Raw genomic sequence first — 60,948 nt, 5'->3', positions numbered from 1 at the left:
CCCGAAAATTGGAATTCGATCAAACTTTTTTTTCTCCGAAAAAAACTCAAATGTCAGGAAGGCTGCAAATATCTCCATAATGATCCCTGGACCACTCCCATTGGCTTAAACAGCAATTCGGCAGGTCTTAGGTGGCGAATCGGCGAATTCGAATTCTTAAAGGGCCTGAGTATGATAAATCTAAAAAAATTGCATTTTTTTTTAAAAAAAAAAAAAACTCAAATCGAGTTTGGATAATTTCCTAGTCGAATTTGACAGTTTTGACCATAAAAAAAAAAAAAAATCAAAAATTAGAATTTTCAATTAGACTCTTAATAAATCTACCCCTTAGTGTGTATAGGTGGATTCAAAATTGTAATTTTTAGGTGGCGAATAGTCAAATTTGAATTTTTAAAGAGCCTGAGTATGATAAATCTGGAAAATTGCATTTTTATTGTTTAAAAAAACTTGAATCGAGTTTGGATAATTCCTTAGTCGAATTTGACAGTTTTGACCATAAAAAAAAAAAAAGAATCGAAAATTCGAATTTTTAATTAGACCCTTTCGTAAATCTGCCCCTTTGTGTATAGGTGGATTCAAAATTGTATTTTTTTTGGTGGAGAATAGTCAAATTCGAATTTTCAAAGGGCCCGAGTATGATAAATCTCGAAAATCTATTTTTTTTTTTAAACTCAAATCGAGTTTGGATAATTCCCTAGTCAAATTTGACAGTTTTGACCATAAATAAAAAAAATAAAAAAATAATCGAAAATTAGAATTTTTAATTAGACTCTTTCGTAAATCTGCCCCTTAGTGTGTATAGGTGGATTCAAAATTGTATTTTTCTTTTTAAAGATGCCAGAACACAAGTGCTGGGGATATTGGACATTCAACTTATCTATACAGCCAAAGCGAGGCTATGCCGAAAGGCAAAAACACTGAAAGAATAAACATTGTCATAGTGATATAAATGGACACTTATAGGCTTGCTGGTTCTTATCAGAGACCCGTGTCCAGGACCTTCCACCTGGAACTTATTCCAAAATAGTCTATATCATGAGAAAAGAACAGAAATGTGTTCATTAAGAAACTTTGTGCCACTAGTAAGCTTCTGTCTTAAGCTGATATTTCCAATGTAGTTTACATTCCATGTTACCTGAGTTTAGACTTCATCTGAAGTACCTGAAAGCTAGGCCTTAGCACAGGATCTGTGTAACTCATGTGGCCAATGCGTTAATATTGTTGCATTCTTTTCAGTGAGAGAGGGGCCAGGAATGCAATGCATAGCCGACGTTCTCTCCATTCAAACAGATTCAATGTCAAAGCACTGGACCAACTGTAAACAGAAGCCTGAAGCATGTTATTCCTTTTAGGACAAAACACAGCAAGATTATACACTGCAGAGACAGGCACGGGACTTGGTTCAGGTCAAGCTAAGGAATATTTATGAATACAGAAGAATGCAGATTATACCTGTTCAGATGTACGGTGCAATGCATAGTCCATAAAGAGATAATATCATTAGAACAGTGGGAATCCTGCACTAATTGTTGCTAGTCAAGAGAAAACAGAAGTTCAGCCCCAGTCCGAGTTAACAATGGCAAACGCTAAGCAGTACATTTTTTTATTTAATTGATCAGAAAGGTTTACCAATCAACATGCAGAAGTTGGTGATTCAAGTCATCTTGTAGCAACAGAGTCCTGCTCTGCTGGTGGTCACATGAAAACATGGTTGTGAGTAGGAGAGGGTGCCGACAACTGATCGTCATTCAGTAGTTCCAGCCCAAGCTGTTGATCTTGGGGAGATGCATGGTCATTGTCTTCATCATTGCCGGCTGCACTGGGGGCACCATCAGACAGAGACGAATAGGAGACCTGAGATGAAAGGTGTTCAACAGTCATGGGATTCACTGCAGAACTTGGAGGAGGATTTGGGGAGTTCTTGAGAGTTAGATCTGAAGCAGGTAGTAAAGGCCCCAGTAATTTTACTGGGCAGAAGGCTGATCCAGTGGGGATGAAATTAACCTTGTTTTTGTCAGGGCATGAAAAGAGAGCGGTAGAGACAGGTGGGCGGGTCCTATGGAGATTAAGGAGAAGAAACAAAATGTTAATCTACCAGTAAACACAATATAGTCAATGGACAGAGAAATGAGCTTTAATGAAATGTTGATTGTTTATAAGATGAGGCAATGTCAGTGAGCTGATGGCCAAACATCTTCCATATGTGATCAAAGTACTCCAAATCATAATGAACCTCTCAATTATTCTTCTATTCTATCTGTTTAATGGTTGTCTGTCTCAATCCAACATTATCTATTGCAAAAAAATAATAGTAAGAGGTTTCACATTATATACCTGTGTATGTGTATGTATGTGTATATATATATATATATATATATATATATATATATATATATATATATATATATATATATATATCTTACCAATAAATAAGTTAGCACTTTTACAACACCTGGTGTGAGTGTGAACCATTGCTTTTTACTATTTAGGCAGGCCAAGGCATCTATATAAAGACTTTTCAGCATTCAGGAGATGTTTGCTTTCTGTTTTTAAGTTTAGTAGATGCAGTAAAATAAATTGTTAAAGCTTGCCATAAAATTGGTAAGCCACCAGGATCGCAGGTCTAATTTCCATGTTGCTGTAGCCAAACCCCGCCCCCCCCTTATGGTGGCTCTATACCATTTAAAAAATGTGGTGTCCTAGCCACCCTAATGAACACACAAATACTGGTATATGGCTCTATCCAAAGGCAAAGTCAATAAATTGATGGTCTAAAGATAAGGAAACTAAACAAATAAATGAAAAAAATATAATAAGGCTGATGAAATGGTTTCTCACCAAGGTAACTACCAGTCCAAAGGTTGCCAATCAAATTTTCAATGTACAAAAAACCTAATGGATTGTGGCCCATTTCCAAGTACAGCAGTAGCCTATGAGTAAGTGCCCACACAGGCACGAAACGCGTTAGGGCTTATGCATGTCCTAATAAAGCCTTTTTAACTGATCAAGACTTGAGCTACAGCTTTACTTGAAAATGGGCCTCACTCCATTTGGATTTTTGTCCTAGCCATCCCTACCTTAAAAAAGTGAGAGCAGGGGAGGATCAGCCTTTAGGAAAAATGCAACCAGGAAAGTTGGTGGTAGCCTATGAACATGACCAGTTGTAATTTGGACCAGCAAATGGATTTGTCCATAAGGCATAGGTATGGCAGCTTAGCAATGCTGAATTATGCTCACAGTCGTATTTCATAGATACAGTATACAGAAAAGCTTCTGTTGCTTTGGGTTACAAAATGGTGTTAAAGCTCAATGTTAAGCAAACAGGATGTGTGGCAGTTACTGATGCGTAAGAGCTGCTTTTCCTCTCTTCCACTGATCAGCTGGTTGTCTCAATGCTCAATGTTTAATTGCAAGGCTGAACACAGATCACACACACACACATATACATATGCTTTTTTTCCCCCTTGAAAATGGTCCTTGTGTGGGACTGAAACGTTGGATCAATAAACTTTTTCTTTTTTATCTTCATTTGTTTGCTTAGAAAATCCTGTGAGTGCCATACATAACTTTATACCATTTATGAACTTTTAATGCATGTGCACCCAGATTTCGTCCATTTTTCAGGGTGTGCGGCCCTTACATGCTAATATATATATATATATATATATATATATATATATATATACACACACACACGCGTTACTGCAAAAGGCATTACTTACGACAGTTCCTCAAAGACCTTCACTCGCTCACATCCCTCTGGAGGCTCTCGTTTGAACATGTAGCTGTTGTTTGGTTTGGGGGATGAGGCATACTTGGGTAGCGGTGAGCTACTCCCACTGTCTGCAAAAAGGAGCCATATTACTAGCGATCAGGAGCCATGAATTTGGTTTCCAAATATGCACACGCATGTAGAAATTAAACTGAACTGAAGAAAGAGGAATGTTAAGTGCTAGATGCTCATAGCAAAAGTGAAAACAAGCAACGGGCACACTGAAAGTACGGAATCAAGGACAGAGAAGCACCATGCACATCATTAAGCAGAAGGAAAACAGAAGGAAAGTAAATTAGGAAAAGTGAAGGAAAGTAGGAAAACGTATGAAAGAGCGACAACAGAAGGAAATTAGGAAAACAGAAGGAAAGTAAGAGAACAGAGGGAAAGTAGGAAAACAGAGGGAAAGTAGGAGAACAGAAGGAAAGTAGGAGAACAGAGGAAAAGTAGGAAAACAGAAGGAAAGTAAGAAACAGGAACTGTGTGAGAGTCCATACTAGTTACAATTCCACCAATCACACAATCTGTTTTCATAGAAACCCTCATTGTCTAATACAAAACAGAACAAACACTAAACTAAACTATTTAGCAGAATTTGTTACATGAAGTCTAAGACAATGAGTGTTACGTCTATCTATTTTACGCGTCACGTCTATTTATTTTAATATATATAAAAAAAATATAATCATAAAATATTAACGTGTCCTATGAAAGCAGATGCATGCATGGTGTGCAGGGATGTTAAGTCAGCAGTACCATTTTCATAGAGCTTTAATCCCCTTGATAAGAGCATTACACCTATCCTCTATCATACCTATGATTGCATCTTCCCTGCCCTGTGCTTTGCTCTGCTATAATGTCATAGCAAAATGCAGAAATAAAAACTCTCACTCTGACAGTATCACTGTCAAATCTGTGTCTCTCAAGCTTGTACTGCACAGCTCAGCTAGCTATCAAATCTCATTTGCGATGATCATGATCTGATGGTGGCCCTGTATCATCTACAGCCTTCATGTCCAAAATGACTTTTCTACATCAGCTTCCTGCAACTCAATTTCAAAAAGACGTTTTCACTACCATGATCACCGACAACATGTGTTCTTAATCCATACAACCTTTACTCTAGGTTAGTTTATTCTCTGTAAGTAAAAACTGTAAGCTGCCATAAGGCAGTAGGATGAAAGAACAATTGGAGCAGGGCTTGTGAGGTGCATCTTGAAGGAGAAGGAAGGCTACCGAAGCTGTTTATTGCTAATTGATTAGCCACAATAGTGCAAGCTATAACACTATATTTATTCTGCAGAATGATTTACCATACCTGAGTAAACAGCTCTAGAACCTCGGTTTGTTTGGGATAGCAGCTGCCATATTAGCTTGTTGTGACATCACTTCCTGCCTGAGTCTCTCCCTGCTCGCTCATAGCTCTGGGCTCAGATTACAGCAACGAAGGGAGGAAGGGGGAGAGAGGAGCAAACTGAGCATGCTCAAGCCCTAGTCATGGAGGTTTAAAGGAATTGTTCAGTGTAAAAATAAAAACTGGGTAAATAGATAGGCTGTGCAAAATAAAATATGATTTGATGTATAACATGCCAGTTAGAACACTACTTCCTGCTTTTCAGCTCTCTTGGTTTACACTGACTGGTTACCCTGGCTACCAGGCAGTAACCAACAGAGACTTGAGGGGGGCCACATGGGTCATATCTGTTGCTTTTGAATCTGAGCTGAATGCTGAGGATCAATTGCAAACTCACTGAACAGAAATGTACCATGTGGCCCCCTTCATTTTTTATTTTGCACAGCCTATTTATCCAGTTTTTATATTTACACTGAACAATTCCTTTAAGCTGAAAGAAGGAAGTCTGATACAGAAGCCCATGTGTACACAATAGAAGGAAAGAAATGATGTGTTTCTTTTGACAGAAGCAGCATTACTTTGAGCGTTTACTGGTGTATTTATTTAGACCTTTCTGATAAAGCTTTCTTAGTTTTAACCTTTCCTTCTCCTTTAAGGAGCAAGACATAGTTGTTGCTGGCCTCATGCAAGCACTGGTACTATACACACACGGAGCTCAATGGCTTGCTGGTAAAGGCATTTTAATGTCATGGCCCCATAATCTACCCCTGAAGAGGCAATTTGACTGGTGGTACATCAACAAGGAGATGCCATTACAGTAGCCAATGCTTGATCCTTGCAATGTAGCTAGAGAATCATAGGTGCTGGAGAGAGACCATGCATGTGATGATGTGAACTAAAAATAAATGCCATCAATGGGGGGGAACTGCTTCTAGCCAAAAATTACCGGGGAATCATTGTTTCCTAAGAAGATGGCAACATCTACACCTACATATAATAGGCAAGCTGTAATTCTAATTAGGTGTTTTGTTCCCGACATGGACAAGAGGTTAGAGAGTTCCCAAATAAAAGACCAATTGCATTGTTACTTCTTGTTGAAGAAAATGGAAAATATCTTATTTTAAAGTGAGGAATATAAATGAAAAAAAAAAAAACAGTCAAAACCAAATCACCAGTCTGCGGCATCTTAAGGTTTATTATGACTTGTAGATGTCATATTTCTTGTACCTGGACCAGTTTGTGTCACATTCACCACATGTAGTGGTGCAAGGAGGACAGAAAAGGGAGATTAGTGGTTGTGAATAAAATAGATACATGGGGTGGGGCAATCAAGATAGCGAGTGGAGTGAATAAGTGTGTGAAAACAAAAAATAAAATGTCAATAATTACAGAAATCCATAAAAGAACAGCAGAGGACAATAAAAATAAAAAAGAAGAGAAGCCTGAATTACGAGCAATTACACTTGGGTTCCCTAGAGTACCCCATAAATATACTGTATAAGGCTGGGGTTGCTGTTCCTACCAATATATACAGTCATATGAAAAAGTTTGGGAACCCCTCTCAGCCTGCATAATAATTTACTCAACTTTCAACAAAAAAGATAAAAGCTCATTAAGCCTTGAACTTCATAGGCAGGTTTGTCCAATCATGAGAAAAGGTATTTAAGGTGGCCAATTACAAGTTGTGCTTCTGTTTGACTCTCTTTTGAAGAGTGACAGCATGGGATCCTCAAAGTAACTCTCAAAAGATCTGAAAACAAAGATTGTTCAGTATCATGGTTTAGGGGAAGGCTACAAAAAGCTATCTCAGAGATTTAAACTGTAAGGAATGTAATCAGGAAATGGAAGGCCACAGGCACAGTTGCTGTAAAACCCAGGTCTGGCAGGCCACGAAAAATACAGGAGCGGCATATGCAGAGATATGTGAGAATGGTTACAGACAAAGATCACCTCCAAAGACCTGCAAGAACATCTTGTATATCATTCTACAATTCAACACAATTTGCACAAAGAACATCTGTATGGCAGGGTTATGAGAGAGAGAAGCTCTTTCTGCAATCACGCCACAAACAGAGTCGCTTGTTGTATGCAAAAGCTCATTTAGAAAAGCCACAGTCATTTTGGAGTTATTTGGTCATAACAAAAAGCGATTTGCATGGCGGAAGAAGCCACATTCCAAGAAAAACACCTGCTGCCTACTGTCAAATTTGGTGGAGGTTCGATCATGTTGTGGGGCTGTGTGGCTAGTTCAGGGACTGGGGCCCTTGTTAAAGTCAAGGGTCGGATGAATTCAACCCAATATCAACAAATTCTTCAGGATAATGTTTAAGCATCAGTCACAAAGTTGAAGTTACGCAGGGGTTGGATATTCCAACAAGACAATGACCCTAAACACACTTGGAAATCTACAAAGACATTTATGCAGAGGGAGAAGTACAATATTCTGTATTGGCCGTCACAGTCCCCCGACTTGAATATCATGGGAAATCTATGGGATGATTTGAAGCAGACTGTCCATGCTCGGCAGCCATCAAATTTAACTGAACTGGAGAGATTTTGTATGAACGAATGGTCAAAAATACCACCATCCAGAATCCAGACACTCATCAAAGGCTATAGGAGGCGTCTAGAGGCTGTTACATTTGCAAAAAGAGGCTCAACTAAGCATTGATGCAATATCTACGTTGGTTGCCCAAATTTATGTCACTGCTGAAATACTACTGTTCCCATAAGGCAATTAAATATTAAAAGGAAGTTGCTCAGCCAATAATAAACAAAACTCCAAAGAATTAAGAGGGGTTCCCAAACTTTTTCATATGACTGTATGCAGATTTAGTAAGGACCATTCATAGTTATTGAATAAAATACTGGAGTCATTCATGTGGGTGAGATTTAAAAGCAGGTATGGCCTGGTCTTGTGGCATAAACTTGATCGGTGGACCCCTGACAAAACATGTTGTTCCCTCTCTAAGATATTGGACAGAACTTCTTGGGAGCATGTTGAATTTTAACACGCAGCTAAGTAACAACTAATGTGGCATATAATATCATATTTCAGTTCTTTTTTCTGTTGGACATTTAACATCCCTTTGATCAACACAATTGTTAAACAAATAATCTTATATGGAAACAAAACAAGCAGAATTTACCTGTAAACTACATATCAACATACAAACAACAAAGTATCTACAAAATAGACCAGAATAGTTTACATAGTTAACATTGACCCACATTTACTGAGTGTCCCCCAGCGATTCTTTTACAAACTGTTAAAACACAGGTTTTGTGTAAGTATAAATTATCTGTGTATCTAAATATAAAATCTTGCATTACATGTAGCTATTTTTTTCTGGTATATAAAAAATGCTTTCCCTAGCAGTTTATGGAAGATGTTTGTAAGACAAAGGAATGGCGAAAGTAATGGAGGAATGGAATTTCCAAAATAGAGCATTTATTCTGCTGATATTGGTAGTCACCATCTATTCTAAGAGTAAAATTCAGCCAGGACTATTCTTAAACTGCTAAAAAGCTTGCATTTGTCATTCAAAGAGCCGTTTTGAGCAAAAGTTGAAAGCAATGAGGGCAGTCTAGACACAGGTAATTCTTGTTGCTTTTTATGTGCTGCTTGTGACGTTCAGTTCTATCATTATAGCCATGACCAATAACTAGACAAAAAAACCTATTATGTAACAATTTCCTATAAACCCTTACCTTTGTCTCGGTCAAAGAGCAGATCATCTGCGGAGCATGGACTTCCTTCCTGTGACTCGTGAGGGCAAGATGGAGAAGCACATGGTGAATGATTGCTGCTGCAACTGCTGCTTCGTTCATGAACTGAGGGAGTCTGTGTGTCGATGCTGCGGGTGCTGCTACTCCGACAGGTGGAAGGTACTGGTGCCCTTCTCCCATCTGGAATTTCTACAGGCTAACACAAAACACATAAGAAAATTGTAGTGCTCCTGCTAGTAAGCCATTGATATTAGGTTCTCTGGTGGGCACTCTGGTGCACCGAATCCAGGATTCAGCTGAATCCTTGTGTCTGGCCGAACTGAATCTAGACCCTAATTTGCATATGCAAATTAGGGATGGGAAGGGATATCGCATGACTTTTCGTCACAAAACAAGAAAAAAAGTTTTTCCACTTTTTCCTTTCCCGCCCCTAATTTGCATATGTAAATTAGCATTCGGACAAATCTTTCACAAAGTATTCGGTCGAATCCCAAATAGTGGATTCGGTGCACCCTTAGTAAGCACCCTAAAATCACATGACTTTTCGTCACAAAACAAGGAAGTAAAAAAAATCAAAAAAAAAAATCCCACCTTTTCCTTTCCCGCCCTAATTTGCATAATTTTCATATGCAAATTAGGATTTGGTTCCGTATTCGGCCGAATCCTAAATAGTGGATTCGGTGCATCCCTAGTAAGCGCCCTAAAATGCAGTGAAACACCTTTGCAGGACAAACAGTGGCATTTGCCAGTTATATCTAGGGATCCACCGAAGCCAGGATTCGGTTTGGGATTTTTCATCAGGATTCGGATTCGTCTGGATCTTTCTGCCCGTCCAAACCAAATCGGAATCCTAATTTGCTTATGCAAATTAGGGGTGGTGAGGTAAATCGTGTGACTTTTTGTCACAAAACAAGGAAGTAAAATATGTTTTCCCCTTCCCACCCCTAATTTGCATATGCAAATTAGGATTCGGATTCTGTATTCGGCCAAATCTTTCACGAAGGATTTGGGGGTTCGGTCGAATCCAAAATAGTTAGATCCCTAATTATATCAGTGGGCAGCAATCTATATGCACCCTGTGAAATCAGTATTCTTCAAAGGAGCCAAGCAGGATCTGCATATGTCTTGGATCACTTAATGTCATATATAATGGCAGGGTGGGAAAAATTATATATATATTGTAACTACTAATTTTTACAGGACAGTACCCAGGAAACCCAAATCCCCTCCAACAGAGGTTGTATCAAACTCTACAAAGTTAATGGTTCAATACAATGGTTCAAAACTTTTATTTTGCCTCATGAGAAACATAATCCATGAGTGCTGAATGCAATACACATGCAATGATTACATTTCTATCCAAAATATTTAACTGCACAGTCCAGTGATGCACTCCATGTGATACATTACACATGCCACTGAATCTCTGCCATAGTAAAGGATTTGTGGCACAAAGTAACTTGGTTTTGTACATAGGATGCTGTCAGTAAAACATAACTTTATTTATCGTTGCTGCAACTTTACATTACGGGTATGGGACCCGTTATCCAAAATGCTCGGGACCTGGGATCTTCATACCTTAAATCTACTAGAAAATCATGTAAACATTAAATAACCCCAATAGGCTGGTTCTGCTTCCAATAAGGATTAATTATATCTTAGTTTGGATCATGTACAAGGTTCTGTTTTGTTATTATAGTGAAAAAGGAAATCATTTTTAAAAATCAGAATTATCTGGATAAAACGGAGTCCATGGGAGATAGGCTTTCCATAATTCTGAGCATTCTGGATAACAGGTTTCAGGTCCCATATCTGCAGTGATCAACATAATCACAATACACAATGGGGGTTATGTTAAATAAAAGGCAGTACGTTTACCCAGGAGCGGTAACCCATAACAACAAATAGGATGTTTGCTGTTAAACAGGTGACCAGTAAATGCTACCTTCTGATTGGTTGCTATGGGTTACTGCTCCTGGGCAAACTTAGTGCCTTTTTTAACATAACCCCCAATATGTTTAGTGTGGTACTATAAATAAAAATGAATTGACTATAAACTCCAAGTCTGCCAATAAATTTGGGTGAAAGAGAAACACCCAATACTTATCAATGGCATGAATGCAGCATGGAAGCATACAGAGCACAGCAGCTTATCTGTGGACAGCACAAGGAAAAGTTTGTCCGCCAGCATGTTGTGGAGAAACAGTGCTTAGCAGATCATTGGTAGATCATTCTGAATATACTAACAGAGCAACACTATCCACACTAGCAAAAGCAACTAGGCAAACATGCCCTATTTGGCAAAATTCACCATGGACTGCTTGTTTATATGGGTAAAAATTATGGCTTTACACAAGTGATTAGTCTGCCCTAGTGCTAAACTCTCATAAATTGCATAAAGTACAAAACTATTTTTCTGGGGGCACTTATCTACAGCCTACATATTAGTAGATCTTTCAAGGAAAGAAACTACCCCTATACATGTAATTTAATGGTGTGTGTGTGTTTTATAATGTCAGTCCCAATCTTACCTTCACACTTTCCTCTTTATCGCTTGTTTCTTTGATAAAGACTTTTTCAAGTTCTGGACTTATCCCTTCAACATTGCACGCAGCTCTGGACCCCACGGATTTTGGCACAGAGATATTTGTTGTGGGTACAGGAATAGATTTGGATGCTGAACCCTGAAACAAATACAAATTAAGTAACTGCTACGGATATCACGGAGAATCAATGACAAGTCTGTGATATTTGTTAAGAGAACTGTATTGGGCAATAGACAGGCATTTAATTCTGTTCATTAAATAAAGTTTTTTTGACGTATATTTAACTCATCGTTCAAATCTGCATTACTCCAGACTCAAATCTATAACTGTATTCTGCTGCTGGTGTTACGGATTCTAGAAACCAGATTTAAAAAAATATTAAAAGTGAGCCTCAGGATCAAATACTTCCCTGCTTTAGATTCTTTTCTACTCGTTTTTTTTCCCCCTTTGCTTCCCCTAATTTGCTTCATTTTCTTATACAAATTAGGATTTGGTTTGGTATTTTGCCGAATCCTAAATAGTGGATTCGGTGCATCCCTAGTATGCACCCTAAAATTCCGTGAACCACCTGTGCAGGACAAACAGTGGCCAGTTATTTCTAGGGATGCACCTAATCCAGGATTTGATTCAGGATTCGGCCTTTTTCAGCAGGATTCAGATTCGCACCGAATCCTTCTGCTAGAGTCCTGCAGCAGGTCAGGTACCCGTGGGTTACCCGCAAAAACCTGCTGTATCATGCGGGTAGACGTTCCGGGTGCGGGTACAGACGTGGGTCAGTGGTTCTGCAGGTCGTGGGTCTTCTCAATAGCGATTTTTACTCCTTTTTTTCTGATCACGCCTACATCCGATTATGTCACATCCGGTTTACAATGACATCTCTTCCTGATTCTTGACGGTCAGCGGGTCTCGGGTCCAGGTTGCGGATTAGGTACTTGCGGGTCGGGTAGCGGGTCCAAGCAGGTAAGAATGCGGGTTGGGGGTCTGGGTAGCGGATTGCAGGTTGCAGGTACAGGTCGGATACGGGTTCCAAAAAATGGACCCGCGCAGGACTCTACCTTCTGCCCGGTCAAACCCCGAATTTGCATATGCAAATTAAGGGTGAGGGGGGAAATCGTGTGACTTTTTGTTACAAATCTATAAAAAAAATTCCCTTCCCACCCCTAATTTGCATATGCAAATTAGGATTTGTTTATCTGATATATGATATGATAGTTTATATCATATTAAGTGGCATATTAAAAAATCTTACCAAACTGGAATATATATTTAAGTTCATATTGCCTTTTTACATCTCTTGCCTTGAACCACCATTTTGTGATGGTCTGTGTGCTGCCTCAGAGATCACCTGACCAGAAATACTACAGCTCTAACTGTAACAGGAAGAAGTGTTGAAGCAAAAGACAGAACTCTGTCCGTTAATTGGCTCATGCGACCTAACTTGTATGGTTTGTTGGTATGTTTGTGTGCACAGTGAATCGTACGATCCCGGGGGGCGGCCCTTATTTTTTAAAATGGCAATTTTCTGTTTATGCTTACCCAATGGCACATACTACTAGAAAAGATCCCCAAAGAAAGGGACTATTTGGTTGGATATTCCTTTGAAGAAAGGCTGTTTCAAGTGTACAGGATGCTTAACATGTAGTGAGATGTTACAAAGTCCTTACCTACACATCAGAGGAAGGGGAAAAGGTTCCAGATTAGGCACAGAGTTACGTGCACCTCTGACCACATAGTCTACATGGCGTGCTGCCCCTGTGGACTCTACTATGTGGGTAAAGCGGCCACTACATACAGAGAAAGAATGAACAATCATAGGAGTACCATAAGGAGCGCCCTCTCTACTGGTAAAGCTGAGCAAACGGTGGCTAGACACTGGCTGTAGTTGAAACACAATCTACCGCAATTTCGCCACATGATCATTGACAACTGATCTTCACGCTCACTCCGCTGGAGGTAAGTAAACATGGAGTTTCTCCCTGCTTTTGGGAGAATGGGCTTTGTACAAAATAAGCATTTTTTAAGGAGACGATCACAAATAAGCACTCTGACACCAATGATGCACATCTTTATTAATATGTTTGGCGCACTATATTTTATAACATATATTATGCACGTATATGATAAGTAATCCTGTGGTTTGGATATTAACAGCACTATGCTGTATGACGAACACTGATGACATCATCTATTGTATTTTGTCGCCAAATTATGTACATTTAAACTTGCTTTGCTGTTGTGTGGAATTCACTCTCCTGAAGACAGCCCCAGTTACAGAACCGAAACGTTGAGAAATAAAACTTCACTTTGATTTTGCAACATGAAGTCCTTGGAGTGTGGGTTGTTTGCTTACTATATGCTACTAGAAAAGTATATTATGAAAATGGTTTGTTTACATGAAGCAGGGTTTTACATATGAGCTGCTTTATGCAATATGTTTTTATAGAGACCTACATTGTTTGGGGGGGTATAGTTTTCCTTTAAACTTGCCTGTTTTGGGTTAATCAAAGTCCCTGCCCTAGTCAAACTTACATTCTAAGGTCCCCATTACATTCACACACAGTAGGGTGATTTTTTATCAGGAACCAATTAACTTGTCTGTATGTTCTGGAGCGTCGGAGGAAACCGGAATACTCATAGGTAATCCACACAGACACAGGGAAAGTGCTACTCGCAGAGCCTCCAATCATGCTTTGTAAGCTTGCAGTCCAATGTAATGGAGCTATTGGATTTAAATCTACTGGTTACAATAAATATAATGAAGACAGCAACTCTAAAGGTGGCCATAGACTCAAAGATCCGCTCGTTTGGCGACATCGACAAACGAGCGGATCTTTCCCCGATATGCCACTAACTGCATGGCTATATCGGGAGTAATTCGAACGTTCGGCCGTATGGCCGAACGATTGAATTACGATGCGCCAAGGGGCTCCGACGGGTCGGTCGGGTAAAAATCCAACCTTCCTGATCGATATCGTGGCCAGATATCGATCGGGAAGACCCGTCGGAAGCCCCCATACACGGGCAGATAAGCTGTCAAATCGGTCCAAACGACCGATATCGGCAGCTTTATCTGCCCGTGTATGGCCACCTTTAAGGGAGTGCCTTAAAGGAGAAGAAAACCCTAAAAATTAATGTGGCTAAAAATACCATATTTTATATATTGAACTTATTGCACCAGCCTAAAGTTTCAGCTTCTCAATAGCAGCAATGATCCAGGACTTCAAACTTATTACAAGGAGGTCGCCATCTTGGAAAGTGTCGACACTCACATGCTCAGTGGGCTCTGAGCAGCTGTTGAGAAGCTAAGCTTAAATGTTGTCATAAATTATCAAGCAGAAAATATAAGCTGATGCTACAGGGTTGATTATTAAATTCTGATGCTAATTGCACTGGTTTCTGTGCTGCCATGAAGTAATTATCTGTATTAATTACTCAGTCGTATATGTGACATTCTATATGTACTGTGTATTTTGAGTGGGTCCCTAAACTTAGTACGTGACAGCAGCAAATAACATGTGCAGTGAATCAGCAGAAAAGAAGATGGGGAGCTACTGGGACATCTTTGGAGACACAGATCTTTACTGCTAAAGGGCTGTGGTTGTCTTGGGCTGGTACAGAAGCCCAAAACATAAAGTACAACATTTCTAGCCCACGTCTTTAGTTAAGCTTTATTTCTCCTTTAAAGGTTTTTGAAACTATACAAATCAACATGAACGGAAAACAAGTGTTCAGATAGCAAAGGGCTTAACTCCCCAACACAGAAGTGATACAGATAATTACTCCCTGCACCTGTCATTAGAACAACACTAGCACAGATGGTACAATATAAATTAGGGAAATGACCTTGAATGAAAGAAAACAAAGATACATGACCAAGGCACTGTAATGAGAAAATAGCAGTGCTGGTACATTAGCAACATGTCATTTATTTATTTAATTTTTTTTTTTTACAATGCTATAATTTTTCCAAACAAACGCCTGTAGTAACACATTTTGTTTTGGAGAAATGAAGCAGCGATAAGTGTAGAAAAGAAACATGTCAACAAGGTTCATTCTATCGAATGGTCTGGTGTTTCTCCATTAATTCAATTCTACAGTCTTATAACCACTTGCCTGCTGTACATAGCAAAACGTAGGCACTGGCTGTCAAGGCCCTTCACCAGCAGAAGACATCAAAGGAATTGTTCAGTATAAAAATAAAAACTGGGTAAATAGATAGGCTGTGCAAAATAAAAAATATTTCTAATATAGTTAGTTAGCCAAAAATGTTATGTATAAAAGCTGGAGTGACTGAATGTCTAACATAATAGCCAGAACACTACTTCCTGCTTTGCAGCTCTCTTGGTTTCCACTGATTGGTTACCAGGCAGTAACCAATCAGTGACTTGAGGGGGGGGCACATGGGTCATAACCGTTGCTTTTGAATTTAAGCTGAATGCTGAGGATCAATTGCAAAGTCACTGAACAGTTATGTCCCATGTGGCATAAAGAAGAATTCAAACCAAAATTTAAAAAAAAAACCCTCCCCCCCTACCCTGGGTAGACCCCGCTCCCTCCAGCCTACCTGCCCCCCACCCCCCGGGCAAATGCCCCTAATTTTTACTCACCCCTCCGTGCAGATTCTGGCCTCTGCGTTCACGGCAGCCATCTTTTTTCTTCGGAAATTTTGGCGCATGTGCAGTTGGAGTAAATTTCTGGTCCGGAACCACTGTGCATGTGCCGAAAGTCCCAATAATTCACAAAAAAAATTCGGAAATTTTCATGCCTTGTTGTTGTACGGGACTGGAAATTTACTCCAACTGCGCATGCGCTGAAAATGCCGTCAATACACAAAGATTACCGGAGAAGAAGAAGATGGCTGCTGCGAACTCCGAGGCCAGAATCTGCACGGAGGGGTGAATTAGGGGCATTTGCCAGGGGGGGGGGCAGGTAGGCTGGGGGAGGAGGGTCTACCCAGGGTAGGGTTTTTTTTTTTATTTCGGGTTGAATTCTCCTTTAAAGTCACTGACTAACTCAGAGTTAGAGAGCTGAAAAGCATGAAGTAGTGTTCTGTTCTTTTAGACATCCAGTCACTACAGTATTTTTACATAACATTTTTGGCTAACTAACTACCATAAGCCGAGTTTTTCAGCATCCAAAATGTGCTGAAAAAGTCTACCTCGGCTTATACTCAGGTCAGCGGTAGCCGACCCGGGTAACTGAGATTGCAGTCAGTTTTAATCATTACTATACCAACAGTACACTTGGGGAGAGACTGCAATATCCCACAATGCCCTCTGTTGGTTATATGAAAGAATAACAGTGCGCCCTCTGTTGGTTATATGAAAGAATAACAGTGACTGCAATATCACACAGCACCCTCTGTTGGTTATATGGAAGAATAACAGTGACTGCAATATCACACAGTGCCCTCTGTTGGTTATATGAAAGATTAACAGTGACTGCAATATCACACAGCGCCCTCTGTTGGTTATATGAAAGAATAACAGTGACTGCAATATCACACAGCGCCCTCTGTTGGTTATACGAAAGATTAACAGTGATGGCAATATCAAACAGCACCCTCTGCACATGGTAGTGGGACAATGCACACGGTAATCCGTTTGGCAATTCTCTGTCACCATCAACTTTGCAAAGAAGTCCGGTTGATCGCTGGGGGGGTCGCTTTGGCAGAATGTGCGCTGCTGGGAGACAGGGCTTTAGTTGTGACTAGGCTTATACTAGAGTCAATAAGTTTTCCCAGTTTTCGTAGGTAAAATTAGGTACCTCGGCTTATACTCGAGTATATACGGTATATAAGAAACATTTTTTATTTTGCACAGCCTATTTACCCAGTTTTTATTTTTACAATGAACTGTTGCTTTTATGGTCCCCACAATTTCAGACTAACAAGATATAGTGTTATAATAAAAACAGAGCTTGCACGTTAATTTTCAGAAAAAACATCTTTAAAGGAAAATCTAAGTCCAAAGAACCCTGTGGCCAGTTCAAATGTTCAAAAGCTCTCTAACAGTAATGTTCTAAACTGTAATGTTCTAAACTGAAGTTGTCTACAGCAGCTCCATATCTTTGATCTGGGTAGGACATTTTTTGCAAGCCAGTGGCACAGCACATGCTCAGTGTGCACTAGGCTTTTGTTGACAAGTTAAACTTGGGGAGGGGGGGTCATTGAGAATTTCAAAAGCAGAAAGTGAGCTTATACATGTCATAGTAACTGATGATGGAGGGTGGATTAATAAATTCATACTGATATAGAATATACTGGTTTCTATGGTGCCATGTAGTCAAAATTACTAATCAGATTCGTACCATGAATTTTATTTTTCATTATCCAATATATTGTGAGTTGATCCCTAAGCTTGGGTAACAGACAGCAAGTAAGGGCATGTGCTTTTAGGAGTAAGAAGAAAAAAAACAGGAAGCATTTGGAGGCATCATGTGGCACTGATCTTCACTGGCTGTGGTGAATATGGGCTGTTTCAGAAGCCTAAATCTGCACAAGGGTCAGTTTGAATTTACTTTCATTCTGAAATCATGGTGACTCGCTCAGAATTGAATCCAGTTGAAATTCCCCATAATATATCCTGAAAATGTTATGCATAGACATCCATAATGATTCTTGGTTATTCTGCCTATTATTATAAAATAAAGCTGGTCTCTGAGAAACTTAAAGCAGAACAACTACATTGCCCAAACTTTAGTTTTAGCCTACTTACCTGAGTGTGAGTGACCGCTACATGATTGCCCTGCACAGGCAGCTGATTGTCCTTCTCTTTGAGGAGACGACTGCTGTTCTTGGTACGTTGGAGCTGTTGCCTTAGCTTGGCAATCTATTGAAACAGAGGTAAAGCTCAATATTCTAATACATGTGCCTAATGCTTTATTAGTTTTATGCTTTTATATACAGAATTGATATTTCATATTATTGGGTAAGCTTGCCAGAATACATTACACCAATATACAATATTAAACAGAAGGAAATGATCTTCCTTTGTACTGGAGAATTAGTAAGGGTGCAAAATGGAATACACCACAAAATATAAAAAAAAATTGAGCAAGGGGATGTGTGTTCAGATGAAATGCACAGTTAAATTGGGTTGAAAAAAGATAAAGTCCATCAAATTCAACCCCTCCAAATGAAATCCAGTCTACGCACACACCCCTCAATACATTCATATAAATGATTTATACCCATATCTATACTATACTATAATTATAGGCTTTAGTATCACAATAGCCTTTGATATTATGTCTGTCCCTTTTAAAAGCAATAACTGAATCAGCCATCACATCATCACCCGGCAGTGCATTCCACAACCTCACTGTCCTGACTGTGAAGAACCCCCTACGTTGCTTCAAATGAAAGTTCTTTTCCTCTAGTCTGAAGGGGTGGCCTCTGGTACGGTGATCCACTTTATGGGTAAAAAGGTCCCCTGATATTTGTCTATAATATCCTCTAATATACTTATAAAGTGTAATCATGTCCTCTCAATTGTCTTTTTCCAGAGAAAACAACCCCAACCATGACAGTCTATCCTCATAATTTAAGTCTTCCATCCCTCTAACCAGTTTAGTTCACTTAGTCTCTGCATTCTCTCCAGCTCATTTATATCCCTCTTAAGGACTGGAGTCCAAAACTGCACTACATACTCCGGATGAGGCCTTACCAGGGACCTATAAAGAGGCATAATTATGTTTTAATCCCTTGAGTTAATGCCCTTTTTTATGCAAGACAGAACTTTATTTGCTTTAGTGCCCACAGAATGACACTGTCCGGAATTAGACAACGTGTTATCCACAAAAAAAACCCTAGATCCTTCTCATTTAAGGAAACTCTCAACACACTGCCATTTGGTGTTGGTACTACATTTTCTCAAAAAGTAAAGGTCACTCTGAGAACATTATATCCAAGTGAGTGTGCTTTCTTATGCATTCAAAGTTTTCACAATGCTATACTGCTTTTGGCTATGTATTGCAGCAGAACCACCAGTTCACAAGTGACCTTCACTAAGCTGTAGAGCAACATTCCACTACAACGAGTTGCCTGGGTGCTTAACATAAGCACCCTACTCAAGCAATATACTGCTTTGCACACTGTAGACCTTCCATCAAGTGATATGGAAGTCTTTAACAAATATAAAAACAAATCACCTGAATAACAACCACTGAATAAATATACAATGTGTACTTGACACAGGCCAACAAGCCTGAGTGCAGACTGAAGAGGTACAGGGGACCAAAAGATATTTGCACCTTAGCCCAAAGTTTTGTTTTATATCTGCCATATGCTTTATAGGCCCTTATTTTATAGACCCTTATTGTACCATACATGTGTCCTGTTCTTGTGTATTCTGTTACTTTTCCTCCATATAATAAGAAAACAAACAATTGTAAAACAAATTGTACAGGTATGGGACCTGTTATCCAGAATGCTCGGGGCCTGGGATTTTCTGCATAACGGATCTTTCCATAATTTGAATCTTCATACCTTAAGTCTACTAGAAAATCATGTAAACATTACATTAATAAACCCAATAGGCTGGATTTGACTCCAATAAGGATTAATTTTATCTTAGTTGGGATCAAGTACAAGGTACAGTTTTATTTTTACACAGAAAAAGGAAATCATTTTTAAAAAATCGGAATTATTGCATAAAATGGAGTCTATCGGAGACAGCCTTTCCGTAATTCGGAGCTTTCTGGATAAGGGATCCCATACCTGTACTTTTACGCTTTTTATAGAAGTTGTTACCACTGTCCAGGGCAATTACAGTATAAAAAGCTCAACCACAAAAATCCTCTTTTGGGCAAATGGCATAAGTGCAAATTGTACATATTTTACACTAGTGCATTTTGTGCTACATATTGTTTTGAGAAATGTAGCAACATGCACAGTTTGTCTGTCTTCCCCCTAACAGAAACAGAAGAATTTAACCATGGCTTTATGATCTATTGCTGGCGAAATGACTGATGCAACAATGCTCTAGTGCATAGGAAGGCAGAACAAAAGAAACTAAAATGATGACTAGGTTAGCAGGAGTGGGAGTGAAGTTCTAGAGAGAAATGTAAATGTACTGCATGACGCACTCTCACTGGCAACCTGTGCTTTTTATTTCAAATGAGCAATTTTGCCAGTGACAATGACAGATTGGGGTTATGCAGCATTGTAATAGCAAGTGACCTGAAATAAAGTTGAATGTACAGAAACAGGGGAAGTTAAAGCATATGGAAAATTCTTACATTAAGTCACCCAAAAAAATTATTACAAATCCTATTTTATAATGTTAATCAAGCAAAATACATTTAATTACACTGTAAAAAATTACTTGAATCGTGTTTCCTTCAGTCTGGAAACTCATAATTATTGCAAGCAGGCAGGAGCCATTTTGTGGACACTGTTATGAAGACAAGCCTTGCATCATCTCAGAATCTTGTTTGTGCACGAGAATAGGGGACCTGATGTCCATCCCCATGCCCTGGCTACACAATTAAATGGTTAAGAGAACAGGGGGAAAGTGGGGAGAGCAGTGACATCTAGAAAATGCAGAATGGAAAGTGAAAGTAATTGCCTGCCCCGCCTCTATGCCTAAGGCATAGAGGAGGGGCATGCAGTATTTGATTGACAGCTGAGATTTTTTAAATGAGTTTACAACAGCCATGAATGCTTAAATTAAAAAAATGGATTTCTTACTTAATTTGGAAAGAACTTTTATTATAGATTTTTATGTCTGGGTGACAGGTCCACTTTAAAATTCCTAATTAATACTTGTAACACTGTAATCCAGGGAGCGGACTCTTAGTATTTCCTTACTGGATTATAGATTGAGGAATAAAATATCTGGGAAATACTTTGGAATATTTACGAATTATTTCATGATAAGGAGGCTGTGTAGCACAAGGTTTACCTGCACCATTCAGAAAACCTTTTCCATTAAAGTAGACCTGTCACCCAGACATAAAAAGTTGTATAATAAAAGTCCTTTTCAAATTAAACATAAAATCCAAATTCTATTTTTTATTAAAGCATTCATAGCTGTTGTAAACTCATTCAAAAATCTCAGCTGTCAATCAAATATTGCCTGCCCCTCCTCTATGCCTAGAGGCATAGAGGCGGGGGAAGCAATTACTTTCACTTTCCATTCAGCACTTCCTAGATGTTCCAACAATCCCCCAGTTCTCAACCATTTAATTGTGTAGCCAGGGCATGGGGATGGACATCGGGCCCCCCATTCTGGTGCACAAACAAGATTCTAAGATGATGCAAGGCTTGCATCACAAAATGGCTCCTGCCTGCTTGCTATAATTATGAATTCCCAGACTGATAGAAACAAGATTCAAATAATTTATACAGTGTAATTAAAGTTAATTTTGCTTGACTAACATGATAAAATAGGATTTGGAATATTTTTTTCAGGTGATGGGTCCCCTTTAAATAAAGATTATACATTGGAATTTTGATAACCAAGGTCCATGAAACAGAGAAGGGTGAATAAATACTTTCAGCTGGAGTGAAAATAAGGTAAAAAAGGGCCTGCTTTGAGGAAAATGTAACAAACAAACTAGATTGGATAGTGTCACTGGCTGTGGTGGATAAGGTTGGTGGGAGAGGAATAATATACTGAGAGGAAGAAAAAATAAGGAACAAAAAGGATCATAGGAATATGAGAAATGAAATCAGTTATTGTGAAGAAGCTGTGAAAATGGCTGTACAGGTATGGGACCTCTTATCCAGAATGCTTGGGACATGGGGTTTTACAGATAATGGATCTTTCTGTAATTTGCATCTTTATACCTCAAGTCTACTAAAAAATCACGTAAACATTAAATAAACCCAATAGGCTGGCTTTGCTTCTAAAACGATTAATAATCTCTTAGTTTGGATCAAGTACAAGGTACTTTTTAATTATTAGAGAGAAAAGGGAAATCCTTTTTAATCATTTGTATTATTTGATTATAATGGAGTCTAGGGGAGATGGCCTTTCTGTTATGTGGGTATTCCGGATAACAGATCCCATACTTGTAATGGGGCAATAGAATGATAACATTTAGTTGTATAGTAAGGAAGAAAGAAAATTAAGGTAGGAGAGAGGGAAAGAGTAATTGTACATGAAGGAATAACAATTGTGATATGTCAGATGTGAAGGAACTTTTATTTGGAGTGCAGTTGCTGGAGAAAAAAACAGACAAAGTGATAGATAAGTATATCAGTGGTGGAACAGCAAGAATATCATATGTTGGGAGCATAAGCATTCTATTTCAAACAGTGAGTTATATGAAACCATTTCTATCTCTGCACAAATTATTACAAGAAAAGGTATCACGGCAAGAATATTTTTAGCATACTGAAATAAGAAACTTTGTAAATACAATTAATTAAATATTCTGCGTAATTTCTAAAATAAACAAGTTTGTGTTTAATATCCCTCTCTCAGAATCTGTTTATCTTCATTCTGTCTTCATGCAGCAGTTGGGTGTCAGATAGTCACTGACAGTTACATCAAATATATCTTATAGATGGCTTCCTTTCCTAGCAGATGTACTAAAGCTCATTCAGTTAACTGATTTCAGTACAAACATAAAATAACAAAATAACTGCCGTTTGCACAAATCCTGCATGTAGAGAGACATGATGTCTGGTGATGTACTCGAATACATCTTCTAGGCAAAAGGATCAGATATATTGGTTCTAACTGTCAATGAATATCTGACACCCAACTACTGAATGAAGACAGAGTAAGGAGACACAGATGCTGAGAGAGGCATAGTGAAGATGAACTTGATAATTTCAGAAATGCTACAGAATATTTAATTGATCTTATTTCAGTATGATTAAGCTTATATCAGATTTTCATTTTCACAATATTTCCCCTTTGAGCAAACTTAGCAAGTAAATGTTCGGTCACAGAATGTATGTGAAGTTCATTACTACTGGATACATTTCAGTTCATATATTTTGCACTTCATCCAAGATGAACAAATACCTCTTTGAGTTGATCAGCACTGCTCCAAGAGGCCGAGCGCTGATGATTAATTTTCTTTGTTGGACCTTCTTCCCCCCAGCAGTTTGGTGTCTGAGGAAATGGAACAGATTCTAGGTTATTCCCCCAAAAATTTGGCAGCATGGACAAATTAACAATTTGGTGTAAATATTTGTTGACTGGCTATTCATAAATGGCTGTTCTTATATACAGAATCTGTGTATACTTCTGAAATATTTTATATGCATGGCTGAATTCGTTTTAGGCTCTGGAGTCATCACTCACACCACCAGAGCTAATCAGAACAGACTGGAAAAAAACACAAGGTTTTTGCTGTGCTCTGTAACTACAATAAGTCACTAGGGCTCATTTATGAACACACGTGCAATGGAATGCACAAATAAGGAAACAAAAGGAGCACTCGTTCATGATATTCACTTGCATTCTTACATGCTCCTTGGCCTTCATTAATAGCCACACACTGCTTACACCATTCAAACACAAATGCAGTACAGGTATGGGACCTGTTATCCAGAATGTTCGGGACCTGGGGTTTTCTGGATAACGGATCTTTCCATAATTTGGCTCTTCATACCTTAAGTGTACTCGAAAGTCATGTAAACATTTAATAAACCCAATAGGCTGGTTTTGCTTCCAATAAGGATTAATTATATCTTAGTTTGGATCAAGTACAAGCTACTGTTTTATTATTACACAGAAAAGGCAATCATTAAAAAAATTATTTGGCTAAAATTGAGTCTATGGGAGACAGCCTTTTCATAATTCGGAGATTTCTGGATAATGGGTTTCCGGATAATAGATTCTATACCAGTATAAAAGTCATTACGGATGGTTATTTGCATCCATACACTGGTGCATCGCCCTCAAGTTGTGGAGGATGCTAGTCTGTAGGCAACTGTCATGAGGGGTCAATGTTTGGTGTAATTGTGCTGTGCCTGGTGCAACTGTGTCCAATTTGCTAAAATTAACGCAACTGTGCACACATTTAATTGGGAAAAATTGAGCAGAAGTGCACCTGCCGTCTTTTCCAGTTTGGAACAGAAAGCAGGAAGGACTGAGCAGTGTCGAGTGCAACTGTACTGCAGTGCAAGAAGCGCATCTTGCAATTACCTTGAATGAAATTGTTTTAATGCACAACTGATAGCAGGGGCCACAAATGCACTTGCATACGTAGATGAGCCCTAATGTCTGGGAGTTCTACTATTCCCAGTACAAGTATAATATAAAGGTTTTAGTTTCCTAGGTAATCAGCTGGCCCATTAAACAGCACACATTAGCCAATGAGCAGGGCCAAGGCATTTTACAACAGAATATAATTTAGAACAGATTACAAAATACGAATAATATTACTCAAGAATAAGATAGATGGGCGTTTACACTAAGGGGCAGATTTATCAAGGGTCAAATAGTAAATTTGAATTCTAAATTCACACATTCAAACGTTAAACCCCCTATTGAAATGTAAAATCAAATGTGAGGTTTATCACACCTCAACCATGAAAACAGTCCTATTCAAATACGGTATTCGCCACCTAAAACCTGCCGAGTTCATGTACAAGTCAAGGGCAGAGGTCCGTCCCTTGAGCCATTTGGAGATGTTAATAGCCTTCCTGACATTCAAGGTTTTGATTTTGGGAGAAAAACCCAATAAGTGCGAATCGAATATGAATCAAATACGATTCGAATTTTCGGGTCGGAACCATTCGATCGAATATTTGACATTCAAACATTTTCTTTTATAACCTCCCAGTCGAATTTAAAAAATTCACATGAATTCAAAATTCGACCTTTGATAAATAGGCCTCTAAAAGTTACATTTTTTTCATCTAACTTCATCTAAAACAATATAACAAAAAGTAAGGAACAGCTTTCTGCATAATACTACACACCTATAATTCTATATATTGTCTTTCTATAACCAGGGCAGCCATCATCCCTCTACTTTCCTCTCTATAACTGCTCATAAGTTGCATTGTTTATACAAAAGTCCTGTTATCCAGAATGCACAGGACCTGGGGTTTTCCGGATAATGGATCTTTCCATAATTTGGATCTTCATACCTTAAGTCTACTAGAAAATCATTTAAACATTAAATAAACCCAATAGACTGGTTTTGCTTACAATAAGGATTAATTATATATATATATATATATATATATATATATATATATATATATATATATATATATACACAAACTATATAATTATAGTACAAGCTACTGTTTTATCATTAAAGAGAAAAAAGTAACCATTTTTAAAAATTTTGATTATTTGTTTATAATGGAGTCCACAGGAGACGGTATTTCTGTAATTCAGAGCTTTCTGTATAACGGGTTTATGGATATTGATCCCATACCTATACTAATATAGCTAGTATATATATATATATATATATATATATATATATATATATATATATATATATATATATATATATATATATATATATATATATATATATATATATATAGCTCTAGTGAAAATCTGTCATGAAACACTAAGGGACAGATTTATCAAGGGTCGAAGTTACAATTAAAATTTTCGAGTTTATTTTAGTGTAATTCAAAGAGGGAATAGTCCAAATTAGATTTTTTTAAAAAATGTGAAATTTATCATTTACCGTCTCTTTGGGAATTCGAATTAGACTATTCGCCATTTAAAACCAGCCAAAGTGGTGTTTTAGCCTATCGGGGGCCTCCTACATCTAATAATGGGTCATTTGGTGGACTTCGATCGGTCATTTTTTTTTCAAATTTGAGTTTTTGGGAGTTGATGGGAATTTCTAGAAACTTGCATAAACTCTTCACTTCATGTAAACTGCAATTCTGCATAACTTGAGCAAGGGTTTTTTTTTTTTTTTTATATAATTTTAGGCCAGAAGAAAGTTTCTAGATACTGAGAGGAAAGAATATACAAAAAATATATTTTACTGTGATGTAGACTGTGGATTTTTTTTTGTGGATTCTGCATGATTCCATCCCAAAGTGTAGAACTATTTACAGGAGAAGGAAATGCATTTTCTACTTGGGGGTGTCAAATGTTAGGCAACCACAAGCAATTCTATTGACTTACCTGGCACCCCTGGGCTGGTGCTCCTATCAGGAGAAAACTGCACCGGCCGAGGTTATTCCAGTGAGCATCAGTGAGCTATCCTCTTCCAGCTTCTTCTTTCTTCTCGTGGGTGCGCTGTACTTTATCGAAAAAGCCGAGGATAAAGCCCCAGGAAATTTAAAGAAAGAAGAATGAGGAAAGCGATAGATCCGCTGGAATAATCCCCAGGCCGGTGCAGTTTTCTGCCGATAGGAGCACCAGCCCGGAGTGTCAGGTAAGTAGACACAATCACTTGAGGGTGCCTAACTTTTGCCACCCCCAAGTAAAAACACATTTCCTTCTCCTTTAAGTGAAAAGTTTAAAATAATATGCAGTTGCTGACAGAGCAGAAGATGAATAGGAGCGTATATGAGAATGATTACAAATAGTCTCAGAATAGTAATGTTTATATCACACTAAATACTATTTTTAAGGAAAATATAAAGGTATTGTTCCACTAGTGTTTAAAATGGATTTACTAGACAAGAGCAACCACAAGTGCAAATTAGAAGCAGTCATGCAAACAAGGAAAGAATACAAGAAATATGGCTCCCTGTACAGCTAAATATATTTAAATAAAAGTTTATACCAAAAAAACAGGTTGTGCATATAGTCTCCTTATAAATGGCTTATACTTTATCAATCCTATTATCAAATAAAAATGCATTCAGACACCAAATGAAGACTCGCTGTGCCTGAAAAAGTCTTTGCACAACTCTGTATGAGGCGATACTTATAATAACTAACCTTAAAGGGGACCCGTCACCCAAAAAAAATATTCAAAATCCTATTTTATCACATTAGTTAAGCAAAATTAACTTTAATTACACTATATCATTTATTTGAATCTTGCTTCCTTCAGTCTGGGAATTCATAATTATAACAAGCAGGCAGGAGCCATTTTGTGGACACTGTTATTAAGGCAAGCCTTACATCATCTCAGAATCTTGTTTATGCACCAGATACAGTATATTAGTAAGGAAGGCATAAGGCCTTTTTTATGCATGGTCCCTAAACAGGAAAAGTGCAGGTCCCTGTCTTAAAAATGCAGGCTACAGACTATGTATATTTGCATGTTTACATTAAAATAAACATCCCGTTATGTGCAATGGCTGCTTTCTTATATCAATGGGAAATAAAGTTTAGGAAGGTCAGGTCTTCTTAACCAACAGGGAGAGTAGTTTATTTCCATGTATATTATATGCTGCAATACAGTCTTCAATGAATTATTACGTGGCCTCCTCTGACAGAGTTAAATATGAAGGATACAGTTGCAAAATATGCAGCAATACCACATGGTAAAATGTAGTGGCAGAGGTTCAGAAACCCCCAACAATTATGGCGCAAGTTTAGGAAGGTCAGGTCTTCTTTACCAACAGGGAGAGTAGTTTGTTTAAAATAGCAAACTGGTATATCTACCTCCTTGTAATTACCTCGGAACCAATAGGAACAGAGGGGGGAGGAGTTTATGATTATTAATTGAATCTTTCACTGTTGTGGTTATACACTTGAAAAAGAGCTACATAGCTCGAAACATGTCGTATGACGGTGAATAAAGGCACCGATGCAACTATAAGCGCTTATTGGTATTCTTTCCCCACTTCGTTTGCTTTATTAGAGTAGTTTTTTTCCATGTACAGTGGTGTGAAAAACTATTTGCCCCCTTCCTGATTTCTTATTCTTTTGCATGTTTGTCACACAAAATGTTTCTGATCATCAAACACATTTAACTATTAGTCAAAGATAACACAAGTAAACACAAAATGCAGTTTTTAAATGAGGGTTTTTATTATTTAGGGAGAAAAGAAATCCAAACCTGTGTGAAAAAGTAATTGCCCCCTGAACCTAATAACTGGTTGGGCCACCCTTAGCAGCAATAACTGCAATCAAGCATTTGCGATAACTTGCAACGAGTCTTTTACAGCGCTCTGGAGGAATTTTGGCCCACTCATCTTTGCAGAATTGTTGTAATTCAGCTTTATTTGAGGGTTTTCTAGCATGAACCGCCTTTTTAAGGTCATGCCACAACATCTCAATAGGATTCAGGTCAGGACTTTGACTAGGCCACTCCAAAGTCTTCATTTTGTTTTTCTTCAGCCATTCAGAGGTGGATTTGCTGGTGTGTTTTGGGTCATTGTCCTGCTGCAGCACCCAAGATCGCTTCAGCTTGAGTTGACGAACAGATGGCCGGACATTCTCCTTCAGGATTTTTTGGTAGACAGTAGAATTCATGGTTCCATCTATCACAGCAAGTCTTCCAGGTTCCGAAGCAGCAAAACAACCCCAGACCATCACACTACCACCACCATATTTTACTGTTGGTATGATGTTCTTTTTCTGAAATGCTGTGTTACTTTTACGCCAGATGTAACGGGACGCGCACCTTCCAAAAAGTTCAACTTTTGTCTCGTCGGTCCACAAGGTATTTTCCCAAAAGTCTTGGCAATCATTGAGATGTTTTTTAGCAAAATTGAGACGAGCCTTAATGTTCTTTTTGCTTAAAAGTGGTTTGCGCCTTGGAAATCTGCCATGCAGGCCGTTTTTGCCCAGTCTCTTTCTTATGGTGAAGTCGTGAACACTGACCTTAATTGAGGCAAGTGAGGCCTGCAGTTCTTTAGATGTTGTCCTGGGGTCTTTTGTGGCCTCTCGGATGAGTTGTCTCTGCGCTCTTGGGGTAATTTAGGTCGGCCGGCCACTCCTGGGAAGGTTCACCACTGTTCCATGTTTTTGCCATTTGTGGATAATGGCTCTCACTGTGGTTCGCTGGAGTCCCAAAGCTTTAGAAATGGCTTTATAACCTTTGAAATTGAACTCAGGTGTGATAAACCACAGTTAAGTTATTTTTTAACAAGAGGGGCAATCACTTTTTCACACAGGCCCATGTAGATTTGGAGGTTTTTTTCTCCCTTAATAACGTAAACCTTCATTTAAAAACTGCATTTTGTGTTCAATTATGTTATCTTTGACTAATAGTTAACGGTTTTTGATGAGCAGAAACATTTAAGTGTGACAAACATGCAAAAGAATAAGAAATCAGGAAGGGGGCAAATAGTTTTTCACACCACTGTATCTTATATGCTGCAATACAGTCTTCAATTAATTATTACGTGGCCTCCTATGACAGAGTTTAATTTGAAGGATACAGTTGCAAAATATGCAGCAATACCACATGGTAAAATGTAGTTGCAGAGGTTCAGAAACCCCCAACAATTATGGCGCAAGCAAAAGCTGAAAGATGCATTTGATAAAATTCTAATTGGGAAATACTATTTATTTTATCCGATATAACTCGGACAGGCATGTGTTTTTACAAGGTGGATCAGCCAAAGGTTGCAGGTGCACACCTGGTCTCTCGGTATCATGCACGGTGCTTGGGGCATAGGAGGGCAGCACCTCCACCATTCAGACCAAACGAAATACTCCAGAACACGTTTTTCTGCTTAAGGGTTAATACCCTTCGTCTGAGGGGTACACCCCCGAAACATTGTAACCTTGACATTAAACACAGGTATAAACCCTTAAGCAGAAAAACATGTGCTGGAGTATTTAATTTGGTTTTTACAAGGTGGAACATTTATCAACGTCTTTTTTAAAATATGCAAATGGATTAACAGCATTTAGTCAGCACTTGGAACTTCATTTTCTCCATGGCAGAGATGAATTCTAACACCCTGCTGATTCGGAAAGAACAATCATTCCATTAACTGTAGCATAATGCTCTGCTATGGGCAACTTATTATTATCCATATGTACTTATATAAACTCCTGCAAGATCAAGAATGGAATAAAGATATGCAAGAATTACAATTTTTGCAAGAAGCCATATCTATGTTGCTTCCCTGTATATATATATATAATCACACATTGGATCAAAATGTTGTTGGCACAATAGACAACTGATCCTATTGTGTGCTGTACTTGAGTAATTTTATGGGAATTTTTTTTGCTCCTCCATGTATTAATTATATATAAAGCTGTCCTGTAGAAAGGTATTTCATTGTAGTGAGAATGTAGTGAGGTCTCTCTGAGCAGGACACAGCAGGAAGGTTATTTTTCTGTTTAAGGAACTTCTTGAGGGGCTGTGGGTGCTGCCTTTCCAGAGTTGCAGTCAGAAACAGTTTTGGGTATCTGGAGTTGGAATGGCAAAAATGAACAGACTCCGGCTCCTAATAACTTTAAATATAAGCACTGAAAATAATCAAATCAGATGTGTGTTTGCTTCAAGACTACTATTAATATAATATAAACAATATACAGGTATGGGACCTGTTATCCAGAATGCTTGGGACCTGGGCTTTTCCGGATAACGGATCTTTCCGTAATTTGGGTCTCCATGCCTTAAGTCTACTAGAAATTCATTTAAACATTAAATAAACCCAAATAGGCTGGTTTTGCTTCCAATAAGGATTAATTCTATCTTAGTTGGGATCAAGTACAAGCTACTGTTTTATTATTACAGAGAAAAAGGAAATCATTTTTAAAAATGTGGATTATTTGGATAAAATGGAGTCTATGGGAGACAGCCATTCCGTAATTCGGAGCTTTCTGGATATGGGGTTTCCGGATAAGGGATCCTATACCTGTATATATTTATAAATATAAATAAAGCTGGCCATAGATGCAAAGATACCATCGTATGAAATGTAATTGTGACGAGCTGGGGTGGATCAGGGATATGGTTGTGCATTCATGTAACGGTTTTGTTTTTTTCCAATGGTGTCACATTTTAACTGTTGCCAGGGCCCACCACCCATGGGGCCTAGGTAACAGTTACAGTAAATTAATAATTGTGCCCCCTAATTACTTAGGAATATGGTAACACATCAACAATTTTTAGTACAGCTGTGTGCCTTTCTGAAAACTGGGCTCATCTATCAACATAGCCCTGTGTGCTAAATGTTAACAATAGCTCTGGTTACTGAACAAATAGCAATAGAGAAAAATAAAGGGGATTAATCAATGATCGCAATCAGATACCAAGGGTATTAAAACCATGATGGCTTCCAGAGCATTACCTGCGTGGATTTATCATTCATACATGAAGAGTAGTGCACATGAAGATCTCTGGGCCATTGTCCTGTAAGGTATTGTCCAGTTATGGTATCCAAGGAAGAAGTTCTCCTTATTGTATTCGATGCTCTTAAGTGCAGTGAATTTGACCTCTCTGCTGCAGGACAATAAGTAAAAGGAAATGAATAAGCATAAAATCAAAGCTCATCATACATACAATACAGGGAAAAAACATCATACTTTACAGCAGGAGTTTGGAATGATTCACACTGGCAAAACATCGTTACAAAGAAATGTTAAGCCCAGAATTTATTCCATCGCAGTTACTCCTATTGGAGCGTGGTGAAAGATTCTGGATCTACTTATGTAAGCCACTTCGTTTCTCAGCAACAGTGAAAGTTCTATGGTGCTGGGTCAAGAGCACTAACTAACCAGTTCTGGTGGAAAGTGGTTGAAAGACTGGCACTTTGTAGTGCTGAGCTCTAGAGATTAACTGCCACTTGGGTACCATCTGGAAGTTTGTTTTATTCTCTCAATTAATGAGTTTTCTCAGGTTCTCTCTCACATTCATAACATACAGTAAAACATAAATAGGCCTGATGAAATTTCCCATATTGTATTGTGGTGATGTAACAGGCATCTTAGCCTATAAGCCCAAATGGGGAGGGGAATGATGTGAATATTGTACAAACTAAAGGCTAGATTTATTAAGGGTCGAATGTAAAATTAAAATGTTGACATTTTTTTATGGTCAAAACTGTCAAATTCGACTAGGAAATTATCCAAACTTGATTTAGCGTTTTTTAAAAAAATTCAAATTAGATTTTTGAGATTTATCATACTCTGGCCCTTTAAGAATTCGAATTCGACTATTCGCCACCTATTACCGCCAAATTCCTGTAAAAGTCAATGGAAGAGGTCCAGTGACCAATTTAGAGATGTTTGTAGCCTTCCTACCATTTTTTCGGAGAAATCGAGTTTAATCAAATTTGAATCTAATTCAATTTGAATTTTCGGGTTGTTTAAATTCATCCGAGTTTTTAAAATTCTAGTTTGTTACTAGATTTCCCCAAGACGAATTTCGAATCTATTATCCAGAAAGCTTCAGACCTGATAAAAATTATTTTTGTCATGTGAAGAACCATGTCTAGAGGATACATAAATACATACATAAAAAAACACACCAACAATTATAACAAATTGTTTTTACTACACTTAGCTAATATGTGTTAACGTACATTTGCTGTATGCAACATATTATAAAGGCAAAGATAAATCATTTAAATACTTTGGCTGCCCTGGTAAAGAGCTTTTATGGACTATGGATGATCTATAAGAAGCCATAAGTTGAACTAAGGGCCTTTACACGGGCAATTTGTTTTTGTGTGTGGGGTTTAGGTTTGGCCAAACATAAGCACATAAGCAATGGATTCCATTTTATTCTGCAATACCCACGAGCAATGTTCCCTCTAAGCTGTGTGTACCTGCACACGCACACAAATTAATGCCAGCGCATACAACAAATTGTGGTGCACACAAAGAAATTAGCACTTATTCTGACCTGCGCACACAGTTTGTAAAAATGCACACACAAAAGAATTTTTTTGCACACACAACTGAGAAATAATTAGAGGGATCATTGCCCACCAGCGTTCACATGGCATTTTGATGTTCGCATGAAACAGTGTATCCCCATTGGTGACACAGTGGCCAAAAAATGTCAAAGGAGTTAAATGAAGCAGTTCAAGCTCAAAATATCCAAAATAACAGCTACATTTGAAGTCTCTGTGGGTGCAAAATTTATGCCCAAATATGTTTTTTTCTAAAACAAGACTATACTGTGGTAAGAAACTCTGAACTCCAGTATATAAAGGTAAGTTGATTATGTGAAAAAACAATATCTGCATCCAAGGTTCAGCTAAGCAAAGACTGCCCTATGCCAGGAATTGTCAGACAGTGGTCTTCAGCTTCTAAATCCCTTATTGAACAACAAACAAGCATACATACACCTCTAGCAAGGAACAGCCAGTACTGAAATCTTACTGTTGATGACTGAACGAATGTATTCTTTACAGATCACATATAAATTGGCATCTTCAGTTAAAGCACTTACAGTTGAAAGCAAAAGTCAAATTACATATTTCACTAACTATACAATTCATAAACTAATGTTATAAGTGAAAAATAATGAACAGCTACTGCAAGAAATCAGTGTGTTAAAAACATAGTGAACACTAAATTATATATCCTGATTTCAAGTAAAGGTGGCCATACACGGGCCGATAAAAGCTGCCGACAGACCGAGTCGGCAGCTTATTGGCCCGTGTATGGGGGCCCCCGACGGGCTTCCCCGATCGAGATCTGGCCGAAAGTCGGCCAGATCTCGATCGGATGGGGTTAAAAATCCTGTCGGATCGCGGCCGCCTCTGTTCGTTGATGCGGTCCCGCGATCCGACCGCCCGTTTGCGAACGTGAAGGATCCGATCGTTGGGCCCTAGGGCCCACGATCGGATCAGCCCGATATTGCCCACCTCAAGGTGGGCATATCGGAGGGAGATCCGCTCGTTTGGCGACATCGCCAAACGAGCGGATCTATCTGTGTATGGCCACCTTAAGTTTTTTTGGTCCCACCAATTTATAATACATTTCAATTGGGTGCTTTCCCCAGATTTTACACCAAAAAAACTTGTCTTGATATCCCCAAAAATACCTGTTTGCCATCTGTGAATTGTATAGCTTGTGTCTTGCATATGCTCCCTATAGTGTAACATTAAAGGGGTTGTTCACCTTCAATGTACAAATCTTATGAAACCACTAAAAATGTTCTCAATGTGTTAGAAAAACCATTTTCCATACGAAAAATAAAAATGCCATTGTAAAAGCTAATTTTTATACCTATTAACTCAGTCCTTCTCCTGTCTCTCTGACCAGTTTTCTGAAGTGATGGGAGTGGCCTATTTTGAACCTGACACACCAAGAACTTCCTATATGATGACATCATCATGCCCAGGCTTTGCCCTTACTTGTTTCCTATTGGATGTTAATACTGCCCTCCTCCTAGTAATTTATTGGGTGCTTGTAAACTGTAACCAGTCACATAATTTGAATGGTCATTGGTTGATTACTCAATTGTAATGGCAGAGGTTAACAGACGCAGCATATAAACAAACCTGCCTTGCAACAAACAATCACACAGCCATGCAGACAAATACTGCAGAAAAGGAAGGAGCAAGCAACATTGTTTGGCAAACCTTTGGCATTAGGCATAATGTCAGTTATTTACAAAATTGCAACAAAACCAGCACTGACTTGCTTAGAATCGTATGTAACTTACACATCTAGCAGGGACAGTAGGGCTGCCACCTCACCCTTTTAAAACCAAACACATATGAAATCCACAGGCTGCATGGCTAATTATCAACTCATTTACTGTAGATGCTGCAGACTGAACTGATTTCTGTGCAGCCATGTATCATGCATCTAAATGAATTGCTAATTAGCCATGCAGGCTGTGGATTTCATATGTGTTTGGTTTTAAAAGGGTGAGGTGGCAGCCAGTGACAGGCAGAGCAGTGATGAGGGCAGGTACGTTTTTTGAACATTTTGTGCGCTCTCCCGGGGGTGGGGGGGTAGGTAATTTACCTAGGAAAACGATACCTTTTTTAAGTGGAACAAGATTTAGAGCTCTAAATACCAAAAAATGAAAAAGTTATATTTTTCATGATATAGGGATCTATACCAGAAAAATATTTTACCTTTTTTATGAGGTAAATACACAAAATAATACATGGACCCCCCCCCCCAAAAAAATAATATATTTCTGGAAAGTACAAGTGTCATCTCCCATAGTAGCCCTTATAATCCAATAATTCAAATTTTTAAAAATGATTTCTTTTTCCTGTGTAATAATAAAACAGTAACTTGTACTTGATCCCAACTAAGATATAATTAATCCTTATTGGAAGCAAAACCAGCCTATTGGCTTTATTTAGTGTTTACACCATTTTCTAGTACTAAGATCCAAATTACAGAAAGATCTGCTATCCAGAAGACCCCAGGTCGCAAGCATTCTGTATAACAGATGCCATACCTGTACCTTGTACTTGATCCCAACTAAGATATAATTAATCCTTATTGGAAGCAAAACCAGCCTATTGGGTTTATTTAATGTTTACATGATTTTCTAGTAGACTTAAGGTATGAAGATCCAAATTATGGAAAGATCCATTATCCAGAAAACTCCTGGTCCCAAGCACCTTGATCCCCCCATCTGCACAGTTGAAGTCTCTGCAGTACGCAGCCCACACTCCCCCTCCCTCTCACAAACTTGTAACAGTTTCTCTTCAGTACCTGAATGCTGCTCAAATTCCCCAGCACAGCCCAGCACAGGAAGCAGTGGCAGATTGACAGCAGACATAGCCAATAGGAGTTAAGTTAGCTGCCAGTACAATGTGTGATGTCATATAAGGAAGAGGAAGTGAACACTGTAGTGTTTTTGGGGGTCAGTGACCCCCTCCCAGCACAGGGTCTGTGTGGAACTGAAGGATTAGTACAGGGACACTTCTGAGGTGAATATCTCTTGAACTGTACTTTTTCTGTTAACTATTTCTATGGGAAAGTTTGTTCTATTCATGTGAACTGTTAGATTTGTCAATTTGTTACAAAGGTGAACAACCCCTTTAATGCTGCAATGCTTAACCCTTAAAGTAAATATTAAAGTAAACATTGTATTTCAGAGTAAAAGAGACCCCCTGTGCTTATATCATTTCAGCACTTGAAGAATAAGTTGTTTTAAAACATTTCCCTAATATTATATTTGCCCAGATTTTACATTATTTTTCCTGTTCCCCTAAAAAGGGTAAAATGGGGGTTCTATTGTAGTTGCACATTTTAATACAAGGTTACATTTCATTTCACATTCTTTGAAACATAAGAAACAAAGAAAATAGTAAATGTAGTAAATAGTGCCAAAGTCTGAACCCCCCAGTAGGTTAGTATTTAGTAACATGAAAATGAAAAAATATCATACTTAAATAAGAAACTTTCTAAATACAATCAATTAAAACTTGGTACCGTATCTGAAATAATCAAGTTTATATTCACTATTCCTCTCTAAGCATCTGTTTCTCTTCATTCTGTCTTCATTAAGGAGTTGGGTGTCAGATAATCATTGACAGTTAGATCCAATATAACTTATAGGGGGCTCATTTTGCCTAGAAGACGTACAGGTATGGGACCTATTATCCAGAGTGCTGGGGACCTGGGTCTTTCCATAATTTGGATAATAGAAAATCACATAAACATTAAATAAACCCAATAGGCTGGTTTCGCTTCCAATAAGGCTTAACTATATCTTAGTTTGGATCAAGTACAAGCTACTTTTTTATCATTATAAAGAAAAAGGAAAATTTGGATTATTTGATTATAAGGGAGTCTATAGGAGACGGCCTTTCCTAATTCGAAACTTTCTGGCTCATGGATTTCTGGATAACATATCCCATATCTGTATTAGAGCTCACTCGATTAAAATCACCACACATCATGTCTCTCTACATGCAGAATTTGAGCAAAAGGCAGTTATTTTGTTAGATTTTGTTTGTACTGGAATAAGTTATTTAAGTGAGCTCTAATACATCTTGCTAGGAAAGGATGCCCTCTATAATATTGGATTTAACGGTCAACAAAATCTGAAACCCAACTGCTGTATGAAAAAAGAAGGGATAAACAGATGCTGAGAGAGGAATAGTGAAGATAAATTGATTATTTCAGAAACAGTACAGAATTTTTAATCAATTGTATTGAGAAAGTTTCTTATTTCAGTATGAGGAAGCTTATATTAAATTCCCCTATTCTGCAAGGGATACAATGATAGGATAGAGTTTAAAACTTTGGGTGACAATTCAAAACAAGTTCTCTGTAAAAGCAATTTAAAAAGCAGAAGACATGGGCTATAGCTGAGACAGTAGTTTTAATGCTATGGTGCATCCATTCACAGTGGTTACAACCTCAAACAGTAAACATCAACACTACCATAGTAACGCCAGAGCAGGAACAGAGAGGAAGCACTGGTGCATTCACATACAACTTCAGCACACAAATCATACAAGGGACTATGTAATGAAAGTTTGCACCGGATCTAGCAATCCATAGAAACCAATCAGGACACTGCAATTACCCATCAACCGTGTCAAAGAGAACAAACGAGTCGGTTGCTACGGCTCATGGCGCAAGTGTTGTCCTTAGAATAACTCTGCATTGAGGTTTTATTTCAGCAGGTTTGTTTGTTGCTTGGGGAAGTGGTGGTTGTGAAAGGTTAGTGCTCTGGATCCTCGTCAAATTAAGCAATTTACGATAAACACAAAGAAACCATTTATAGCTGAAGGGGTGTGCAAAGGCTACTCATTTACGCAACCTCAACTACACTCAATTTGTAAGCAGAACTTGATAAATACTAACAAATATAAAATACAGTCTGCATTTTTTGGAGGGCAGTGGGTTTGTGTACGTGAATGGCGCATTAGGTCAATGGCTCCCACTAGGGATGGGCGAATTTTTTCACCTTGTTTCGCCGCAGAAATGACGCCCATAGACTTGTATGGCGTCATGCGTCAAAAAAAAAAAAGACGCGCGTCAAAATGTTTTTGACGCCCGTCAAAATGTTTTTGACGCCCATAGACTTTAATGGGTGTCGGAGACATTTCACCGGCGGCAAATTTTTGGCGAAACGAAATGGGTCAAATTCGCCCATCCCTAGTTCCCACTTTATGAACAGTGACTGGGGGGCAGTAAGCTGAAGAACAGTTAGGGGGCTATGTAATAAATGGCCCTAAGTTTGCCCATGGGCAGTAACCCATAGCAACCAATCAGCAGGTAGTATTTACTGGTCACCTGTTTAAAAGCAACAATCTTATTGGTTGCTATGGGTTACTGCTCCAGGGCACACTTAGCGCCTTTTATTACATTTGGGGGTTTAAGTTAAATTTGGGGAGAAACATTTTCTAGTTAGGTACTCTTGAAAGCCCCAAATAAAGGGGGGGGTAAATCGAGGGGCAGATTTATCAAGGGTCTAATTTCGAAAGTAATTGGAGTTTTTTTTAACTCACATAACTTCGGAATTCTTCTAAAAAAAGACCAACCGAAATGTATTAAAAAATGTTACGTTTTTTTCTGCAGGTGAATAGGCCATATTCGTTCAAATTCGAATCGAAGTAACATCGTATTAGATCTAATCCGATTCGAAGTTTTTTTTTAAAAAAAAAAAAAACCTTTTCAAAGTCCACCAATAGACTCCAAATACGTTCTATCTAGGAGGTCCCCCAAAGGGTAAAACAGCAATTCGGCAAAGTCAAATTTTTAAAGAGTCAGTACATGATAAATTTTGATATTCAAATTTTTTTCACATTCGAATCGAATTTGGACTATTCCCTAGTCGAAGTACACAAAAAATAACTCAAAATTTAATTTTTTTTTTTTACTTTGAATTTTCACTTCCACCCTTTTTAAATCTGCCCCTTAGTATGATGTAAACTGCGACATTCTGAGACAATGAGACAATTTGCAATTTCATTTTTTATTATTTTTGGTTTTTGAGTTATTTAGCTTTTTATTCAGCAGATCTCTAGTTTGCAATTTCAGCAATCTGGTTGTTAGGGTCCAAATTACCCTAGCAACCACGCACTGATTTCAATAAGAGACGAATATAAATAGCAGAGGACCTTGATAAACAAAGATGAGTAATAAAAAATAGCAATAGCAACATATGTGTAGCTTTACAGAGCATTTGTTTTTTAGATGGGGGTCAGTGAAATGTAAGCAACTATTCTACCATTATTTGCATATATAAATGTAAAGACTAATCGAAAAAGCACTTTCCATTATTCTCGATCTCGAACACAGGAGATTTTCACATCAGACATGGAATAGGTTATAGTCTGAGCATGAAGTGATTTCCATGGCGTATAAACCATAACGGGCGATTTGCGGGTTGGGCACATCAGGAGATTCCCGACCAAAAAACTGGTAAAAAAAAAACCCAATCTATTTATCCAGCCATTTCTTGTTCTTGATCCCTTCCCTTTGGAAACCCGTTATCCAGAAAGCTCCGAATTGCAGAAAGGCCAACTTCCATACACTTAATTTTATCCAACTAATCCAAAATTATTTTCTTTTTCTCTGTAATATTAGAACAGTACCTTGTACTTGATCCCAACTAAGATATAATTAATCCTTATTGGAAGCAAAACCAGCCTATTGGGTTTATTTCATGTTTACATGATTTTCTAGTAAACTTAAGGTATGAAAATCCAAATTACGGAAAAATATGTTATCCGGAAAACCCCATGCCCTGGGCATTCTGGATAACAGGTCCCATACCTGTACTGATATAAGGCTTGTACCTGTATCCAGCCACATTAGATGTGTGCATTGATGCTCCACAGCAAGTTGTACGTCTGGTTCTTGTCCTGCCGTTTATGCAGGTGCAGTATATAGTGAATAAAGTACCCCCTCTTGTAAAATATAAGGATATTATAAGTTACCGAGGAGTTTCATGACCATATAAAAACACGAGGCCGAAGGCCGAGTGTTTTTATACAGGTCATGGAACTCCAAGGTAACTTATAATATCCTCATATTTTACAATTGGGGGTACTTTATTTATTATAATACACAAATTTTAGTGAGTCATGTGACAGAAATTACATCACTACTCACCGTTTATAACTGATGACATCACTACTCACCGATTATAAGGATATAATTTACAAGATATTAATTGGCTTTTGTGTATTATATAGTGAATAAAGTAGGGATGCACCGAATCCAGGATTCGGTTCGGGATTTGGCCTTTTTCAGCAGGATTTGGATTTGGTTCGGTATTCGGCCAAATCCAAAAGAGTGGATTCAGTGCATCCCTAGAATAAAGTAAAATATAAGGATATTATAAGTTACCGAGGAGTTCCATGACCATATAAAAGTACGAGGCTGAGTGCTTTTATACAGGTCATGGAACTCCGAGGTGACTTGTAATATCCTCATATTTTGCAACTGGGGAGGACTTTATTTATGAGAATACACAAGTTTTAGTGAGTCGTGTGATAAAAATGACATCACTACCCACCGCTTGTAACGGATGACATCACTACTCACCGTTTATAAGGATATAATACACAAAAGTATGAATATCTTATAAATTATATCCTTATAAACGGTGAATTTGGATGTCATTTCTGTCACATGACTCACTGAAATTTGTGTATTATAATAAATAAAGTACCCCCAGTTGCAAAATATGAGGATATTAGAAGTTACCTCGGAGTTCCATGACCTGTATAAAAACACTTGGCCTTCGGCCTGGTACTTTTACATGGTCATGAAACTCCTCGATAACTTATAATATCCTTATATTTTACAAGAGGGGGTACTTTATTCACTATATAATTTACAGGATATTCATGGCTCTTGTGTATTATAGAAGCATACGCTATATGCCCATAATTATACTGTATCTAATCGGGATGCGCCGAATCCTCTATTTTGGATTCGCCGAAACCCTGAATCCTTCGCGAAAGATTCGGCCAAATACCGAACCGAATTTGCATATGCAAATTAGAGGTGGGAAGGGGGAAAAATGTTACTTCCTTGTTTTGTGACAAAAAGTCAAACTATTTACCTTGTCGCTAAATTGCATATGCAAATTAGGATTCGGTTCGGCCAGGCAGAAGGATTCGGCCGAATATGAATCCTGCTGAAAAAGGCTGAATCCCGAACCGTATCCTGGATTTGGTGCATCCCTAGTATACAGTATGATAATGCACATACACCCCCCCCCCCCCCACGAAATGGTATGTGCTGTAGCATTACTATAGACACAACTCTATATTTTACAGGGTGGATGGGGGGGTGAAATCTCCAATAGTGTAATATCATAGTGTAATATCACTGGAGCTGTTGCAGAACTATAAGTCCCGGCAAGTAGAGTTACAGCAGTCAGGGAATAAGTAGGAAGTTCACCCCTCCTGCTACTGTAGTTGTGGAACAGCTGGAAGACGCACGTTGTTCCGCGCTACGTTTACGTCTCTCACCTTTGCCTCCCGGGGACCCTGCGCTCCTTCTGTCCGGGGACGTGCTTCTCCTCCTGTGGACTCGGGCTCCGGCCGCTTCACCGCTCGAGGTGTGATGCTGGGGAAGGAGAGGGGGTGGCGGGGTGCCGTTTGAGGGACTAGGGGGTGCAGGCTCCGTGTTACTTCCAACTGAGGCGGAAGGGGAGCGGCTGGGGCTGTGCAAGAGCTGAAAGGGCACGGTAGCGCGGATGGGCTGAAGGAGGCGGCTGCCAGATCCACCTGCCCCTGCTGGGGGGCCATTAGTAGGGGAACTGGAAGTGCGTTTCACTCTGGGGTGATTGGAGGACATGTCCGTGCACATACAGGGATTAACCTCCCCCCCAAAATCGGGAAGAGGTTTATGCTTCCCACGGTGTAGCGATAAGGAGCCCCGTTCCCATGCGCCCTGTCACTCTACAGCCGGTGACGCAGCTCCTCCTCCGCTGCCCCCAGAATGGCCGGTGACTGTCACAGAGCGGTGAGAAGGAAGGGGGCAGTCTTGCGCAGCTGCAAGAGTGGGCGCGTCGGAGCCAATCAAAGTCGACAGGAGATGCGCGACGTAAAGGTCCTCGGCCAATGAAAGGCAAAGAAGCGCGGGCCTCGCAGCCTATGGGGCGGGGCGTGTGTACACACCGAATGACGTTTACAGAATGAGCTGGAGATGGGATGTGTGAGTGAGATGCTCACGTGTGAGGAGGACCAATGCGGGGAAGTACAGCCTGATGCACATGGCTCTCCTCCAGCTCCATCCACAATCCTCTCACTGAGCACCACTTTCACTTTCTCACGTGCGGCCGTGCCTGAAAGCTCTTCATTCGGCTACAGTCGTTATGTGTGTGTATATGTAGGGCTTTGCCTTGCCTCAGATACTTTGTCATTGAATATTTTCTCTCTACACAAATACACATAAGTACTAGTATGTGTTACTTCTTTAGGCGGAGAGCCCAGAACAGCCACAGCTTCAGATAAGATACTTGTGTACCAATTTTAAGATAAGCAAATAAGTAATTGTCACAATATAACATAACAGGTCTCTCTGGAGAAGTTAGACTCGACTTAAAGGGATACTGTCATGGGAATACTTGGGGTTTTTTTTAATGTCATGTGACTTTTGCCTGCACTTTAGGATGGAACTACTTTCTGGCAGGCTATTATTTCTCCTTTAATGTAACTGAATCAGTATCAATGGGACGTGGCTTTTACTATTTAGTGCTGTTCTTAGATCTACCAGGCGGCTGTTATCTTGTGTTAGGGAGCTGATATCTGGTTACCTTTCTGTTAATCTTTTGTTAGGCTGTTGGGGGGAGGGGGATGATATCATTCCAACTTGCTGTAAAGAGTGACTGAAGTTTATCAGAGCACAAGTCACATGACTGGGGGCAGCTGGGAAACTGACAATATGTCTAGCCCCATGTCAGATTTCAAAATTGAATATAAAAAAATCTGTTTGCTCTTTTGAAAAATGGATTTCAGTGCAAAATGCTGCTGGAGTAGCACTATTAACTGTTGCGTTTTGAAAAAAAAACATGTTTTCCCATGACAGTATCCCTTTAAAGGAGAATTCGACCCTTTAATAAAAAAAACCTGTTACCCGCTCACATAGACCCCCCCTCCCTCCTGGTTACCCCCCGGGGGAAATGTCCCATACTTTATACTTACCCCTCGGCGCAGATTCAGGCATCGGAGTTCCACGCAGCCATCGTCCAGTTCCTCGTGTCTTTTTACAGCATATCAGCAATTTTTGTGCGTTTCGGCGAATGCACAGTTGTCGCAAATTGCTCCAACTGCACATGTGACGCCATGCCGCTCTCCCACTCTGCTTACCCAAGACCCGGAAGGTGGCTGCGTGGTACTCTGATGTGTGAATCTGCGCCGAGGAGTAAGTATAAAGTATGGGGCATTTACCCGGGGGGGCAGTTAGCCTGGAGGAAGGGGGTCTACATTGGGTGGGGGGGTACAGGCTTTTTTATTAAAGGGTTGAATTCTCCTTTAAAGGGCAATTCACCTTCATTAGCAAAACTGTAATAACTGAACAAAAAAAAAAAACAGAAATATGTTCAAACTTTCATAACCTGCCAAATTTTGTAAAATGAACATGGTAATTAGGGTGGCCACAAAAACAGGTGTGGTCAAAAAAAAAAATTGCTGCATTGCGCGCAGCAACTTAATTCAAAGAAACAGTAACATTGATTTAGAAGTCATGCACATAAGAACATAGAGTGTGTGTGTGTGTAGAGGGGCGTTTCATTCTCTCAATAATGACACAACCCCCCAGCTGCAACCTGCACTCAAAGCTATCAGGCCCTTCCTCAGGAGTTTTAGTTGGAGAAACCCTGTATTATGGGTCTAAAAAAATGTAATAACACCGATAGCTTTGCATCCCTCCTACCAAACATTTTTGGCCCACTCTTCAATGTCATGTTACTGCAGCGGCCCGCAATCACCCTCTCACTTTTACTCACCTGATACTTGTATGGCAGGGGTGTATACAGGAGGCAGGCCAATACAGGGTCGGACATGAGTGTGAAAGGCCCACAGGGCTGCTACCCCAGGGGCCTCCACACCTCCTTTGGGGCCACGAGGTGAACACCTGCTCACCCACTGCCAGCCCTTCCCCCCCTTGTGCACCTTATACTGAAGCATTTTTAATACTTCCCCCCCCCCTTCTGCAGGGTCTGCTTATTGGAAGTCAAGCCACTGTGTGTAATTCATCTTCTGGAGGCAGTAACATCAAATCAATTAAAACAAATTCTCTTATACATGGGTTTGTTACTAATAGGGAATCAGGCATGTTACTAATAGGGAATCAGGGTATTTGTGGATTCGGTACATCCCTGGTTACTAATGATGTACAACCCATGTTGCACATAGAGGCTTGGGTCTGGCACCCCATATTAAATTCATGTGATGCGTTAGTGTGACTGTGCAATACATTCTAAGCCTATAAGCCAAGCATATACAGTCATTCCTGTCTCCAGCTAATCCTCATCAGTAGGTTACTTAAAGGACAAGGTAACTTAAACTGAAGAAGTAGCTAGAAATGTTGTACATTATGTTTTGAGCTTCTGTAGCAGCCCTTTAGCAGGGAAGATCTGTGTCTCCAAAGATGCCCCAGTAGCTCCCCATCTTCTTTTCTGCTGATTCACTGCACATGCTCCATGGTGCTGTCAGTTACTGAACTTAGGGAACGACTTAAAATATACAGTACACATAGAATATAAATGTCACAGTATAAGACTGATTAGTAATTAATATGTATAATTACTACATGGCAGCACAGAAACCAGTGCAATTAGCATCAGAATTTAATAATCAGCAAACCTGTAGCATCAGCTTATATTACAGGCCAACCTCATTTTCTACTTGATAATTTGCGACGGCCCCTAAACTTAGCTTCTTAACAGCTGCTTAGAGCCCACTGAGCATGTGAGACACTTTACAAGATGGTGACCGCCTGTGACATGTTTGAAGTCCTGGATCATTGCTGCTATTGAGAAGGTGAAACTTTAGGCTGGTGCAATATGGTGGTGGTGCAGTATATAAAACATGCCATTTTTAGCCCTATTCATTTTTAAGGTTTCATTCTCCTTTAAAGGGGACATAACCCCAACAATATTATTAGAATAAGATAAAATATTTTTCCAAACAATTTTCTAATATAAATTTATTATAAATCTCAAAGTGGTTTTAAAGTTATTTGTAAAGGTGACTGCTAGCCATCTGTCCCTTGCTATTATCTGATCTGGTGGTTCTCACTATTGAAGCAATGTAGCAGAACCATAACTGGAGTAGAGTTGACTTCTGCTACATTGTTTCAAGCATCACAGCCAGGAGTTCAGAAAGTGAGATGTATATGTCTTTCAGCCGCAGTTATATTTACAAATAACTTGTGTTCATAATTGCATAGGGGGAAAAAGTTTCTTAGAAAATAGGACATGGTTGGTGGCTCTTTTGTCCAGTGCAACATTGTGAGCATTTTGTGTCATTTTTCCATCTACCCAACATTTAACCCATTTGAAACAAAACCCTAACGATATCTCAGCTTCCAACAAACATAATGTGCATGGAACCACTCCCCTTTAAAGGAATTGTTCAGTGTAAAAATAAAAACTAGCTAAATAGGCTGTGCAAAATAAAAAATGTTTCTAATATAGTTAGCTAGGCAAACATGTAATGTATAAAGGCTGCAGTGACTGCATGTGTAACATAACCAGAACACTACTTCCTGCTTTTCAGCTCAATCTCTTGGTTTTCACTGATTGGTTACCAGGCAGTAACCAGTGACTTGAGGGGGGGGCACACGGGTCATAACTGTTGCTTTTGAATCTGAACTCAACGCTGAGGATCAATTGCAAACTCACTGAACAGTTATGTCCCATGTGGCTCCCCTTAAAGTCACTGACTAACTCAGAGGTAGAGAGCTGAAAAGCTCAAGTAGTGTTCAGGCTATTATGTTAGACATCTGTTCACTTTTGGGCGTTAAAGCCCATTCATGCTCTTTTGCCAATGGATGTTTTCCTACATTTGTGATCTTTGAATTGCCACAGAGACCCAATTAGATTAGGCTGTTAATTTTGGAATTGGGTTTTACTTTAAATCAATCATTCAGTTTTGGTGGTTTAGAAAGGGGTACAATATGGTATGGTATGAGTTTTTACATTCAACTTAGAAAAAGCTAAGAAAAATCAGGAATTGTTTCAATCTATATCTGGTATAGCACAATATTTTAGTTGGGGCAAGGAATCCAGAAGCACTGTGCATTGCGACTTATATTGCATACATCACTGAGCTATACACACATAGTAAAGGATACTGTGATGCAGGTGCGATTGTGTATTTTTTCCTTTATATGAAGTCTCTATAGAGATGTGTATAAGTTATAAGTGCATGCTAAGGAGCAGTCCCACCCTTTTATATCAACGGTCTTCTGTGTCTGCACCCAGAGCCAATGTGAGTATACATTTTGAGGCATAATCTGCTCCATGTGTCTGTACCTGGGCTTACTCAGTGGCTCTAGGTGCAGACAATGAAGATAGAAGATATCAGCGGAGGGGCTGTCAGTCCCGAATTTTGACATCGGACACCCCTTAGCTGGCACCATTCTTCTCCCCCTGGCATCAACTTTGCATATCACAATAGGAAGAAATGATAGGCTCCCCAGGTGCCCCAGCTTCATGGAGTGGCAAACCAAAACATAGCAAAAAGACAGGGCTATCCGGCACTCAGAGGAATCCTCAGAGCCAAAAATACAAGTTAAAAATAGTAGTCTTTATTAGTCATAGTTAAAGGTATAAATGCATTTCCATAGGCCCTTTACGTTTTGTACCCACAAGTACTTAATCATGGGCTTTCCCCTTTGCATGCCAACGTACGCACATAGGCTCAAGTATTTTTCTTGTCATTTCCAGAGCACTGGGGTTTGGCTCCCGGGAGATTTAAAGGAGATGTAAAGGCCTATTTAATTGGGGATGCCAAAAGTTCACCCCAAGTGATTATATATATATACTTACCTCACACCCGGCCAGCGCTCCTATCAGGAGGAAACTGCATTGGTACAGGAGTTCTTCCAGTGAGCACTACGCTGGATCAGCCGGGGCGTTTGTGGCCTTCCCACAAATATAGGCCTGGGGGCTGTAAGGAACAGCCTTAACCACGGGTATCCAGTGTCTTTTAGACAACTTATTTAAAGTTTAAAGAGGGTTCTACTCATAATTGTCTAAATTTGGCAACAACATTGTCACTGGAGTATAAAGATAATACATTTTGGGGGAATTACTATAAGCCTGAATGCAAGTGCCAGGTTACAAAGGAGTGCAAAAGCTTCCCTTTAGTGCCCACTTGCATATTTGGGGTTCTGGCTGTGTCTGCATCTTGCACCAGCGCTCCCTAACTTACACATCTAAATGAATCGCAAGTTGGGTGTTATGCCTGCATGCTTCCAGTCATTTAAAGAAACATAAATCAGTCGTTTCCAATAATATGAATTCACTAATATTCTGATTCTAAAATAAAAGAAATGACATCACTTTTTTTAAAAAAAAAAAAACATGCATTAATTTGTCAGATATAACAGGGTGAATTTGCATCTATTTTTTTTCAAATGATAGCGGCACCCTTTTAAGTTTTTTCTAAGTTAATAAGAGAAGATTTCACCACAATACAGGTGAGCTGTAATGTAACACAGATAAAGGTAGTAATGGAATTAGAAATGACTGGTTATGGTTAGTGCTATAAACAGTAAGATGACTAACGTTTTAATGCACTTCTACAATGTCACGTTGCAGAGCTTCTGCATGGCTTTTAATAGCCTACTGTGTTTATGAGGAAGCCTGGTCATATTAGATAGGCTTAATTAGCTTAATATAATGTATGGTATGTTAACCAGTCTTTTACTGGAATTCCATTCTCACCGCTCAGAGCCTTGTTCTGCGGCATACAATAAATTAGGGTTGAACTACACACGCGACTTCCACTAATTTTCGGTGGATCTGGTGCGCTGCGCCAAAACACAGCCATCAAGTCAGATGCGACAGAAATTAAGGTAAGAAATACAAATGTCGCATCATTCATCCGGCACGACACGACTGTCGGATGTTAACTGGCGTAACTAAATATTACTGGGCCCCACAGCAAATTATTTTTCAGGCCCCCAAAATGTTTTGGGGTTGACTTTTTTCTCCAATATTTATTGAAATTTTATATGAATTAGGGCCCATGGGGCCCCTATACCTCCTGGGCCCCCCTGCAGCCGCAGGGTCTGCTTCCTCTATAGTTACGCCCCTGCGGATGTAGACGCAGCATGCATCATTTGCATCCAGCAGTCGTATCGGATGAACGCTGCTACACCATCCGACATTGCTATTGCTTACCTTATTTTCCGTTGCGTTTTGGCGCAGCGCGTCGGATCTGCCAAAAAAGCCTAGAAGTCGCGTGTGTAGTTCTCTGAGCACACCATGCCTTTCCTGATTCATTTGAATGGGAGTTTGGCAAATGCTAGCCAACACTTACATTTAGTCAGTCTTATGTTTCTGTACAAGTCTGTTAATCAGCTGGCTTCTGATACAACATTTTAAGGGTCTGGCCACACGAGCAGATTCGGGGAGATTAGTCGCCCCAGCGATTTTCATTTTAGCCGGCGGAGGGCAGGGGAAAGGCAGTTCGGGGAGATTGTCGCCCCGAAGAAGAGGAGATGTCGCTGGGGTGACTAATCTCCCCGAATCTGCTCGTGTGGCTTGACCCTTAAAGTGAGATCCACCAAGGCAGAGAATAAAAAGCAAGAGACATATTGCTTTCAGCAACAATCACAATTACCAGTATACACCCAGTATACATTCATTGCAAATTTTGTAATGTATGTACATTGGGAAGTTGCATAGAATTAGAATTTCTTTTATAATGTTACTATTTGATTTACATTCCCTTTAAAGTGGCACTGCATTCAAGCTGTCATCTCTTGTAACCCGTTAAAGTCTTTTTAGCTATTCTAGCTAGCCTGTCTATTGATTTACACTGTCTGCTGCCTGCTGTGACCTCTATCTGGACTTTAATAAAGTGGGATAGGTTCCCTGCAGGTGCCAGTGAGGAGAGCTTGGGGCATTGGTGCACATAAGTAACTGTTTGAATTCGGCTGCTCTGCTGTTGAGCCTTTACTAGGCCTGAATCTGATAATTAAAAAATGCCAGTGAATTGTTCTGCAAAGCACTATGGATTAATAATTGTGCATCTTTTGTCAAAAAAGGTAAGGGGCCGATTCATCAAGGGTCGAATATCGAGGGTTAATTAACCCTCGATATTCGACTAGGAACTAAAATCCTTTGACATCGAAGTCGAAGGATTTAGCGCAAATGCTACGATCGAACGATCGAAGGATTATTCCTTCGATCGAACGATTAAATCCTTCGAATCGAATGATTCGAAGGATTTAAATCCAACGATCGAAGGAATATCCTTCGATCAAAAAAACTTAGGCAAGCCTATGGGGACCTTCCCCATAGGCTAACATTGACTTCGGTAGCTTTTAGCTGCCGAAGTAGGGGGTCGAAGTTTTTTTTTAAAGAGGCAGTACTTCGACTATCGAATGGTCGAATAGTCGAACGATTTTTAGTTCGAATCCTTCGATTCGAAGTCGTAGTCGAAGGTCGAAGTAGCCCATTCGATGGTCGAAGTAGCCCAAAAAATACTTCGAAATTTGAAGTTTTTTTACTTCGAATCCTTCACTCGAATTTAGTGAATCGGCCCCTAAGTGTTTATTTATGCTTTTAAAAAATTCCAGTAGAGTTAATGCCCCTTTTCAAGTGCATAGCACATTAACTTTTAGTATGATGTAGAGATTGATATTCTGAGACAATTTGTAATTGGTTTTAATTTTTTATTATTTGTGGTTTTGGGCTTATTTACCCTTTAATTCAGCAGCTCTCAGGCTTGCAGTGTCACCAATCAGGTTGCTAGGGTCCAAATTACCCTAGCAACCATGCATTGATTTGAATAAGAGACTGGACTATGAATAGGAGAGGCCTGAATAGAAAGATGAGTAATAAAAAGTAGCAATAACAATACATTTGTAGCCTTACAGAGCATTTATTTTTTAGATGGGGTCAGTGACCCCCATTTGAAAGCTGGAAAGAGTCAGAAGATAAAGGCAAATAATTAAAAATCCATAAAAAATAAATAATTGAAAAGTTGCTTGTAATTAGGCATTCTATAACATACTGAAAGTTATCTTAAAGGTGAACCACCGCTTTAATAGTGTTTAAATACTTGCCAAGATTTTCCTACTATCACTGTATCATATTAGGCTTGTTTTGCCTCCAATAAGGATTGATTATATCTTAGTTGGGATTAAGTACAATATACCTTTTTATTATTGCAGAAAATGGAAATAATTATTAAAATGTGAATTATTTGATTAAAATAATAATTTGATTAAAAATGGATTGTATTGGAGATCCCAATCCTGTAATTTGGAGGTTTCTGGATAACAGGTTTCCAGATAATGGATACTATAACTGTACTAATATACAGAATGAATTGTTGAACAAGGGACTCCTCCTATTGGCCGGTGTTATTGTTTCTCTGAATGAGAAAAGTTTTGGTTTCACATTAGTCTTTTTCAACTTCAACTGCTACGAATTAATACTTCTGTGTATGAGTATAAATTAGGAAATGGATGTGCTTTACATTAATGAAAAACAGTATAATACTATATACTATTTGCCCTTTTATAGCTACTGTGCTTCTACTGTAACCCTTCTGATCTGGTCCCTAGTAGTCTTTTTGAGATTTATGGAGAAACTTTGGGGTAAAGCTAGCAGTTTGAAATGCAAAAAAAGAGGACATAAGTGTCACGGTAGGCACCCTTATCCAGAACCGATGCTAAGCACCCTGGTCTCAGCTCTTTCTTCAGCCTTTAGCAGCCGCCTTTCACCTCGGGAGGAGCCCTTGGCTAATCGGGTGCCACCAGGTCTTAGGGAGGTGCCAAGTGAAGGGTTCTGAACAGGCAAAGGGGCACGACTGTAAAGCAAAGTCTTTTGGGCAGAAGGTCAAAGTACAAGGCGTTTGGCAACAGAGTAGTCAGATCAGGCCGGGTCGAGGCAGGCAGAGTATAAACGTGGTCAGGCAGGCCAGGAGATCAATTAAGGGATTAAGCAGAAGCGGAGTGGGGTATCAGGCAAAGGTCAGAATACAGGAGTTCAGAATCGTCAAAAAGCCAGGCAGGGGTCAAAGCAGGAAACAAGGTCAGAATACAGATTTAGCTCAAAGCTCAAAAGCACCAGGAATAAACCTATAACGGGTAAGGACCTGAAGCCCAAATGAGCCTTTTATAGTGTTTGATTATTGCGCACCGGCGTCCTCACGCCAGCGCTTCCGCGTCAATAAATGAAACGAGACGTGCGCACGCCCTAAGGAACCGTGGAGGCAGAAGAGGAACGGCATGGCGGGTGTCCCCGCCACACCACTAGACCACCAGGGTGAGTACGATTTGTTACAATAAGTAAAGGAATAGGTAGAGGACAGTGGATGTTCATTATGGTAATATGTAAGGTATACCTTATCCATAGGGGAGTATGAATGGTGATTGACTTTATGTAATTATGTAAAGCTCCACAGGGCAGGGACCATAATATGTTGCTGCCATATAAATAAATAATAATTATGTAAAGTCACTGTAAAATGTGGGCATTGTACAGCACATCATGTTAAGTTGTCCTTTACACTGGACTTGAAATTGAGGAATGTTAACCTTATATTTTTTCATCTTTTGAGTTAATATGTCATGACCAAAAGACGTGAGATGGAATTTCTACATGAACTTATACTTCATCCATGGGAGTGTATGTGTGTAAACATAAAAGAGGAGCATCTATAGAAATAAGTCAAATCAACTGGATTTCCTGTGTATTTCTTGCAGACGTTTCACCAAGACCAAGAAAAACACAGCAAATCCAGTGATTTGATTTATTTCTATAGATATACCATGACCTGGATGAATGAGAACTTTCATAAACAGAAAAGAGTAGCTGTCTATGAAAATAGTCAGGGGATACAATGATTATTCATATACAGGTATGGGACATGTTATCCAGAATGTTCGGGACTTGGGTTTTTCTCCTGATAAAAGATCTTTCCGTTATTTGGATCATCATAACTACTAGAACATCATGTAAACATTAAATAAACCAAGCAGGCTGGTTTTGCTCTCAATGTATATTTTTGTTGTATGTATATTTTTATTTGTATAGCGCTCCATGAGGGCAAAGCACTGTACAGCAAAACAATAAATTAGTAGTAACAAACAAGTGGTCATTGGAATAAAAAGTAATAATAAGTACATTATTAGAAATACAATTCACATAAATATAAAATATAATTACAATACAGATTAAGTGCTCAGTGTCAAGGAAACAAAAGGCTAGAGGACCCTGCCCCGTAGGGCTTACAGTCTAAATGGGAGGGTAACATACAGACACAATTCAGAGGGGTATTAAGGTGCTGTAGGTTACAGTTTGTTACACTGTTATATAAGTGCCAGTTCCTAGTTCAGGGGTTATCAGGGTGCTCCCAGAGGTTTGAGTTTCGTTTTAAAAACACCAAATATTTGGCATTCCAAATATAAGGAGTCACAAGAGAGAAGGGTTTGATACGGGAAACAGCTGTAGTAGTGGGGGGTACAACCAAGCAGTTGCCCTGAGAGAAACGGAGGTTTCGGCCAGGAACATATAGAGAAACAAGAGATGAGATGCAATTAGGTGCAGAGGAATGAAGGGCTTTGAAGGTTATGAGGAGGAGTTTAAAAGTTATTCTTTGTTTTATAGGAAGCCATGATAAGGACTTCAGCAGTGGAGGGGCCTGTACCCTTTTGGGTGAGAGGAGGATAATTCTGGCAGCAGTGTTTAATACAGACTGTAGAGGAGAGAGATGGGAGTTAGGGAGGCGAGTAAGTAGAAGGTTACAATAATCTAGGATGGATAGGATGAGAGCATGTATGAGCGTCTTGGCCGTACCCGGTGAAAGGAAGGGACAGATTTTGGCAATATTGCGTAAGAAAAAGTGACAGGTTTTGACAGTGGTGTTCAGATCAGAGAAGTAGAGAGAGGAGTCAAAGATTACCCCCAGACAGCGAGCTGAGTTGACAGGATTAATGAGCATGCCATCAATAGCGATAGTAAATAGGGGAGTAGGATCAGGCTTAGGTGGAAAGATGATAAGTTCCGTTTTTGTTAGGTTGAGTTTGAGGTGGCGCTGGTTCATCCAATCCAATCCAATAAGGATGAATTTTACCTTTGTTAGGATCAAGTACAAGAAACGGTTTTATTATTACAGAAAAAAAACTAACGATTTTTAAAAATTTGGATAAAATAGAGCCTATGGGAAATGGTTAACAGATATCTGATATCTGTACCAGAATGAATATTGGTAAGTACATACCAACAGTTAATTACGACTGTGATTTTCCTTTGCTTTCCATGCAATTATGGATCCTTGCATTTTTCCCTTGCCAAAAAGCTGTAAACCAATTAGCTTTATAGACCAACAGATGCAATGTCATGGATTCCCCATTACCGCTCCTCTTTCAAGTTCAGTTCTCAAGTGCTACCAACTAGCAAGGTGTTCAGCGTATTTCTAATTAAGACAGCTCAATTTACCACAGAGGAAATCTATTTTAGGTGTGTGTTAAATTGAAATCCTTCCTGTTGATTGCATTTGAGCAGTGACCTTGGGAAGGCTAAAGTTTCTTTTGGTCTTTGGGGGCTTTATTCAGTGCAAAAAGAAAACAGTGTTCTTTGAATTAAAATTTACCTATTTATTCCTTTACTTTATTCAAATGTATTAGGTCTTCTATATATGTATATATATATTTATATATATATATATATATATACACATATATATATGTGATCATGAGCTTAATTTCATTGTGTGTATATATATATATATATATATATATATATATATATATATATATATATATATATATATATATATATACAGTATATATATACACAAATTACAAAATTTACCACAGCACTCCAACATATAACCCCCTGAGAGAACCTGTTTTTTACAACTGAACTGTAATTCTAATAAAAAAAAGACACTTTTAGTTACAAAGTTTGTACAAAGTATGCATAAGCTGACGTGCCCCATCAAGGCAGTTGTCCATCTATCTAAGTGAAAAAAGTATTATCTTTGGGGGGAGAAAGACCATACCTGCTTTTCTCTTTATTTAGCATGATCTCTTACAAAGACACCATTAAGCGGGGGTTGGGAGAGCAGGCATTTAAGGAGAGCGTTTTGTCGCCCAGCGTCGGATCCGACAGAAGTGCACGGAAATCGTCTGTCTGAGTAAGGGATCTTTCTGTAATTTGGATCACTATGCTTTTAGAATGCTAAAAAAGAATATTGTAAACATTAAAGGGGATGCTCACCTTCCAAACACTTTTTTCAGTTCAGTTGTTTTCAGATTGTTCCCCAGAAATAAAGACTTTTTTCAATTACTTCTAGTGATGCACCTAATCCACTATTTTGGATTCGGCCGAACCCCCGAATCCTTCGCGAAAGATTCGGCTGAATACCGAACTGAATCCTAATTTGCATATGCTAAGTAGGGGTGGGAATGGGGAAAAAATTTGACTTCCTTGTTTTGTGACAAAAAGTCATGCAATTTCCCTCCATGCCCCTAATTTGTATATGCAAATTAGGGTTCGGATTTGGTTCGGCTGGGCAGAAGGATTCGGCCGAATCCGAATCCTGCTGAAAAAGGCAGAATCCTGGATTCGGTGCATCCCTAATTACTTCCCATTATTTATTTAAATTTGAATGTTCCTGTCCCTGGTGTTACAGTCTGGCAGCTCAGTAATTCAGGCGCAGACTCTGAACTGTTACAATTTTGCAACATTTAATTGATACATTTCTCAGCAGCATCTCTGGAGAATTAGCAACTATTGTATCAATTCTAACAGCTGCCTGTAATGAAACCCAGAGATTCTGCTCAGCAGGGACAAAGATAAGAAACATGTCAACTTAAATGTATCAATTTAGAACAGTTTCGGTTGGCGACCCCTCCTAGACCTGCTTTAGAAGGTGAAAATTATACTTTACACTTCAATATTAGAAAAATGGTGACACAGAAAATAAAAAGTAATTGGAAAAAGTCGTTATTTCTGCTGATCTATCTGAAAACCTCTTGTTTGAAGGTGAACAACCACTGGCTCACGGCCGTTTGAAGCTACGCTCCCCTGCGTTCCAGTTTTATGCATTCTGGAGCGCAGGAGTAGACATGCTGAATTGTTTTCAATGGGGCTGTACTCACACAGACGCATGTAAGCGCCGAACGCAGGTTGGGATGCAGCATGTTGCATTTTACCTGCGTTCATCGCTTACATTCGTCTGTGTGAGTACAGCCCCATTGAAAACAATTCAGCGTGCTTCAAACGTCCGTGAGTAAGGGCCCTAAATAAACCCAATGGAATTGTTTTGCCTTCCGTAAGGTTTTAATTATATCTTAGCCGGGGTCAAGTTCAAGGTACTGTTTTATAATGACAGAGAGAAAAAAATTTAAATTAGAATTATTTGATTAAAATGTAGTCTCTGGGAGATGTCCTCTCTGTAATTCTAAACTTTCTGGATAATGGGTTTCCAGATAAGGGATGCCATACCAGTTTTGGGTTTTAGGTTTTGGCCCATTTAAAGTCCAATTTAGATAGATAGATAGATAGATAGATAGATAGATAGATAGATAGATAGATAGATAGATAGATAGATAGATAGATAGATAGATAGATAGATAGATAGAGAGATAGAGAGATAGAGAGATTGAGAGATTGAGAGATTGAGAGATTGAGAGATAGATAGATAGATAGATAGATAGATAGATAGATAGATAGATAGATGATAGATATTCCCCTTGTCTCTCCATCCAGACTGGAAGCAATTTGGTTTAATGTAGGTCCTTATTTGGTGGGCGATTGGGTTTTAAAAAGCTGTTCCCTGTACAATGGCATCTCTTGAGCAAATCCCACTAAAGCCAGAATGGCGTTTAGTAGCATTTCTCACAGGTAGTATTTGTATCAATGAATTGGTTAGTTGTTCCTGAGTGATGTAATTGCACCAGAATCAGATGCTGAAATCTTCCCGGTATTGTTTTTATTTGCTGTAATTGTTTTGTACACCAACAAAATGTTAGTGCTTTATAAGTAATGTATAATATTAATGACAATAATGTAATGTGTGTATATAACCAATTAGCAAGATTTTGCATCTTGGAAATTGTCATGAGGGAGTAATACGGTATTGTTGGTGGTTTACTGAATAAGTACAAAGTGCAAAACATATTTGTTATTCTTTTTACCCATAGTTCTATTTCCCAGCATAATTGTCCTTGCTGCAATGGGCTCAAGGTTTTGCAGCAGATACTAAAGGCACCCAAATAGGAGCAATGTGGGGCTACAGAGTAAGGGTTATCATAGAGTTGGGACAAGACAGGTCTTAGGTACAAGGTACCAAATAAGATGTAACTAGCACAGGTGTACAAGGATACTGTAGGTGCCAACACTTTGTTTATGTATTCTGTGTCCAGTTCTTCTGTATTCGTTAACCCTTGACACTGGTGGTTGTCAGCTGAGCTACATGCCCAAAGTTAGCAGTCTAAAAATGCAAATATTTCAGAAAGCACTTATACAGGTATGGGATCCGTTATCCAGAAACCCGTTTTCCAGAAAGTTCTGAATTACAGAATGAACATCTCCCATAGGCGCTTTGCGCTACTTGGCCAGGGGAAAATTCATTACTATGCTAATTTACTAAAAAGCAAAGTTGTGATGGCGACTTTTCTCTAGCGTTACTTCGGCAGTGTGAAGTGAAATTAAGCCACCAATCGATTCTGCCTAGCGGATCTTCGTTACTCCTCCTACGCTTAGGTCAATTTGAATAGGGAGTATGGACGTCTTTATTAGAGATGTTGGTTGCAAATGTTTGAAGTGGCCACTTTTTATAACAAATTTCCAAGGAACTTGAATAAAGATAAAAGAGATCCTCTAATGCCCTACACATGAGCCCACCCTGGTAACCAGGGGGGCACTGCCGCCTGAGGCGAGTGGATCATTTCGCCTCATTGGTGGAGCGCCCCTGGTAACGACCATTCACAAGAGTGAAAAGTCACGTGGCAAACAAAAGCCAACGACGGTTCCGTTTGCTAGTGAAATGTTGCCTATACCTGTTAGTGAATTGGCGATGTCCCTTTTTAATAAACCCAATACAGTATCTTGTGGGGACACCTTTTGCAGCAATAACAGCTTAGGGTATCTTAGGATGTTTGGTCACTGTAATGAGTTTTCACCAAAGCTTTTTTTGGCATATTGGTAGAATGATTCTTCAGTTTTCAGATTTTTCAAAATGAAAGTCTGAAAACTAAAGCTTGTTCAGAATTCCATCTTTCAGTAGCACAATGTTCCAAAACACTAGACTCAAGAACAAAATACACGCATGTACTGAACGGCCTGGTTATTGCCCTGATTTCAATCTGGCTGAGAATCTGGAAGCATGAACCTAACTCATTCCTGAACTGTGTGGATACTTAGCTAAACGTCTAAAAGCTGATAATGCTGGAAAGGGCACTACTATCAACTATCAAACTGTAAGTACTTGTCTAACCTTTCCTTTTGATCAGTGTAGTCTGTAGACTTTCTCTATTTCTGAACTATACTGCATGAACAAACCTATACCCCTTTCTACTACTTGCTTCCTACTTGCTGTTGACTGGCAATGCTTGCACCAGATTCTCCATCAAGGATCTGCCTCACTTAATCAACTATGGCCTTTTATGTGCAGGGTCAAACTGGACTAAACCAATAATTTGCCCCATGGGCTAACAATTGGATATTAACGTGAAAATATGCAGACCTATTTGGAGATGATCCCATTGACAAGGTGATGTAGTCCTTGCCCAAATGGTTTTAAATCCTGCCCAGTAACAGGCCAATTTTCATTCTATTATCTGTCAGGCAGGCCATCAGAAGGCACCAGTAACTTACGACTTGTTCTGGAGGGGTCATTTAGGTTTTACTGGCCCATGTATAAAGTGTAACCCTAATCCAGTTAGAAACTGTACCATTAATATCCTCTGTACACAATACTGTAGCCAGTTCTCTAGCCACCTGCCAACAGTATTAGTTTAATATGTAAACACTTCTATGGCACTGTATCAAAAGCTTTGGCAAAAGTTGATGACACTTAGGGGCAGATTTACTAAGGTTCAAGTAAATTTTTGAAGTTAAAAAAGTTCAAATTTCGAAATAATTCTTTGAATACTTCGAACATCGAATAGGATACTACGACTTTGAGTTTACTTCGACTTTGATTCGAAGTAAAAATCGTTCGAATATTCGACCATTCGATAATCGAAGTACTGTCTCTTTAAAAAAACTCAGACTTCAATACTTTGCCAAATTAAACCTGCCGAAGTGCCATGTTAGCCTATGGGGACTTTCTACAACCATTTTCTAAGTCTTTGTACATTGAAGGAAAATCCTTCGATCGAACGCTAAAATCGTTCGAAGGATTTATTCGTTCGATCGAACGATTTTCCTTCGATCATTCGAACGCTAAATTACTTGAAAAATCCTTCGACTTCAATATTCGAGTCGAAGGATTTCAATTCGAGGGTCAAATTTCGAAGTTATATTTAACTTCAAAATTCGACCCTTAGTAAATCTGCCCCTTACAGCAACCCCACAGCCAGAATTCTACTTACTTACTAATGTAATCCCTTGACAAACTTTCTTATAACTTGCCCTTTACAGATGTCAAACATACAGGCCAGGAATTGCCAAGTGGAGATCATAAGCCCTTTTTAGATACTGTAATTACACCAACTTTCCATACTAGTCCATATCAGATGAAAGGGAGTATGCGAAAATCAGAAAACGGAACTAACTCAGTCCTTCATGGTGTCCCCTAGACCTTTAAAAAAATATCAGATCCTGTGTGCTGACAACTTGTTTGAGCTGATCCATCTGTTCTACCTGTAACTCTGGCACCTCAATTATAAATAATGAGGAAAATGAGTGACGAAGCACACCCATCTCTGCAGCGCATTGTCACCAAAAGAAAGGGGACATACAGTATGCAAAACTCTCATATTGAACAGTGGAAATTATCCTAACCGCACTTTTTCAGCAGAACTGTGTCAAACGCATTTCCCTCCATAGACCACAATTACAATTTAGAACATTCACATATTTTTTTAATGAAGTTTCAATACTGCTATTTTTTATTTTACTGTGTGCTCCTGCCAGCATTACCGCCCGCAGGGACATTGGCAATTTACTAACGGGCGCAGGAGCCAATTCACTAGCGAAAGAGATAGGCGCTTGCGCTCATTCGCACTCTATCGACAGGCGACAATTCGCTCTGGCGAATGGTCATTACTCTGCAAATTCACTAAAATGCGGATTTAACTGAACGTTACCTCTTTCGCCAGACTTGCCTTTGCCAGCTCAGATCAGGTGAAGTGCACATCATATTCTTTGAGTGGAAAAAGCAACAAAGTTCAAAAAACGCTGGCGTGTTTTCCTTTTTTCAGAGTGATAGGCTGCAAAAGTCCTAAAAATTTTTTTTTGGGTAACTGGTTACATTTTCTAACATATGGAACATAAACTATACAGTGAGCTCATGTGTAGGGCATTATAACAACTCTATTTTCTTTCTTAAGGTTCCCTGGACATGTGTAATTAACAGTGGAAATGTAATGTATTTGCTGCAACATATAACATAAAGATGTCCATTCAACTTTAAAGGGATACTGTCATGGGAAAAATTTTTTTTTTCAAAATGAATCAGTTAATAGTGCTGATCCAGCAGAATTCTGCACTGAAATCCATTTCTCAAAAGAGCAAATTTCAAAATTGAATATAAAAAAATCTGTTTGCTCTTTTGAGAAATGGATTTCAGTGCAGAATTCTGCTGGAGTAGCACTATTAACTGATGTGTTTTGAAAAAAACATGTTTTCCGATGACAGGATCCCTTTAAATTTGCTGCTGTATGCAAATGAACCTGAGCGCAAGACCTCTAGTGAAGTTGCGCAAGGCAGAAATGAACGCTAGCGCATCTTCACTTTGAATTGCTCGCATTGCCGAAGTAACACTAGCGAAAAGTCACCAGCATTCGCTGTCTATGGCGAAACTCTGCATTTTAGTGAATTAGCGTTGTCTGAGCGAATTTTCATCTGGTGAAGTGTAGCAATGGGTGCGAATCGGTCGCTGGTGACTTTTCGCTGGTTAGTGAATCTGTCCCTTGGCATTAAAAAAAAAAGCATCTGCGCCTTGGCATGCCCCTGAGAATGGCATCTCTATGTGGGGCTGAAGCTGGACTAAAGAGCTTACATTCTATCAACCCAAAGAATATATATGTAGAGGCTATTATATAAAGGGACATCATGCAGTTGCATTCATGAATATTTTACTGTTCCTGATGCGACATGGTTGCACAGCATGCCTGATATTTTCTATTTTTAAACTTAATTGAAATAGTGAGAGGCTACATTTTCAAATACTGGCGGAATAACTGTTAATTGAAATGGATGGGGCACATTACACCATTAACAATGCATTATCCTAAGTGTACGGCTGCTTTTCCTCCAGTGTAAAATAAGCATTAAGTTAGAAATGCCTGCAGCACGTCAGGCTGTGGAATGGCAAACTAAATACACTCTTCTCCCCTTGGGCGTAAGGGCACTCCCCAACTAAAACAGTTAATCATTTTAAGGCATCAAGAAGTTTAAGAAAAATATCAATATGCAGACGTTAAGTCTGTACATTTACATTGCACGAAGGACTCTGAACATCTTAAAAG

General features: G+C 39.0%; 1 protein-coding gene across 4 annotated transcripts; it reads right to left on the bottom strand.

Moving 5' to 3' along the window:
* Window positions 1-1,407: 1,407 nt before the first annotated feature.
* On the bottom strand, window positions 1,408-42,183 carry glcci1.S (glucocorticoid induced 1 S homeolog). 4 transcript variants are annotated; one of them, XM_018269201.2, is made up of 8 exons: window positions 41,583-42,183; window positions 31,506-31,654; window positions 23,383-23,472; window positions 18,118-18,231; window positions 11,387-11,539; window positions 8,838-9,051; window positions 3,723-3,843; window positions 1,408-2,056 (listed from the first exon to the last, which is right to left on the bottom strand). In XM_018269201.2, exons 1-8 carry the CDS (start codon window positions 41,920-41,922, stop codon window positions 1,696-1,698), a joined length of 1,542 nt encoding a protein of 513 aa, XP_018124690.1. In that variant the 5' UTR covers window positions 41,923-42,183; the 3' UTR covers window positions 1,408-1,695. The 4 variants fall into 4 exon arrangements, with proteins under 4 accessions (XP_018124690.1, XP_018124689.1, XP_041423422.1 ...); XM_018269200.2 differs by having other exon boundaries at window positions 31,506-31,657; window positions 41,583-42,182; XM_041567488.1 differs by lacking the exon at window positions 41,583-42,183 and adding an exon at window positions 34,396-34,414 and having other exon boundaries at window positions 31,506-31,657.
* Between the last annotated feature and the right edge of the window lie 18,765 nt (window positions 42,184-60,948).

This window comes from Xenopus laevis, chromosome 6S (genome assembly GCF_017654675.1).
Source record: "Xenopus laevis strain J_2021 chromosome 6S, Xenopus_laevis_v10.1, whole genome shotgun sequence".
NCBI classification, from domain to species: Eukaryota; Metazoa; Chordata; class Amphibia; order Anura; family Pipidae; genus Xenopus; species Xenopus laevis.
The sequence above is the reverse complement of the archived record's forward strand: the minus strand, read 5'-3'. Positions and strand labels throughout refer to the sequence as shown.

Coding starts and splice junctions, on each gene's coding strand:
- glcci1.S (XM_018269200.2), bottom strand. CDS start 41,922: ATGTGCACGGACATGTCCTCCAATCACCCCAGAGTGAAACGCACTTCC. Junction 3,844..8,837: donor GCTCTTTGACCGAGACAAAG/GTAAGGGTTTAT, acceptor TCCTTTTTGCAG/ACAGTGGGAGTAGCTCACCG. Junction 2,057..3,722: donor AAGGTCTTTGAGGAACTGTC/GTAAGTAATGCC, acceptor TAATCTCCATAG/GACCCGCCCACCTGTCTCTA.